Genomic DNA, 60,948 nt, shown 5'->3' with positions numbered 1-60,948 from the left:
GGCGTTGCACCATTAGTTAGTTACCAGCGTTAAGTTTACGATATTCGGAGAGTATATTGTACGATAGAACATTGTTTTTTCTTTTTTGGTACTAGATTCGTACCGTTTGGAAACCAAAAGACGAGCCTCGCCACCCAGTCGACGGCCTTCCGGAGACGGAAAATCCCTGACTCGCGAAAATGGAGCTCGTCTTTTGGTTTGCGAAGAATACGCGTCGACCCGGTTACATATTTAGTTTCGTTTCGTTTCGTTTCGTTTCGCTAGAAGCATTTGTCGTTGGACGTTGAGCAACAAATGTACGATACGATAACGAAACGCTCCATTGTTCGCCAATAATGGTTTTAGAAATTAAAGACGAATGTATTTCGAAAAAGAAACGCGATACCGATTCGAATCGGTGATTTGAAGCAATTTTCTAAACGCGCAGCAACGAGTGTCACCGGTGCGAATGAATTACACGGCAGCGCGGTTATAATAAACGGTTGCCGCTGTACAATTGTTCTCTATACATATAAAGAACGCATATACTGTGTACGCGTTCTACAAACATTAAAACAGTTGCGTACCTACATATGTACTGCACGATGGGGGAATTATGTATGATCTGCCTCTCATCGGAGAACAAGAATAACGTATCGGTACGAAGAACGACCAATTGTTTCAAACTTTTTCATGATTGACGGCAGCTTGCCGAAATGAGCACAGACGCGTGAATTATACTCGAACCACAGAACGCGTACAAACATTTGAATATTTTACAATTATAGGAATACAACTATTATAAATACTAAGAGAAGCGAACACGTTTCAGCGACCTTCTTATTTTTAGGTTTCGTTCGTTCGCCGAGGTTTTACGGGGGGTCTCCCGTTGCTCGCGTTTAGAATCGATAGCGTCCACGATCTCTGAAAAGCCATAAACGAAGACACCGGGTCTGGAACCCGTGACATTTGTTCTTCCTTGTTTCAACGCGTTGGCAGCTTCGTCGGAGCTTCCGAGCGACGGGGCGCCTCTTTCTTTGCAAGAAATTTACGCGTGCCGCGCGTACCGGCGAATGGTCGTTTTTTGTACAGGTTTCTTTTTAGGCGCGTAATCGAGACATCGACGAGTTACGTCGGTTTAGCAAGCATTGCCGTGCAAGACGACATCAATTATTAGAATAGACGATAAAAACGGTAGGGCAATTTAGCATCGTTAAAAAAATATACGCGCGCATTGTACGAAACCTGTTTCCGTAGCGGTACTCTCGAGCTTTCGCTTTTTCGCTTTTCCGCTTTTTCCAGACGACGTTGTCGTCGCGCCATCGACAACGATCTTGACAATATTCTAAATTCGAGTTCCGAAACACCGTTTCTTTTCCCCGATTCCATACTCTCATTTCCATCGAAGCTATAATATTTCCCCTCCTACTAACATGCATTCGAATTGAGAAACGGCGAAACGAGCGCTTATCGGCGACGAGAGTATCGCGACGCGTTACTTACCGATCGGAGCACCGCGATCTTCTCGCGGGGACATTCCTCGCGCAGAAACTGCGCGCGATCGTTTTCCAGGGAACGCGAGCGTTTTCTGGAGAAACATCTAAACACATCGCAGTCAAGTTTTCAATGCGACGCAGAGACAGTTATCATTGGAGGAAAACTCTGCGCGTTCTCTGTTTACAACGTGGCAGCGGACCCGTATATTGCGATCGATCGCTTCGACATCATTTTTTATCGATCTCCCGCGCATCCGGTAGTCGTCGCGGAGAAAGAAAAAGTTTAAATTTAGCGGAAAAATCCACGATCTAGTCGTTGACAAGATTATTACCATGTATTCGATCGATGCAGCTGTTATCGTTTTATATTACTAAATAAAGTATATGTTCGTGTTATCGCCGAGTCAGAAGTCGGGGTGTTTATTCGAAGTCGATCGCGATCGATGCCAGTGATCTCGAAGCGTGGTTGCTCGAAAGATTCGATCGCACAGATCTTTTCGGCTTACGCGACGGTTAAGTTTTCGCGCGAATCGTTTAAGTTTCTTCGCGATTCTTGCGGCCGCGTGTCTCAGCGGCTGTGAATACGCGCGCGGCTGTACGCGCGTGTATATGCATACATATATACATATACATAAATATATGCGTATAGAAATTTGATCTATCCTAGCGTATCTTCTGACAATATTAACGTTGATCGGATTCACCGTTCAACAGACAATAAGGTATTCGTTAAGGATATTCGATACCTAGAATTACGCGTCGGTCAAAAAAGAATCTGCTCTTCCGTGCTGTGCATCAAAGTACGCGATCTTCCCCCCGCCCCGGTTACCGTTCAAAGATCCGTTCGGGACCGATCGATCGTAGACGACTCTCGCGTGTCCGCGCGCGCCGGGTGCGTTCGCTCCAGCTGGCAAGAGCGGGGACATTCCACGCAGCCGTCGCGGAAAAAACGTGTATCGACGATACGCGCGAGATTGCGACGACGACGTTTGCGCCTCCGAAGGATCTCGACGTTGATCGTTGTACGAGATTATACACGTTCGGTTTCTATTTTTCCAATCGATCCGACGAATTGCCATTTTGCCGAGAGATCTATTTAGCAGCACGAAAATGAAACCTGCCCGACCGAGGCTGATCGGTCGCAGGCGATCGCGAGAGAATATTCCATTCGCGATCGGAGCGACGCGTCGTCGATAACCGATACCCGATACCCGATACCCGATACCCGATACCCGATGTCTGTTCGATGCGAACTTTTTCTTTCGACGAGAACCGTAGAATTCGATCGTTGCGCGCATCATTTTCAGCAAAAAAGAAATCACCGAAGGAAACGGAAGAAAGAGAAGATTGTATCGAGCATCGAAAGATTGGCGCACGTGGTCGAACGAAAAGAAATTTCAGTAGCTGCGCGATGCATCATCCTCCTCGTCCGTTGTCCGTTTAATTTGTCGCTTTCGACTCATGATTCTCCGAGTGTATTTTCGTAACGATCTCCGTGCTGAGTCTACCAGATATATTAATGTATTCCCGAGGTGGGCATTTCAAAGAATCTATTTTGACTGTTTAACGATAGCAGGCCTGCTCTATATACATTAAATATGTAGCCGCAACTTAGCTAGAGTGGCAAGAAATCATTGTTACACGCCGGTAAAAGGTCTGGTTTGTTAATAATTATTATAAAAATAATTATGTAAAATATGTATGTATATTGTAATTTTGAGTGTATTATGTAATTAAAAATGAACAAATACCGATTATTGACAATAAATTGTAAGCCGATCTTTTCAAGAACTCACATGTTCCTTTCAGGGGGTCGAGGTAGTAGTCGCTCCGGTTATCGTGAGATTGAGCCGCGAGGCTCGCGCGTTCCTGCCAGGCGAAAGAAACGCGCCGCCGCCGCCGCCGCCGCCGGCGACCGAGCTGCTCCGTTACGGATTTCACCCGTCCCATTCGCGCTTTTTATCCCGCTCACGACCAGCCCCGCAAATGTTATTCGGAAACGTTCGGCCCTTCGTCTTCGCCCTGTCGCGCATTTTTAATGAAACGCGCGCGATCGCGCGAAGACGCTCGTGGAATTGGAACAGAGATTTTTCGGTAGAACGATAATGACACGACGCGTCTCGTTTCGTCACCGTTTTCCCATCGACAGGCTGCGATTAAACTCTCGAACGGTGTTCCTCCACCCGACATTACCGAGCCGGGACTTTCTCGTTCGCGTTTCATTCGACCCGCGGCCCGTCCCCGTCGTGCCTCCGCAGCCAACGCGGAGACAATTGAGCGCCGAAGCAACGCAATCGCGCACGCGACACTTTCCCGGAAACGCCGAGCTAGCCGCGCCGCGGCACACGGACGGGGATGCGGCCCGCTGCCGCATCGCTAATTCCAGCTATTCGGCGATGCGATTCCGCGACGCCTAATCGTCGCGTCGCGTCGCGTCGCGTCGCGCGGACGTACGCACGCAATCTGTAAAACCAGAGGAATCTCGGGCCGGCCAGGTTATATGCCCGTTTGCCGTTTACGTTTACTTTCTAAAAGTTCCCCCCGTCGCGGTCCGCCGTGCGTGGCTCGTCCGCATCCTCCCCGGTGACTTCGCGTTCCGCGATCGGCCGCGAGAACAGAACGGAACAGCTACCGGCCCGCCGCGCCGCGCCGGGATCCAGTCGGTTTAACCGATTTTTCACCACCGCGTGGCTGGATGTTATATCACGAATCACGGGAGTGCGGGAGATGGCGATCAGTGTCGTGAGATACCTGCTCCTGGTTCTCCTGGCTTCGCTGCAAACGCTCCAACATCGTAAGTAATCGCAAGCGGTTCGCCGGACCACCGTTTTCCGCTTCTCTCCTCCGAATTTGACCGGGCCGCGAGAACCTTGCCGAAGACGGCACACGTCGGACTCGAGCGGGACATCTGCGTTCGCGACGGCATCGAAAATTTCGGACGCGTCTCATCCATCACGCGATGCATGTTTCCGAGGAATTTTCTTTTTTCAAATAGGTGACGCAAGGTAACGCGCGCGCGGTCGAACTCTGATCCGCGAGTACCGTGCGCTCCTTCGTTGATCGTTGGAACGCGGGAGAAAAAAGATGCGCGTCGAGTCGGTATCTTAACCGGATCGCTGCGCGGTGTAACGGGAAAAAGAAAAAATCACGTTCGGAGCGATCAACGTCTACTATCCGGAGGAACGACCTTCGCCTATTTTTCTACTTTCTCGCAACTAATCGTCTCGAGAGCGCGCTCGGCTCGGATCGCGAAACGAACATTCAAGACGAAATCGAGCATCGATCGATGCTCTAACGAGTCGCGTTCCTTCGCAGACGGCGCAAACGCGGACACCAAGACGTTCAAGGACCTGTTCAACAGCACGTCCTGCGCGCAGCCGCCCTTCGAGTGTCCGCATCCTCGAATCGAATTTTATTTATACACGAGGTAAGTTTGCAACAGGCGGTTTGCCGTTCCGAGCTGCTCGAATCGCGTTAGCCGGGCGTTTGCGTTCGCGGAACGTTCTTTGCACGATCTGTCCGCGGTCAATTGAATCCGAGTAGCAGCTTCCCCGGAATAGGTACTCGTCGCGGCTTCGTTGCTCCGATGCGTCGAAAGATTTTTGCGCGGTGTCACGGAAAATAAACTTTGTGATGAGAAAAGCTGTTGAAAGACTTTATTTTTACCCTGCTCATTTGTTCCTTCGTTCCCTGCCAATTACCGTAAAAAGTCTTCGCGTTCCAACAATTGTCGTAGCAAAGACGACTCTCGTCCAAAGTCGTCGTCGTCGACCACCGTAGTATCTTTCTTTTCGAACAGCTCCGGTGATTCGTTCGTCGACGATCCGAAGAATCGACGGCGCCCGGCGCTTGTCCAGCGCTTCGACTTTCGGACAAGTTTCGAATTTCGCGCGATCCCAGATCCCAAGCTCGGTTCCAGATTTTCCTCCGGCGTTCGAGAACCGACTGGAACACGCCGGCGCCGGCGCCGAGACGACGCGACGCGACGCGACGCGACGCGACGAGGGGAACAATCTCGGGACGGGAGACTCTCGATTTCAAGATCACGATCGTTTCGCCTCGCACCGAAAGCGACCTCGTTTCAAGGTTCACCTTTCTCCTATAGTCGCAGAAGCGACGCATTCGCGTCTCTCGGATACTTTTACTCGACCGGCTCGTTTCGCGTTTCCTTTCTTCACCGGACTGTCGCTGTTCTTTTCTCTTGGAGTCGCGTTCGCGACGTTCGCGCGCTGCCCCGAGTACGCGCAACTCGGAAAGTCGACGCCTTTCGCGGTTTCCTGCAATTCCTTTATTTGCCGGATAAACAAATCGGATCGACGAACGAATTGGACGCAGAAGCCCCGGTTGTCGAGGTTTATTCCGCTTCCCTCGCGAGATCGCGAAACACCGGCAAACGCGTAACTTTCTACCATACCATGATAATGCTCGTGTTTAATCGCTTTTTTTCAGGGACACGCAAAAGAAACCGTTACGCTTAGACGTTCGAAGATTCGAATCGCTTCATTATTCCAGGTTCGACAAGTCCCATCCAACGAAAATCATAATTCATGGTTTCGGCGGTGGAAGGAACCTGATACCTAGTCCAGATCTTCGGAAAGGTAAGTTTCAACGAACAATTTCTTAGGATCAGCGGATCGCGCGAACAAATTCCTTACACCCTCTTTGGATTCTCTCCTCGAACCATCCGGAACTGTCCGATCGAATATTAGAGTATTACTAGCTACCATCGAATTAGAGTTTAGAGTTTCTCGGCAGTTGGCGAACGTTTTCGAGTCTCGCGTACTCCGTTCGGTTTTACAGCCACAGAAGAGAATCGGATTGTCGTTGATGAAAATTCTCGCTCGAAAATCGGTTCGCGAATCGGTAGAACCGACCAATAGTCGGCGAGTACCCGTGTCGTCGTTGATTCGCTTTGGATCGGCGCGATCGTGGATCTGTCCGGCGTTTCTCATCCCTCGATCTTTGAAACTTTCGATTTCAGCGTATTTCACGCGAGGCAATTACAATATTATAATCGTCGATTATGGTTCCTTGGTACGCGAGCCCTGTCTATCGCAGATACAGTGGGGTCCAGATTTTTGTGCTCGATGTATTGCTCAGTTGGTAAGGTACTTGAAGGATCATCCTCGCGGCACGAGCGTGGAGAATATACACGTGCTGGGCTACAGCGTGGGCGCGCATATAGGTGGCCTGATTGCGAATTACTTGCCCGAGGACAAGCTTGGAAGGATCACAGGTATCTAGAAATAAATTTTCTGTCTCCTCCTTCGACGATAAGTCGTTTCGGTCGAGGCACGAGTCTGCAAGACTCGTTGAGACGTCGGAAAGTGATATCGCTTCTCGAAACGCGATCGAGGGACGAGCGGTGCTCGCGGCGACCCGCCCGCTCCCCACCTTTATTTTTAACCACCTTTCTCGTCCCATCTTTCGGACAGGCTTGGATCCAACTATATTCTTTTATATGAACGGCAACCGGTCGATGGACTTGGACGAAACCGATGCATACTTTGTCGACGTGATCCACACCGGTGCTGGCATTTTGGGCCAGTGGGGGCCAACCGGACACGTGGATTTTTACGTGAACGGAGGCTCCAGTCAACCCGGATGCGCGACGACCTCTTTGCTTCGTAAGCGCTTTCTATCTTATCGCGTCCCACGTCGTTCCCAATTCGGACAATCGACCAACCGCGCGTCGTCTTCTATCTCTTTGTGTTCTTCTTCTCCGCAGAGACCTTGTCGTGCGATCACACCAAGGTAACACCTTATTACATAGAGTCGATCACGACGAAGGTAGGATTCTGGGCAGCTCCGTGCGGAAATCTTTTCTCCTACCTGATCGGGTGGTGCAAACCGCAGCTGGAGGAATATATTCTGATGGGAGAAGACGCCCCTCATACGTAAGCGTCCATTTTTATTGGAAAAATACGATCCGGTAACGAACCGCTGCTAACGCGAATCTCCTATTTGATATTTCAATTTTCTATTACAAACGCGAAACGATTTAAGAACGTTCAAATTATAGTTTTGTGAGATTTCGTTCAACTTTTCAGAGCTCGAGGCATCTACTATCTGTCAACAAACGCGCAAAAACCGTACGCCCTCGGTCTTCCCGGAAAAAGCCAGCGAACGACAAATCGGAAGCGATCGTCCTACCACCAGTATTGAGCTTGCTCAAGCAACTGATCAACATAATTATAGAGTAGCTTATCCGTAATTAGTTTTAACCATTGTACATTACGTTCGTCTCTCGTTATTGCTTTCTACAATTATTAATTAGTTCTTACGTAATAAACTATTTTTTCTACGCAACCTACCGTGCGAACCCTTGCATTTGGTCGATCGCGACGCATCGGTGACTACCGACGCGTGCCCAAACGCGCGCGCATTCGTTTCTACTCTGTACCATTGTAATCGGAGAGCTTTCACTTTTTTCTTCGATCGATTTTTGCATCGAACGATTGCTTCGCATTACGTTCCAATCACCTATTTATTATCCGCTTGTTTTCTATTCGAATTTCATAGTTGTCGGATCGATTGAAAAATACCGGCACTTACAAAATTACATATTTCTAATTCAAATAATAACATACCACAACAAGATGACTCGAACGTCGGCTGTACGATGCGGTTCTCCCAAACAGTTTTCTGCCCCCCCCCCCCCCCCCCCCGCTCCCGTTTTACTTCTTCTTCGTAACCTAATTTTACCATAATTAACGTTTCTCAGTCAAGCCTGCACCGGGCAAATACGAGCGACTGTCGCGTCTCTCGCAGCAAGAAAACAAAGCTTCTTTCAATTTCTGTCCAGCGCCAATTGGGGTGTAATGGCGAAACGCTCAAGCTGTCAACCAAATTACCGACAGTCGATTCTGACCAACGGTTTGAGCATTTCGTCGCGAAAGCTGCCACTATAGCTGATATGCGAATTTACGCGTGTAAAACATTAATTATGGCATAACTCGATCAAATCTGCTGCATCGATATCGTTTGAACGAAAAACAAATGACCACACCGAAACACGTAATTAATTAACGTAATAGTTGATCGAACGTGAAGAAGCATACAATTATATTTTACAGTCTTGTTGTTGTCGCCTCTACCATGATATCGACGCAACAGATTCTTCCGATCAATTCTGTGACATTTTTTGATAACTTTATCTTTGCTCCCTAAATTAATCGTAATTAATAATTTTCGGCGACCCTGAATCGTTCGTACCGAAGAGACTTAGTTCGGGCACGCGCCGCTACGCGATTCTACAGTGTTTCGCGTGGTTTCGTGATCCAACCGTGGTCCATAAACCACGTGTTATTTTTACAAAGTACATGCATGTCGAGTCGTAGCCCAAATGCGTACGATGTACATTGTATAGCGTTTAATTGGCAAAAACTGTGTTGGGTGTGTTTACGCGAAAAGTAACTGGGAACAAGGACTTGTCGTTACCTCCGATTAGTTTATCGATCGATTAGCTAATTTCTCTAATGGGTCACGTAACTTGACGAGAAACTCGTAACTTTGCAAAATAGCGTGTATCGAAATGATCGAGTTGTGTACAAAGAAACGGATGCTAATCGCTATCACGCTATTGGGAGGGTTAGTTTCGTAGGTTTAGCAGTTTAAGTTGATAACCTATCGCACGAAACGACGGCCTCGGAAGATTTCGTGAAATATCGATGTTATGTTTTCATTGTAGGTTAACGGTTTTAGTGCTAATCGTCGAAAGCCATTGGACAGACAATTCCAACAAGCTTTACGTAGAAAATTTCGAGAACAACACGGCATGCCTGTCCGGCGATGAATACGAAATAATCTCCGAATGTCATCCTTGTTCTGCTTTCGAATTGGCGAGCAAAAGCATCGACGTGTGCGCTCACGCAAGATACAAGGAGGTTTTAAAATGTAAAAGCGGCGAAACGGTTACCAGAAGGTGAGATAACTCTGTTTTGTCGCGAGTATCCTTACAGTACAATCCTAACTGTTGCGATTCGCAGCTGCGACAGGGTAGCTTGGTTGGAGGAGAAAGCTTTCTGGAAGTTCGAGGCACTGGTGTTCGTGCTCGCCTTCAGTTCCTGTTTGAGTATTTATTGGAGAGAAAATGTTTTGAGGCAAAGGATAATAAGAAAAGTGGCCAGGCAATTGAGAGCCAGCGTGTAGAATAACAGGGATCTAGCAGAATATCTTTCATTTTCTCATCGATATATATATATATATATATTTATGGTTTCGTAGGCAGCTGAAAATAAAATGGACGAAGTCTATTTAGAGACATATTCGATGACAGATGTCTGCGTGGCACCAATAGAAACCATAGTGACCTTGTTCACTGTAAAATACTGTGAGTCAAAGATTGGCATCAAGTTGGTTCCTAGCAAACGAAAACCTCTGGAATTAGCGTACACGACCGACGTGTCCTCTTTCGATTATACAGTCGTGGACGCCAGCAAAATTCCTAGTTACGCGAGTTCCTGCGAACTACCGATCATTGTATTGAACAAGACGAGTTGCATAGCTGGTCTCTGCGCGATTTTGCGCCAGATAGTAAAAGACGTGATCGCAACGTACCCTGAGCATCGCTGTCGACAGTTGTTGGGATTGAAGAACTCGTGTCTGACTGCCTGTTCGGAAGCCAGCATCTGGACAAAATTTTGCGAGGTGGACCTGATACGGACCTTAAAATTTCTGCAGGCCGACGACGAGATACGCGACGAACTGCCCTCCAGCATGGCACGCTTCGAATGTCATATGCTGCAGCCGGTCAGACTGCACAACTTGTACAAGTACATCATGTCGAAGAAGTTTGCTGGCGACGGTCGACTGCCCGAGCACACGTACGCCGAAGGTTCTTACATCACCTTGGCCGATATCATCATATTCGTTTGCATGCACATCCTATTCACTATATTTTCTGGCGACTCGACGCTGAAGTTGCTTCCGCTGACTGCTAGATGGTACCAAAAGATGATAGAGGACCAGGCCATCGTCGATTGTATGGAACGTTTGCTGGTAACGAGAAACCAAACTCCGAACGAGATCAATTATACTCTTCCTCAAGTAGCGAACCAAAGTTTGTACAAGAGCGATCCGAAAAGGTACAAACCGAAAAGCCGGATCTACACCAGGCAAGACGACGTGGAGCAATCGTTGGAGGTGTTCAGAAGCTTGAACATAGAGACTAGGCTGGACTCGGAGCCATTCGCCGCGGAATTGAACCTAGATTGGTCCTTGGTACCTTTCGACGCCACACCGGAAGGTGGCTCCTTACCTCCCGCTAGGCTCAAGAGGAAACAGCAACAATTGGAGAATATGTGCAAGCCTGTGATCAAACTTGCAAAGCGGGGAGACACGATCGTGGACTTTTGTTCTGGTAGCGGTCATCTGGGCATCCTCTTGGCGTATCTGCTGCCTCGTTGCACCGTTATACTGCTTGAGAATAAAGAGGAGTCGTTGAACAGAGCCAAGGAGAGAGTCAGGAAACTGAACCTGGCCAACGTCCGGTTTTATCAATGCAATTTGGACTATTTCACGGGGGAATTCGATATAGGTCTGTCGCTGCATGCTTGCGGCGTTGCAACTGATCTGGTTATACAAAAGTGCATCAAGAGGAGAGCGAGCTTCGTCTGCTGCCCTTGCTGTTACGGCTCCCTGCACGACTGTCATCACCTGACCTACCCGAGGAGCAACGTTTTCAAGAAGGGCATGCATCGAGACAACTACATGGTCCTTAGTCATGCCGCGGACCAAACGCACGACGAAAAGAACGCAAAGACCAAGCAAGGTTACGAGTGTATGACAATCGTTGATACCGACAGGAAGATCGGAGCGGAACAGTCCGGATACAAAGTGTACTTTTCGAAATTCATACCGGAGACCTGCACGCCCAAGAATCACATACTCGTGGGGATCCCCAGGAAAGAAACGCTGGAGACGGAACGTGCGAATTGAGTACGCGACGTCCGACGAATTTAAACTGTTTCCTTTTTGTTCTTTCCGATTTCTGTATCGAAGCAGGTACGATCTCGCTTGTATCGGTAACGATGAGAGCAGCGTCGGAGAAGAAACACGCGCACGCGTTTACTTCTTCCAATCCTACAACGTTTTCCTCCGACATATTTTTCTATTGTCAATAATAAGCGAGATAGTTAAAAGTTGGAAGGCGCGCGTATTGTACAATTTCCCACGATGGTGTACGGTAGTTTGAATAGGCATTATTATCGATGTTCGTACCCGAGATTCGCACGTTTTCGCATTCTCACGATCAGTAAAACAGACTTGTAGTAGGATAGCAATGGTACACCTGATGTGTACACATAACTCGATTTTATTAAACTCTCACGATTTTTAATGTTTTTGTTCATTTTTGATAACTCATTATTGTTTTGTACTCGACGGAAATTGCATACTATTCTTGTTACCGAACGAATAAAAAGGTGAACTTTACTTACCTGACCAACAGCGGAGGTGTGCTCCTTTTTATTCGATTTCATTCCGATCGTTCCACGGCAACCAGATTCCTTTAGGATCCAGTGAGAAGAGAGCATGTCACATTACAGCGCCAGTTTTCTTAATAATTGTACCAAGAGACTTTTGTTTTTATTGGTATGTACAAAAAAAGGGAAAAAAGAATGACGAAGTATACAAATTATTAGCGTTTACGTCGGTGTCTTACACAGTTTTTTTTCCGTCTATTATTAAGTAGCTAACAATAAGAGGGAGAGGATCAAACACGAAACGTAAAAAGGTTTCTCGGCGATAAACGTCAAGGAACTAGAGGGATATTTACTTCGTTTACGCTATTAACCACTACAAAGCGCTGAGTATATACTTCCCTCAGACGATATACCGAAATTTAAATATCCTTCTGCTTTTTTATTTCGTATCTTCTTTTTTTTTCATTTTCATATCTTTGTTCTGTTTTATTCTACCTTTTCTGATATATTTTTTTTTTCATCGTTTCTCGTTTCGTTTAACACTTTCAACGCGTAATTTTGGTCTTTCGAATGAAACGGGCTAAAACGAAGAACGAAGACAAGACCGCTTACGTACCATTTACACACATTTTTTCACGTCTTTCGAAGATTCTCGGGTCTCGTTTACTATTTACAATTTTTTTTCAGTCGTACGAGCACGGGTGTGGATACACCGGCCACCGAAGGCGATACATCCTGGTATTGTATTTTATTCCCTTTTCGCTTAAGTGATAGAGCTTACGTTTAGGTTTAAATTCAAATTTCACCTACAAAGCTTTTTCTGTCCCCGTGTGAAAGATAATACTTAAAACATCGAGAGATCGGAATATAATGTCGTTTAAGCTGAACTAACTTCGTGGACGCGACGCAACGCACCGCACGCCGACGGGAAACAATATTTCTCGCCGTTGAGATATTTAGAGCGATATCAATGACAAATCAATGTTGAGAAACTTAAGCTAAATATCGGTCATAGTAAAAATTATCGTCTACGTCTAGAAATCGTGGGCGAACGACCCGTCGCACGTGCCTCGAGCAAACGAAAAATCACGATCAACCAATATCGAAATGGCTCTCGCACATTTGTTCGCACACTTTCCGCCCCAACGAGCGTGTACAACAAATTACGACACGCTCGACCTTTGTGCCGATATTCTCGACGCATCGACCATCGGGATCGCTCCTTAAAAATGCCTGGCTCGAACATTGACTAAAAAACCACTCCCGATGCGGACCAATTAGATACACGCGATCAAACGCGCGAAACACCGTCTAAGGAAAATTGGCATCGAGCGGTACGCCGAGCGCTCAAAATGGTCGCCAACAGATCGTTCCTCCGTTTCATTATTCTCGCTCGCGCATCGAATTTCCATCCCAGCTTTTGGTTTCGTAGCATAAATAATAATTCACACGAAACGGGGCGTTGTCAATTTATATTCGAATGCAAATCCCACATCGGAGTCTCGAGAAACGTAGGATCGATTGATGCAACCTCGCCGGTTGCTCGGAGCCGGACCGATCTATAGTTTCAAATTTGTTTTACACCTTCGTTTACGTTTCTCTTCTCGTTGGAAGAGAGAGAGAGAGAGCGGCGCGCGACGACGTCAGCGAGGCAAATCAATCGGTCCTCTCCTGCCGTATTCCTTTCGCATAGTTAAAAAGACGGACGTGCCAACCACAACGGAACAAGCACGGTGCTCCTCTAACCGAGTATACTATCAATCAAAGATTTTTTAAACATGACGTTCCCGAGGATCAGTTTCTAGATTTTCGAGGATCTCCGCGAAAGGGGACTTTGGCTCCGATAACGAAACAACGAGTCCCCATTCGGCTGCGTAGAATCGACCTTAGCGGAAAAGAAGAAAGTTGACGGGACGAGAACAACGAGGACGAGGAAAATCGACGAATTCGCAGTTCGTTTCGCTCAAGCATCGTTGGGACGAGGAAATGGCGCGATAATTGACGACATTCTGAAATCTATGTATGCGGTCTCGCAATAATCCGCTACACGGATCGCTCAACGAGGAAACAAAGTGGTTCGATTACGCGTACTTGAATTTATAGGTGGCACGTCTTCCATAGAGATACAGAGATAGAGAAAAAGAGAGAGAGAGAGAGCGTCCGGTTTAGAAGCCCGTTAATTTATTAATCTATACAGAACTGATAATAATTAGCGACTTATGTTTGTTTTGTTTTCTTTGTTTTTTTGCTTTTTTTGTCTTTCTTTCGTTAATATTCGAGTGCTCTCGTCGATTGCTTTTTTTTTCGTCGTCCTCTTTTTAGGAAATGGATCACGATTCTCCGTTGCCGCTGTCGTCTCCGTCCTCGTACTCGCTGGCGCTCAATTGATCGTCCTCGTCGTCGTCCAGCTCGTACTCGTCGTCGTAGAAGTCCGTCATGTCCAGCTGCTGCTCGGCTGGCCTCGCGTTCGTCTTTATGCAATAGTCCTCGAGTGTCACAGGGACCACGATGCCCTCCTTTTCCGCCTCCATCTTGGCAGCCTGTGCTTGTTTCCTGCGAACCGTCAGAACAATGCTCGCTAAACACCGTCGCTTTACGCTCGCCTGCGACAAGCAGTCGACTTTCCTGTCGAGCAAAGGCACTTTGCTTCAAAGGCTTGCACACACCGGGGGCATGGGCATATCGCGTCGTTTTACGAATACGTCGTTCCGATCCGGGCTAAAGCATACGCGTATGCCGATCAAAATTACCGGCGTGGGCGAGAAACGTTTCTTCCTCTATAGTATCGACAATTGTAAAATGAATTTGGGTCCATACGGAGCCGGTATAATATACCGCAGAGCAGTCGATATTGCAAGGGCTCGTTGCTACGCTGCGGATCTTTATGCAAAATATGTAAACTGAATCAATTCCGAGAAACAAGTTGAAAAAGTATTTCTTCTTTCGATGAGAAGCATAATTATTCCAACGTTTTCAAATGCTTCACATTTCGTCCGGTGATCCACACGGTTTGATCCTTGCATAGGAATACAATTTCTTTTCTATAGCGACATGGAATGGAGGGGGGGGATCGTGCCAGGTGCGAGTGAAGAATAGGGAAGAGAGGAGACGAACGACGAGCGAGGAACGGAGAGTAGGAAATGTTGGAATCGAAAGCGAACGGACGATAAGCGGGCGGACGCGGACGATCGAGGAAAAGGCATGAAACAAAAGAGGAAAGGACTGTCGCAATCGCGTACGCGCGAACGTTGCGTTTCCTAGAGCATGGAAGAATTGCAAATCGATTCTCAGCTTGCATCGGGAGATTGATATTTGCAAACAATTGGGTCGCGGTGGGAACGATAGCGAAATATCGAGGGCGAAGACGGCGGATCGACGTCGGAAATATTTTCGCCGTTAAATATTTTCGATATTAGACGATACCGTACCTTATGATATTTTCGTACTCTTTGTCCCGACCCTTGGAGTCGCGCCAACGCCTATACATCACCGAGGCATCCACGTTGGCGGGACTGAACGTATTCGGCTCGTTCAGGAGCGAGATCACCGACAGCAGGATCGTCCTATGCGAAAACCAGAACTCGTTTAGCGTTTTTGTCCGGCGCTACTTCTGCCTCCTTGATATCTGATAAGACGCTGCGACGGACCCCGTCCCGTTTTACCCCAAGACGAGTCTACATTTTGCACGCGCCGCGCGTGTCCCCCGTGTCTCTGTTTGCTTCTTGCACGGTCGACACTCGGGACACTCACCTGACGTTCTGTGTAGGATTCCACCTCTCGCACGGCAGCTCGCCGCTTTGTGGATCGTCTACGGGCGGATGCAGGATCGATATGCACAAATCTCCGTTCTGAAAATATCAAACAAAGTGCACACGGATCAGAGATCGCTTTTGTGGTTAGCAGATAAAATAACTCGCTCTCAAAGGTTTAGGTGTAACGGGTGACGGAATTATTTGTCCGGATTCGAAGATCACTCGCACGTTAGTCATCCCCTTTGAAATATTTTTCGAGATTGTTAGTTTCTGCTTGCCATTAGACGATAAAACCGCCTTTGGAACGGATCGCGCGACACGCTCGTGCTCTCATCAGCCTTACGCGTTTCCCTCTCGTCGCCAGTTTCTATCTCGCGAATGACGTATTCTGTCCGTGGTAAGAAAGATACGCAACGGCAAATTAATTGTCCCGGAAAACGTCGAAGGAAGAAGAACAACTCGGCGGACAATGTCGGTGACCGAAGAGCGGTGTCGCCTTTGCCAAGGCGACGAGCACGCGGACTCGCGCAGTATCTTTGGCAATGCGACGAAAGCGGCCACGAGGAACGACATGGGCAAATGTTTAGACGCGAGACGCGAGACAGGAAACGCGGCGACAGGACAGCGCGTATTTCAAGGGCAACGTTCAACTTGGTAGCGGAGGGAAGGAGAGGAAAACTGCGATCAACTGGGACTATTCGTAATAAAGAATTCCGAAATCAGAGTTCGGATTCGTTCGGTTTGGCGTTGATCGTCCCTGAGCCGAGACTGGCCAAAGCGTCCACGTTCACGATCTCGATAACGATCACGATCGCGTCCGCGGAGGACGAAACCTCGCGCGGCCCATGTCTCTCGATTCTCGGCTCGCCATATTCGGTGCTCTCCTCGCGGAGACCTTCCTTCAGAAAAGCATCTTCGTTGTCTTCGACGCCCGTGGAACAAGGCTGCGCGAGTTGCAGCGAGTCGACTCGCGTTCGTAAGCGACCAGATCCGTTCGTGTACTCGCACATCGATTTTCGAGTCGCATCATTTCGAATCAGCTTCGCTCGGATCAGCGTTCATTCTCTCGATCGGATTTATAAAAATAGCTAAAAGTAGTCGTCCGCTAGGATTTTTAAACATTGGCAAGAAAGTGTTTCTCGATGGTCTTTCTCCTCGATTCCGACCTAGCTTCCGCGTCGGATTTTTAAGCGGCGCCTCTCTTGGCTACGCTATGGAATACCGTATAAGGTTTATGCTTATAATCGTGGCGTTCCGATATTGATTCTAGATCGTTCCGAGAAAATCATTGCTAGGCCGTTCGTTAGGCCTCGGGGATTTCCAAGATCGTCGCAGATCGATCGCAGCTGGTGATCCATATCGAGTCCCGGTGTCCTCCGCTCGACCGAGCACAGCCTGTTCGGTTTCCGAGAAACGATTCGAGGGCGCCGCGTGCGCCGGAACGATTTCTTTCCGCAAAGAGTCGCGCGATTTTACGATCGTTCGAATCTCTTTGCAGCTTCGAACATCGATCTCGAGACAATTATCTCCCGATTGTTTCCCGTCGCTGCTGAGTCGGATACGAAAAACAAAGAGACGCATCATCGCTGGTATTAATTTCTGCGCAAGTTTCCGTACACGTTTTATCTTGGCTGACAGTCGAGAGCTCGTAGAGCTCGCGGGAAGCAGACACTTAACTTTCCGAGGAGTCGCGAGGCAACCGAATGCCGCTGCTATCGTTTCTCGGTGGAAATACGAACGAACGAACGAACGAAGCCGAGCCGAGCCGAGCCGAGCCGAGACTCGAGCGGTGACCATCGAAAGGAAGTCGTACAGTTTCTCGTCCGGCGACCGTTATCGGCGACCACTTCCGCGGCCGTCCAGTCGGTCGAAACGTTCCCTAATCTGACCAGTAATCTCGATTAGCATTTACAGGGTGACTTCCAACGCCGTACGTCTTCGTGGAACGTTCGGCCCGGTTCGCCGAAGCGTTTAAACTTGGTTCGATCGATCGATCGCCGCGCCGCGTCCTCTCGTGTCGCATCGCATCGGATCGGATCGGATCGAATCGAATCGCGGGAAACGAGCGCGTAAAAACCGACGCGACTCGCGGCTCGCGACCATCCTTTTATCGACGGTTTCTCGCTATCGGTTGCCGTCGATAACAACAAGTTTCTTGCGCACTTTCCGTCCCAGAATTCAATTTGACCAGGGGGATCGACGCTTCACCGTGCTCTAAACTCTAAATGTGAATTTCGTGCCGCAACGAGATAACCATTATCTCGATGTTTCTTAAGAACCGTCGCCGAATTCTCTGAAACCTGACCTACATCGTCGCTGCTTTTCTCTTCGAATTTTTCATTCGATGCTTGCGGATACCACATTATTTTAATTCGAAGACTCTGCGAAATAACGGAATCCTTGCGACCCTATCTCAGGATTACGAAAGGTTACGGCTACGAGGAAATATTAATCCAAGACCAATGGATTAAATGCAACCCAAGATCGCTCGTCCGATCGAGAAAACTTTTCTTATCCGAAGCGATGGATCGTCTGGGTCTGGGAGGAAAAGTATTCGCCGTACTTTCACCGTTCTCCCGGATTTCCGGAACGCATCGGCAACGCTTCCTGCGACAAAGCGCTGTCCGGAGAGAACGGTGTTGACGCGTTTTAAGCGGAAGCGATATTAATATCTGTTCGCGCAAGCAGTCGACGTCGCTAGGCGATAGGCGATAGGCGATAGGCGGTTGGCGATAGGCGGTTGGCACGGCTGGAGGCAGCAAGCGTCAGCGTTTTTCTTTTTTCAGTGGAATCATCGTTATTCGCAGGAAACGTACTAGAAACCGATAATTTGCCCCGTCACGATCCTCTCTTAATCGTCGATCTGAATTACGATCGCCGGTTAGATTTGTCTAGAAACGTTAGGATCGAACGTCGTTGTATGCTATAGGAAGAAGCGAGCTTTGGTTTTGGAAAAAAAGAAAGGGGGAAATCCCGCGTCGGTGTGGGTCAACGCTGACCCGAGAGTTGGTCGGCAATCGGGAGGGGTTCACGGAAGGAAAATCCGCGTTCGGTGCAAAGCCCTGGAGCCTAGAATTTAGAGTCCATATTCTAGAGTCTGGAGAATCGAACAAGACGAAACTGGGTCGTTCGATTTTTTTCCCCGATGTTGCAACACAACGGCCTCCAACTGTTCCTCCGAATGCCTCAACCCCTCGGCCTGGTTGACCCATTTCTTATCGAGACACGGTTCTATGCAACCGGAGCCTCTGGGGGGCTCGGTGGAGCGAGGGAACGCGCGAGAGCAATCGTGTCGAGTTTCTGAGGATCGCGCAGCCCTTGAAATCGGTCGGATCGCTAAGGATATTAGAGGAATGCGATTCCGGTCGGAATCTCGTTTCCGCCCGAATCGGCTCGGCTCGGTCCGTTCCGGTCCGGTCCGGTCCGGTCCGTCCTTGGCTCGCAACGAGGAAAGCAAAGTTTGCTACCTTTGCACGCGGAACCTGGCATACATGGTTCCAGTTTGATCCTTTGAGAGCGAACGTCGATCAAGAGATTGGAGAAACACGTCGTTCGTTTCTTACATTATTCGAGCGTTTTCAAGTTGGTCATGGTCGAATTTCCCGGTATTCGGCTGCTCTTAAATGGGATAAAACGCGAGACCTCGAGTATCCGTTAGGAAGAAAAAGTGGCTTGGCACCGGGATGAAAAGGAAAGCCGCCTCCTACACGGCTCGACGCCGTCGTCGTCGTCGTCGTCGTCGTCGTCGTCGTCGCAATCGCAAGCCTCGCGTGGACGAAAGCGCGACCGCGCGGCATACCGCAGTGCCGTTGGCGAGTAGCCAGCGCGAACGGTCGAACGGACGGACGCGTTCCTCTCCGAGGCGCGCGGGGTCCGACGACGAACACCCGATGTCCGCGATGCGGTGCGCCACGCGGCTGCTGCGATTTCGGATGTTTCGGGGCCAAGAAATTCGCGACGTCCGCGTATCGGTACTCGTCGCCGAGCAAATCTTAAACGCTCCGATCTATAACGCCCGCTGAAAGAACCGCTTCCGTTTCGGTCGTCGGGAACGAGCAACCGAGTAGCGCCACGAAAGTTAGACGGAGAAAAATCGGGGTCGAGCAGCAGCGACCTAATTTTTCTCGCAAAACCGAATGTTTTCCGCGACGGAGGAAACTCGACCGCGTTTCCGCCTTTGACTTCGAAGACCCATCGGCGCGAAACGCGATTCGATGGCGAGCGTGCAACAGGTCGCGCTATTTCTTGCCGGATTGCGGACTTCGACGACGTGGTCCGACTGCGATGATCGCGCATTTTGTCTACTTAACCCGGCGCAGTATGCGCAACGGCGGTCGCGGTCGCGGTCGCGCGCGCACCCGACCTTGGATTTTTATTTAGCAGAAATATTGCAATTTCAAATGTTTGGCAACGGAGAACAGTAGTCGAATGCTTGACGGCTTCCATAATTTCATCGATATCTCTCCTTCGCAAAATGTATTATCGAGTCCCAGATGAAGTTTAAAATCACAATTTCTATCGATTCGGGAATTCTATTAATATGCGAGTGAAAGTGCTATACACGAATCCGCGTAGATGCTTCGTACACGGAAACCTTCCACGCATCGGCGTTTAGTTCTTTTGCTCATTATTTCGCTCCATTAAACAGAACTCGCGCTTCGCCCGTAGCCTATCGTAATCTATGTCTATGCGATACAAGAATGGTCTCTTTGCAGCGTCTACATTTAGTCCTGTAAATACTATCATCGCCTCGGATCATGAATGAGGAGTCTTCGTTGTTATCGAAAATGGTGGGAACGGCAACTATCTTCGACAACGATATTCTCGATTTCAGTGGTAGACGATAAAATAGCGTCAACCTTTCGACCTTTCGATCGGTGTTGAAGCGTGCAGTAGTTCTATTTCGAGACCACGATTACGAGTATCCGTGGTATTTTTACCAACAATAAGTTGGTTAACGAGAAGAAATCTCCTTTGCACACGAGCAACGCGTGTGTGGCGTTTTCACTCTGGAAACTCTAAACCAAAAACGTCGGTAGAAAGCGACAAAGCGTAGAGCGAGAAAGCGAGAAGCCGAGAAGGCGAGAAGGCGAGAAGGCGAGAAAACGAGAAACGGAAAAAGAGAGCAATGCTCGTGCTCGAACGAGGTGTGTACGCGTTGCCGAGAGAGGCGGTCAGCCTCGAAAATAGACCGACTCGTGATCAAAACAATGCCGAGAACTATTCTATAAACTAAAACTAGATCGTGGCTCCACGAGATCTCTCTCTCTCTCTCTCGAACTCGCGCGGAACGAGAGCAACGCGCTTTAATTCGCCTAAAAGCCGTTCGAAAACTGCTTCGAAACGTCGCCGACTCGACGACAAAGAAAATTATCCAAATTTCGCGTGGAATATTTAATCGTAATTTTCGTTACGAATACCACGGATTTAATACCGAAGCAACCGGGATCTATTTTACAATTGAATCATGAGCGTTGCATTTTCTGAAACTTTGGCATACCTTGGTATTTGTAGAGGAAAGAATTTGCTAAGCTGTGTAAACGTAGGATCGAGTAATTGGGAGCACCCCCGCAGCAGCAGTCATTGAAAGAATGAAAGTTTTCCGATCGAGGACCGATCGACCCGATTTGAGTTCGTCCAGAGTCGCGCGTCGATCGCGAGCGAATCGTTGAACGAGCGTGCGATCACCTCGGAGGTTCGGAGAGTTCTCTCCTCTCTACTGTATGGATCGAAACAGGAAGCGCTGCAGACGATCGACGCTTCTAAATATCTTCGCAAAGGGTGCGTGGGCGTTGCGTGCCAGTTTTTCGCAGTTGCAGAGATATTCCCGGTAGTCGTTGGTCGCGCTATCGCGAGGGCAACCGTCCAACATTCCCTCGGCCGTGAAAACTTATTAAACTCTATTGCCCTCTTGGCCCTTGCTCGGGTAAAAAACGTGCGGCGACGCGGCGTTCGATTCGGTTCGCCGTTTTCTCGCGAAAACGCGGCCAAGAAACGATTCCTCTCAACTTTTACAAAATTCCAAGTTCGACTTTTTTCGATGAAATTGTTAGCCTCGTTCCACAATTTTCTATAGCATCGAACGATCTTTCGAGTAGTTTGCTCTCCATCTGGCCACAGGAATCGTAGTTTCGATTTCGACGATCTCCTCGCACAAAACATTTTGCCGACAATTATTTATCAGAATTTTTCTTGGACGGTAACGCGACCGAAAGTGCTTTCCACGATGATTTTCGTCGCTCGTGCGTCATTCGTTTAATCGAGACTCCTTTTGATTCGTAAATAGCATCATCCGGCTTTAGTTTTAAAGAAGCTTTGTCTCGGCAAAGGTTAATCGCGCTGTCGTGAATCGGATCTGCTTCGAGGTCCGAGAAATAACCAGAGAAACAACGGATCGAGAAGCTCCGAGAGAGTTCGTTCCAGCAATATTTAATGGAGCGGAGAAACGTCTCCGAGGATATCGACCATCGTGGGACCTATCGATCATGCGTCGCCTCGCCCTCTGGAAATCTCGCGACATTATGGCTGGGAAATGCAAAGATTCTGCGGGATGCGGGTCCAAAAGATTTCTCATTCGTCTCTTTTCTAACCTGACGGCACGGTAAAGAAGTTTAGCGAGCGTTCACGTGACCACGTGGCGGTGCCGCTTGTATTCTAATTCATTTGTCGAAAGATCGAACGAGTCGAGTCGGTCGTTGGTGTCCGGTGGGACAACTTCTACGAAACCGTCGAGCGACGTGACTATTTTTCGAATGGTGGAAGAAGCCGCACCGCCGTCGAGAACACTGTCTCTCTTTCGATTCTCGTGCCGCGACGTTGCCTATGGACCCGAGCCTGAGCCCGAGCCGAGTCCGGGCCCCGGCCCCGGCCCGGTCCCGTTAACGGAGGTCCCGACCGCGACCTTATCACCGAGCGAGACCGTTTCCACCTACAGGCTGTTTCAGCGAGCGCGACGCGATTCCTCGCAAAATGTTACCGTTCCTCGGACTATCTTTTCTATACTACTCCATTGTATTCCAATTAATCTATCGCACTCCGAAACATTTGCTTTGTGGCAGCGGGGAGGTGGTATGGAGCTTCGACGAAGTTGGTCGACTACGATGCGCTTATGCTTACGGTGAAACAGCCTGTATGCACACCCGTAACTTCTGTCACAGACACACCGACGCACCGATGCGCCGACACGCCGACACGCCGACACGCCGACACGCCGAGGCCGCGGAGAGAACAGAGCACGTAGAACGTGGAACAGAGACGGAACCAAGAAATACGGACCCGGTACGCGGACTCTGTTGCACACACGTACAGGATTGATCTGGCCCCGCGTATACGTGCACGTGCTGGTCACAAACGTTTCACGGTTCGTCGAATCTTGAGGTGTCGACCTCTCCTCCTTGCGATGGCGACGGCGACGGCGATGGCGATGGCGATGGCGAGGGCGAGGGCGATGACGAGGGCGATGGCGATGGCGGGCGAGTGCCAGAGCGGAGCCTATGATTTCGCAACGATTCTGCGAGTAGCACGGCTCCAGCCTGCTCCATCGAACAGTTTCTTCTCCTCTTCTGTGCAATTAACGGACTCGTTTTCCACAAACGGAGTTAGACGAAAGTAATCAACCGACATTCGTCGACGATTCCCAGAAACAGGAAAACGAAACAGTTTTGGTTGCCGTCGTTCGGGAGGAGACAATTTGCCGGCGCGCGAAAACATCGAAACGTCCAGGAGCCCGTATCATCGTCCTCCTGGGTTTTCCATTGTGTTCGCGATGCGTTGCGTTGCGGAGCGGACCGGAGCGGACCGGAGCGGACCGGACCGGAGCAGACCGACGTCCAGTCCATCCAGATCCCCCGCGGAGCAAGAAGTCTGACGCGCGCGTGACCCGCGTGGCGAGACGATCGCGGACAAAGAAACCTCGTTGGAAAGTCGTTCGGCCGTCATCGAACGTGTCCGCGTCACCGAAATTCCGTCGGCTTCCGCACAAATCGCGCGACACGTTCGGCAATACGTTTGGTTGCATTGCGAACGCCTATGCGCAATATCGCGCACCCTATGCCCCGGATCCCGAATCATCCTCAACCCTTTTGCGTCTCGCATTAGCACCGCTCGTTCCCTCGCTTCTTTTCCTTGTTACGTCCTCGGAGAATCGTTGCTCCGGATTTCATAGACGATTTAAACTTTGAACAGGTGTTTCAAACCGAAACAGACCTACGTGGAGTTTTCGAGTCGCTTGATTTTAATGTGAAATTAGCTCCGGGAGCGAAACGTTTGTTCGAGACCGTTCACTGACTTCACAAATTAACGTGTACGGCTGTATAATTTGCGGATACGATTTCGTTACGGAGTAATCGACGCTGAAAGGTTTTGGTGTATTTTTCGACGTGAATTTTTGCAGAGCAGAGGCGGGCCTGACCGGGTGCGGAATCGTCGGATCCGCTCGGCGATGCGTACGCTCGTGCCTGAACGAACTTGTATCGAGGCGACGCGCGACGAGCAGCGAGCGACAACTGACGCGCTCGACTGAGCCCCGATCGAGCCCCGACCACCCGACACGGTTCAAACGTATCGTCGAGAAGACGCTTCGATTGACCGATAATCGCTAGGCTGCGGGGTTTGTCGAGGTGACGGAACGCCGGAGGGTTTCTCCGGAGCCGTGCCGCGCCGCGCCACGCCGCGCCGGTTGCGTACTCATCGAATCAATTACTCGCATTCTTATTTAACTTTATGCTCTCGCGGTAAATCGATTTTCGCCAAGAAAAAGATGAAACGAAAGAAAAAGACTCGAAACGAAACGAGATGGTACGTTGCTCTCGGAGAGAGGTCCAAAAGACGCGACGTATGAAAAGTATTCGTTGCTCGGAAAATAGCATAGGCGCGTCTACACACAATAGCCTAGCGTGTTCGCGAGATACATATAACGGAACGAGGCGGAGCGTTTATCGGGGAAAAGTTAGGTGAACTCGCAACCTTCGGGGACCTGCCGTACGGTACGCGGCTCAACAACGGTAACCCCGCGTTTCTTTTCCACGGGCGTTGCAATTATCGAAGACAACGGGCCTCACCGATCGCTATTCTCGTTATCATACACGATGCGCTAACAGTTCCAATATTCTTGCGTAACACAAAGAAAATCGCCGAATTACGCTTCCATCAAAACGGTACGCTGATGGTACGCGAATATTTCACAGAGGAGATGGGCTGCATTCGATGGAACGTTTTAACAAGGAAAATGAGTTTCGAGTATACGATGGTAGGCAACGAGCGTGACGCAACATATGAGCGAAAAGAAAAGGGTCCGTCGTTGAAATAATAGTCCCGGTTGACAACGTTGAAATCGATTGCCTTTTCGGCGCGTTCCCAGCAAGGAGATGACGGCGAAGAAGAGCCGAGTCGTCATCAACGAGGTCGGCTTAGTGCGGCTCTGCTCCGCTCCGCTTCGCTTCGCGGTTTCAGATGCCCGATAAACCGCGAGTCTTTGTAATAATCGTGTTGGTTCGGCGCGGCTCGGCGCGTAATTAATGCGGCGTTGCTCGACGCATGAAATTTACGCGCGTTATTCCCGTTAACCGTAGCGTGTTAGTCTAGTCTCATCCCTCCCAACAACGAGCGACTGGACATGGATGTCCAACAAGCTTTGGACGGTCGTTGACTCTTTCGTACCCGCGCCAAAGGGTCACATGGAGAGCTCTCTTGCTCGAGAGAGGTCGATACGCTTCGAAAACGAGATACTTTCCATGAAAATAATTTCCGGAGAACCCTCGATCCATCCGTTTCGCATCTTTCTCTTTCTCTCTTTCCTTCCCATTAGGATATTTGTGTTCGTCGAGTGACTATATTTACAAGGAAAAGCAAATTTCAGCTCGACTTCGACCAGAAGAATAACTTTCGTAAATAAGAGATTACACCGGAAATCTCTGTCGTACTTCAGTGGGTTAACTGCGTATAAATGAAATCCGATCGAATAAAACAGGGACACGTGTTTTGCGAGCAGCGAAATGGATTTCTCATTTCTCTGGATGAAGCATTTTAAACGAGGATGCCAAGCGCGAGACGAAGGATAATTAGGGCGCAGTGGTCCGAACCAGTCCCGTTATCCATAATACAGGGGGTTGTGAAATGAGAAATGATTTAATAAGGGAGTAGTTTCGGGGTATTTAAATCCATCGGCCCCTGGCGTCGTTCGGTAAAAATTTCAGCGTGCTCCCCCAACGGCCGAAGTCGTATTTGCAAACACCGTCGCGGCGCCGCGACGGTAGCAACAAATAACGAGATTCTCGATGCGGGACTCGCCTCTCCTCCATCTTTCTCTCGATTCGAATTTCACTGGATGAAATCGGGAGATGATAAGTGCTCACCGGAGAACCGTTGTTGGTGATATCACCGTGACGGAGACTGGCGGAAAACCAAGCGAAACCGCTCGCTCGTTCCCGTACTCGTTCTCACGTATCGCGAGTGTCCCGATGATCCGAGAAACCACGTGAATTAAAAAGTCCTCGAAAACGAGCGTTGATTTCGCGGCTCGCACAGATTTCACCGCCGCATCGGTAAAGCCGTCAATTATCAAAATTACGGTCGCTTAATATCCCTCGAGACACGTGTATTCAAACGCGCGATTTCATAGCGATACAAGGAGAAACGAGGAAAAACCGATTGCAGATATCAGACAGACAGACAGACAGCACAGAGACAGAGACAGAGACAGAGACAGAGACAGAGAGAGAGAGAGAGAGAGAGAGAGAGAGAGAGAGAGAGAGCGAGAGAGAAAGAAAAGCTGGCGGCTGCAGGTTTCGCGAGTCTCGCTACAACTACAAAACGGAGGGCGAGCGACGAAGAGAGCCTCGGAGAAAGCGAAAGGGTGCCCCGGAGGAAAGAGAGAGAAAGAGTCGGTGAAAGATGCGAGGAGCGAGAGAGGGTTGGAGGACGAGATGGACGAGGGCGAACGATGCGGAGGGTGAAAAGCAAAAAGGGGATGAAGGGAGGATCGATAATTCCCGTATTTACTCACCTCGTACACGTTCGGGTGCCAAACTTTCGTCATAAACCGAATGCTCGGTGGACTGTACGGATAATCCGGTGGGAACTTCATGTGTGCCTGGAAAAAAGAAACAAGTTGATAATCGTGTTGTCGGTGATTATCGAGGTCGGCGGATTTAGCTGGAACAAATAAGAAACAAGTTTCTATGATACTCATTTTGGTTCGCGTGCCGAGGCGATCGGCCCGTCGCATCTCGTCGCGTCCCGTCGCGTCCCGTCGCGCCGCGTCGCGTGATGCAAAAAACGACCGTCAAACGAAATGTAGTTTGATCGTGAAATTCGATCTACCGCTATCAGCCGATGGACCATCGAAAACGTTCAACGATCGTCCGGTGATTTCCAAGATCTCTGGCGACCCAAGAAACGTCCAACTCCTTTGGCGACACGTTCCCTTTAAAATGAAACCGAGGCTGACAATTGCCTAGGGTTTCGCTTCGCGGCATCAATCCGTTTCGCGAGGTGTACGCGAGACTCGTTCAGACTCCCCACTCGGTACGTTACTACCAACTACCGACAACCGACAACCGGCTACCGACGCTAGCTAGCTGCCAGACTTTCGTCGATGGTTCGCCGACGGGACGCGCTATATTGATCGCGACCTGGTCATGGCCCAAATATCTACCTCGTCATCCGGGATAGCGCGTCCCAGTATCAACTTACTTTCCATCGAGACCGGTGTTTACGTTCGCTGTCCGAGAATTATTGCCGCCAGCGCGCCGCGCCCAACTCGTTCTCTGGACCGAATTAATTAGAGGGACACCGCGAACTTCGCGATGCGGCCGACGCGACGCGACGCGACGCGACGCGACGCAACGCGTCGACGCTCCCTCGATCTCCACCTCCGCGTTGCCAGGACAAGCACGTGTTTAGATTTAATTGGTAGCTCTCAGAGAACTCGGCTGGCCCTCGGGAACTCGACAACTCGGCGACTCCCGTTTCCAGCCTCGTCCAGGAGAACTTCCCGACCAAACTACCCAAGAAAATGGAGCGGTCTCTGGTCGATGGCCATGGAAGATCCCCGCGCCAATAGACGAGCCTGACGGAACTGTCCTAGGTCGCCAGCTATCTGCCAGAAGACAGCGATGAACAGCCGGCTACGGCAGAGACGTAAAAACTGGTTTCGATGAATTCGTACCGGTCTTTCCGCTGTCCGAAAAAATTGCTCGATCGGTTGACCGCGTATTGAATTGGTAGACGTTTACGCGAGCAAAACGTTGGCTTATGCTATTGCCGATCCATCGAAAGGCAAATCGAAAAATGTGCAGGACGATGTTCTTGCGACGTCGTTCAACTCGAATTCGATCCTTTTCCGTACAAACTTCCGAACAAAGAATCGCGTTTATCGGATGAAAAATCGATCCGCGAATTATCGGACCTCCGAAACGAAAGTTGGACACGGCATTTCCCGCGTACGTACCGCGTCCATCGTTCTGCGCCGAGTCCCCGCATACGAGATCGCCGTTCGTTTCCACTCCGTCCAGGAGAACCCGGATAACGCGGGGCATCGTGTTCCGATTCGCGATGCGACGCGGCGGAATCGATCACGCTTATCGGCCGATCGGTTGATCCGTAATCTTGCGCAACATCGGCGACGGGCATTCGCGGAACCGCAACTAACATCGATTATTCCTTCCAATTACGTCGCGTTTTCAGCGTTTCGCGTATCATGGCGGACGAATCCGCACGATTCCGTGTCGCGTTTTCTGGAGAAATCGATCTTCGTCGACTATTGAGCACCAAGATACGCCGCTGCTCGATGTCCAAAAGACGAGCATCGACATAGCATCGCTACGCGCCATAGCATTATTCGCATCGAGCTGTCGAGCGAAAGAAAGGTTTGGCTATTTCATAGATTTTGGAAAGGTGGATGTCGCGGCCGGCGCAAAGACGCTCGCGAGCGGAGCGTTGCACGCTGGCTGTCGTCGTCTCGCGGCCGCGTGCATTCGATTCCGTTCAATAATGCAACGGTCTCGGCGCGTACGATCCGACGACTGTTACCTTGACCATAGCGTAACGGCCGTTAAAAATACGGTGGTATGACTTGGTTTCGTCCGTTTGAAACGAGCAAAGATCCATCCTCCCGTCGACGTCGGGCCAATTTCGCTCTTACCAAGATACATATTGGCTGCGGACGATAAGCGGACGAAGCGATACCTTGCACGGTCTCTCGTTGCCGAGATATTCGAAACACAGAACCGTCGACTCTACGATTTCGCGCCGCGGGGCAGCCGCACGGGATGACCCACAAATTTTCGCGACCTATTTCCGCGGGCCGTGGTGGGCCGTGGCGGGCCGTGGCGGGTCGAGTCGAGATGCGGCGCGTCCCTGAGAATGCCGCGATGCCGTGCCGGGATTCGGGATCTAGGTAACGTCGCGACCCGCCGGTGACCGTGCCTGATTCGCAAGGATCACCCGGTGACCTAAATCGGGATGAAGATGGGCTAGAACGTTGTTTGCTGCCGAACCCGTTTATCTGGATTCCAGCGGGTCTCCGTGGCTACGGCTTCGGCTGCTGCTTCTATATCGACAGAATTCGGCTGGCCGAACGACTCTGCGAATTCTGGGCCAATGCTCTTTCCTATTAACGATTCCGACTATCGATCAATTAGCTAGAATTGTCGCCCGTGCCCTAGAATCTTGTTCGCAGTTAGCGAGCATCGTTCTCGACTTCTTTTTTTCTGTTCGCCAATTAGCCTATGGATATTTATGCCAAGTATGTAAAAATTGCCTGGATCGATCACAAGATAGTATAGCGGACTGAAAATATTCAAAGTCGGTAGAAACGTAGGCTAAACAGCTCCCAGTGGAAAAGCATCGCGTGCAACTATCCGTTCTATCATCACCCGGGCGAACCTTCCCGTTCTACCGACTAGTTTGGATAACCAAGAGACACTGCTTTCACTTGACAAACGGTTTGGCTCTTCGGGCCAAAATGAAAGAGAGTTTAGGTTTAAGTAGAACTAGTTTGATTTTTCGGCCGTCTCCGCGTTAAAGATCGCACGAGCGAGACGACGGTTTGTCCGTGCAGGAGACGGGAAGCGCGCGCGAGCCATGTCCGTGTCCGTGCCTGCGTCCGTGTCCCTTGCATGCGTCTGCGTCGCTGAAAATAACTCGATTCTTTTTCGCGAGAGGCACGCGTTCAGCGGCACTAAAGTCCGTCCTCTCTAGCCAGCCAACCAGCTACAGCGAAACTTTCGTCTCACGGTTTTCTTCGTCAGGCGAGCTTACTCGATGAGATTAATTTCTGCTCGGAACACTCCGGATAGCCCCGTTACCGGCTGTTATCGCGATCGAACGCTATTCGCGATACAGTTCCGTTAATAATAGCTCCGTCTGCGAGACGAACGCCGCAACGGTCACCGCTGCACCTGGAAATGCTGGGATCTAGGATCGAGTTGACCGTTGCGCGGCTCCGATGTCGATCAATTTATTGCCGAGCTTTCGTTTCAGTCGGGTCGAGCAACCATCGGGAAACAAATAGCGCGTTTCCTTTTCCCGGTCGAGTTCCGAGCCCGACTAGATCGACGACGAGTACGAGAACGAGCACTCGGATGGTGTCGTTTAACGCTTCGATCATATGAGACACGAGGTCCATCGATTCAATTTCAGTAATTGGAGAGTCCCGAGATTACGGTCTTGCCGTTTCGGATAGCCTCGGAGGAAAATTCATCAAATTTGGAAAATGTATTAATCCCCGGTATCGAGAAAACTTCTCTCGATCCAAAGGTGAACAAACACGATTGACCGAAATTTCAATTTAGCTATCTCGATGGTTCTACAAGTATAAATAGCGAGTCTTCGAGCAACCTAAAATCGGTCTCCTATAATCTTCCAACCCGTGTATATTGATCAGGGAACTTTGTAAATTCTAAACAGAAAAATCGTTTCGAATTAGAGCTACGCCTATAGTCGAATCGGGAGGTTTACAACTTGATTCGATGCGTTTCGAGTTGCGTAGATCAACGAGTATCGCTAAAACAAACGAAACATCCAGAAAGTTCCATCTTCGTCGATGCTGAAATATTCTTATCGAGAGAAACAATTGTTGTTCGCCGTGTTCGATCTTGTCTCTGGGATTCGAGTGTCACGAGAGGACATATTTATCCGCAGTCTAACAATTAGCAACGCGACCGAGCGCGTTTCACGCATGTTACCTGCAGGTAGTACACCATCCGCGAACATTTCAACGTTTAAGTCTTCGTCAGATTTGGAATCGGATCGATGTTGTTCACCGACGCTGATCGCGTTTACACGCCGGCTCTTTAGAGTCCACGAATCGATCGGTTAACACTGGCACGCGTTCGCACTTTCGCCGCTAATTCACCCGGATATGATTTTTCGAAGATCCGAAACGGAACAGGGAAAGTCGTCACACTGTCAAAAGCTACTCGGTTTCACCGGGTTTCGCTTTTAAACGGTGGGATCTACAATAAACCTGTCGAGTCCGCGGTCGAGTTATCGCCATTGTACATACGAGAACGAACGAAATAAGTATGCCGTCGCGATAAAATATATGTATATAGTGGTGCGGACATCGATCGATAACACGCGAGATCTAGATCTTTTCGTTTCTTATCTTTATGCCGTTTGCGTTCGGCCCGCGACAGTAAAATTCATACTTTTTCCAGGAAATTGCAATCGACCGTTGGAATCGATTACGATCATTTTGTTTCTAAACGAGGAAGCGAATGCGATACTATTTACCGTATTTATCAAACGATCGCAATCCCTGGCTTACATTATGGCTAACGTAATTCGAATTTTGCTCCGTCATTTATTAAAAGGAATTCGTGGAATAGGTATTTGATCGGTGACGGCGTTGTCGCGCATAGCGACGTCTGCGATCTTATAGCTCGTACAAAGACAGTTGAATGAAATTGATTCAGAGTCATAGCGCACGCGACGTAACGTCTAACAAGTGTAAAAGTTTGCTAAATCGTTTCAAGGATTCCTAAATAAGATACCTCGCGTCCGATGAAACGTTTCAACAATGACAACGAGCAGCGAGAAGGGAAAAACAACGCCGCAATCGAAAGCGTTCGCGTCGACGAAAAGAGAAAACTTAAAATAGAAGCATGCAATTTTGATAGATTACACACACAATAGTTTGCGTTCGCCGGCTAAGAGGACGTCTCCCATTTCCTAGCTATAGCTTCAACCCCGTATTTTTTTTTATGAAAAAAAATGCTCGAAGTTAGTGTCTCTCTCGGGCGGAATGAGATTGGGTGAAAGTTGTCCAGGTGATTCGGAGGGACACCGAACCATGCCGCGACGCGACGCGCCACGGCCAAGATTGAGACGGCCAAAGATAGAATCGAGACAATGCTCGATGGCATTTTATGTAACACTACGAACATATTACGAACCCGCCTCTCGGTCGGATCGATCGTAAATCCTGGGAAAGTAGCGGTGTTTTAATGATAAGTCGCGTATGGAACACGAGCAACGAGACCACGATAAACTTCCCCGCTTTTCTTGGCCATCGAGTGAATTATAGTTTCCGTTACACATGCAGCTTCGCTGATCCTTCGCGACGCGCGACGTTGACAAGAAATCATCGATCACTGGCCAGCTCGTACGATTACCGCGGTTGCGATTAGAAGCCGTCGCGGCCCGCCGGGGAGTGTTGGTTGCCGGGATGGACGGATGTTTGCGCGAATCGCATTCGGCGATGCAAAGCTTGCTACCCCGTGTCCGCTCTCCGAAATCCACGTCAACAACGATCTCCTCGAATCTTTGCGTGTACGCGAGGTCGAGGAAACGAAGATCACGTGCCGAAACCATAGCGCGACTCCGTACAAAGAGGCCAGTAGAATTTCCAATAATCCAAATGTTTCGCGTAAACGCCATACGTCTTCGTAACAATGTGTCTCGCGACGTACACGCAACGACGTTTACAATTTATTCGCAGTCGCGAGCGGAGGGGCAGCAGATAGCTGTTGAACGTGATTCGCGGACCAAGTTGCAACGCTCTGCAACGAATGATTAATTTGCGTTTGCGCGCATATTACGATCGAGAAATTGTCAATTATCGTTGCTCTTTTAAGTCCGTACGATGCTCTTTTACCTCGACTGTCCCCTGCCCCTCCCTGGTTCCCTCGATATCAAGTTGAAGAAAGTTTCGTTGGCTGTTTTGGACAAGATCGACGTTGTTGCCTTTCCACGTCGAGTCCATTTGAACTCAAGGACCTGGCGTGTAATAGCTTCTAGTCGCGCGACGATGGTTGCTAATTCGCGTGCACCGCGCGTAATAGCGACGAGTACTCGAACGGCTCGATGATACGCGCAACGATATTGTTTACGATTTACTCGAGATCTAGCCACTGAGTTGGCCGGTTGGGCGCGGCACGGCGGCAGACAAACCATGCAAGATTTTACATTCGCGCAAGGTTTCGTCACTTTCTCGACAAAGAATCTACGATTAACCGCGCCAGCATTCTTTCAATGACCGTAGAACGTGGAACGAGAAATCTGTAACTCGTCGCGGTCGTGAGAAATTGAACGAATTCGCTGGTAATGATAACTGGATAGGTAAACAATGGTCCGCGGATACGCGTGCGCGTTCTCGTAATCGCGACGAGTCCTTGTAAGAGTCGCGGCGATACGTGCAACGACACTGTTTACGATTTATTTGCAGCCAGAAGGGTCGCGAGGGTTACGGAGAACCCGGTCGGACAGGATTCGAAACACCCACGTAGACGCCGGGTCACGTGCACCGAAAGACATGGGACGATACGATGGGATACTATGCGATACGACTCGCAAATAACGGTATTACCCGGAGCTCTTTCGCGGGTAACATGTGCTTGGCGCTCGGCGTTCGACGCTCGACGCTCCGCGCACTGCACCGCGTTGCACTGTGGGAAGACGGGGTGCACACAGCGCGTCGCGTTACGTGAATAACCGTTCGTAAATTCATAACGAAGCGGAGAGTGAGTGGTTTAGAAAGCGGACCCTGTGCGTCTTACAAAAACCCTGTAATCATGCTATGCCACGACTCATTTTCCGCGAGCGAACCAGACGAACGCGTAATGCCAACGCCACGATCGTTCTAACAAGGCCAACCGATACGCTCGCGTTTGCGTATTTCATATTAATCCTCTTTTCTTTTTTCATCGAACACTACCATTTCATTATCGTCGTCGCAGTCCAATCGATTCGATTCCTCTCTCGATACTTTCAAGTATCTTATTTGGTGAGATTTTTTTGCGGAGGCACGTGTCGGAATATTTCATGGACAGAGCTATTCGAAAACAGCTTCGAGCGTTGACACGCGGACGATGCACTACTGTAGCGCGAGTCAATTCTTTGAATGTGCCGATAACATTTAGCGTGTATATATTTTAATTACAAATTCAAACTCTGATGTAACAGACCGATGATATTTACGAAAATAGAAAAACATTTGTTAACCTTGAACGTGGGGGTTATCGGTGCAAACAAATTGCTCGACACTTCCAATGAGTTTCTCCGCACTTGTGCAAAGTTCGAAATGTATCGGTTTTTTTCGGGTCACTGAAATTTCCTAGTCGGTTGCGTTCGTCGTCGATTGTAATGTAGTTGGAGCAAAAGAGAAACTCGATCGGCAAATTAAAAAACATGTGGGTAAACGGTGAAACTAACAAATTTCATTCCGACGAATATTATCGTCGTACAGAGATGCATCGATTGCCTAGAAAATCAATGACATTCAAATTTCAACCACTTCTGAACCAATCGAATGCAATGTTTATGTATCAAGGCATGCCACTGAAAATAAATCTTCGGACGAGGCGCGATGGCGTTTGGTTCACGCTGGCAGTCGAAGCGACGACGAGAACGATTTGCTGCGATATGCAGAATTCTCCGCCGATCCGAACCGAACAGTTCACGTGACAATTCTACTTCTGAAACCTAACCTAAAAGTTTTAAAAGTCCGCGTTGCGATTGAAAATTCTGTCGATCGACGGGTGAAACGATTCCCGCGAAACTATTCCAGGCGACATTCGAAACCACATCGAGAATTTCAAATTACCGTAGAATGCAGGTCAACCGATCCGTCTGCATTGGGTAATCCTACGTTGCCCAGTATTGCTCAATGCTACTTCGAAGAGCAGCTTGATTGAGAACGGATGTCGAACTCGCGCAAAAGTTTGTAAAAATTTGAAACAAGTCATGGGATTCGTGGGACAAACAACGCGCGAACATGTCTCGATGGCACCCGGGATTTCTAAGATCAAATAAACCAACTTTTATCTTTTGGCCAAGATGACAGGATTGGCCATGATCGTTCAAGTTTTGCGAAACGTTTGTACGGTTTTTAAACACAGTTCCTTGCCCTCGCACAGACAGCAAATCAAATGTCTGATTTTCATCGTAAGGTGTCGCAATAATTCCTTCGCTTTGTCGCGACACGTCACGGTATCCACATTGACGCGAACTTTGACGTGTTATGTAGATCGCAGCTACAGACAAAAACATTTGATACGTCCAGTCATTTTCTTTGTCGAAAGGCCAGACCTTGCTAATATCAGAAATTGAAGAATCGCTCGGTTAACAGGTTGATAAGATAATAAAAACCAAGTGAAACGAAATTGTTCGTCCAAGAGTATTCGGTCGTAACGAAGCCGAACGACTTTCGTGCTTATACAACAAATAAACGCGTCACGGTTAAACGTTCGTGTCGCCAAAAGAGAAATCGAAAACCACGAAGACATAACCAACAAAATGGAAAGCGTTGTGCTCGCGTACGAGGAACGAAATACATGGAGCGGGAAGGGAGGCGAATGGGGGGGAAATAGATTGGTGTGGAGTAGAGTGTGGAGCGTAGAGCATAGAGAAAGAAGCATCTGTTCCTGAACGAGGTTCCCGGAACGAGCGAAATCTAAGAATAATTATGATAACTTACCTTGAAGTATCCACCTTGGTAGAGCGTGTCCGGGGGGCCGAAGATAGCTACTTCCCACTCAAACATGTTGTCCTCGTTAACGAGTTTCACACGGAAACCCTCGACGGGTTCCTCTTGGAGACTTTTGTACTCGAGGGCGAGCGCCCTGAGCGCCGAGCTGGTCGGTTGTGCCATATTAGCCTGTCCTTCCTGTCCGTTTGCTGGAATTACTACGGTATCGCGCGACTTGCCTCCAGAAACAGGAACGCGTTGGCGTCCAAAGCCTTCGGAAGTGGTAGCACGGGACACGGGAGACACAGGACACGGGACACCACAGTCGGACGGACGCCTTTGCGAACACTGCTCCTCTCCACTCCTCTCCGCGAGACTCGGAACTCGGAACTTGAGAGTCGGGAGTCGGGAGTCGGGAGAGAATATCACTTTCCAACGGTTTTCTCCACCAGGTAATTCGAGGCCTCCACCGCGATTCCCCTTGGTCCTGCCTCGTCGCGTCCTAATCCTTCCGCACGGCGCTCGACCTCCTCTACGATGAATACAGTATACGGTTCTGCACACCAAACAAACAAAGAAATACGGTCGGAGCTACGAACTGCGAAGTATATCCCCTGCAGTCAACAATACACCATTCCCGATGCACGCAACTCTAACAAAACAGCTGACGTACCTTCTGCGTCAGCGTTGCTACCGGCGCATGCGCTATACCATGCTCCCCCATTTTCCCTTTAACTCGGGCGATTTTTACAGTGAGAACTAGCCAGGAACTGTCCAATCGTTGCGTTCGATCCGCAACGCCGCTACTGGATCAGACTAGACTCGTCTCTACGCAACATAACCCATTCGGATCCGTTGCCCCCCTTGCGATCCGTCGTCGAGTCGAACGATCGAACGCGTTCAACAAATTTCTTTGATATCGATTTACGGTTACATTTTCGGTTTCGGAAATTCCTATACTTCCTGTTTCTTCATTGGAAAACAAGCAACCAATCGCGCAACGAGATTAAAGAATTTTGTTCGGTTCGCGCAATCGACACTGACCAATCTACGACGAGCACGGTCTCGCGCGTTTCTATTTGCTCAAAATGAATAAAACAGAAGATAGTATCAAGGACGTCAGCAGTTGTACGGATACGCCAACTACGTACAGTAATCTCTCGATTTAAAAACCATGTTCGGAAACACCGAAGCTCTTAAATCGAGAGAATGCTGCGAATTACTGTGCTCCGATTGGTTGACGATTCACAGCTGTATAGTGCTGCCCCCCTAGCCAATGACAAAGGCAGGGAATAACTAGTGAACAAGACAGCAGGACACGACGCGTGGCATCGTCTAGGCACTAACCAATCGAAATCGCAATCTTCTACTCGATGACAATTTACTACAGCCAGTCATCTAAATTACAAATAGTAATTGTAATTGAATTATTTTTTTATTCGGTAGTCCGATAGCAATACACATGTATCGCGTAAACGTGTACAAGCTTCAGCATAGTCTATATATATATGTACATGTGCACATGTATCTGCATACGTTTTTATAATTTTTGGAGTGGGGTTAACATTCGGGTAGAGTTAGGATGACATTACACTTTTCCTGCAAACGATGATACCATCTCCACTTTATCATTTTTTATATCATCGTTTCTCTCGACGTATATATAGAGAGAGAAGACACGCCACCATCGCACTACGAACATTATTTCGTTGAACGTTTCAGTGGAAAGATGGCTGTAAACATGTTTGGGATTGAGCCGGAACTTTTTCGAACTTTCGGCTTTTGGACCTCTGCAGTTTGTTTGAAAATGGTAGCGGTGGTGCTGATGACCATCCGTTACAGATTCCAAAAGAAGGTAATTTTTTTTATATCGAGAGATATACTTTAACCAAACGTACGAATAATTAAAGCGTGCATTCCTTTTTGTAGATATTTATCAATTCCGACGATGCCGCTGGCATGAAAGGAGCAAAAGTGCTTCATAACGATCCAGATATCGAACGGGTGCGCAGATGTCACTTGAATGATATGGAAAACATTCCGCTTTGGTTCATAGTAACCTCTCTGTGGTTAACTACAGGTCCTCCCACATGGTTGGCTACAATTTTAATTCGGACTTTCGTTATTTCGAGAATAGTGCATACGTTGTCATACGCTGTTTGGCAAAAGCAACCGTATCGTGCAATCTCTTTCCTAACCGGCTTAGCTATCACGATATTCCAAGCAATTAGTACGTTAATCTATTATTGTTAATAACTTATACCGCACGGTTTTCATTATATATAATTTGTTATTCGTCGAATCGTTGAGATATCATTGGTAGCGCCAAGTTTTCTTACTAAATGCGATAACTTTCTATTTTGTCACCGCATTTAACAATTTCCATTCTTACGAAAGGTGGTAATCTTGTAGGCCTCGTTATTACTGAATTTTTAATAAATATATTTTCACAGTACTTTGTACTTTGCGTGTATGTTTATAAAATTGATTTCGATTATACCCAATTATCAGCGGCACTTGGCAATAGCTATCGCAAAAGTTGTTAACAACTTTGGTAACCTTGTCACAGCTGTCGCGAGGAAAATTATGCGTGCCTGGAACAGCGTTAAGTTGCATGCTCTCTGCCGAGGAAATTGTATTATACCCTCGATAAGATAACAAACGTTTTCATACGATAACATTGAAATTTGGTTCGTGATATCTTTTATTTCAAAGTACGAACATGTATCGACCAATTATCGGACACGCCTCACAGGCTCGTTAAGAAAGATTTTCCAGATTCGAATTATGCATCGTATGTATATTATGTATTAACGTCATTTAATGTATACGGCATCTAAAAGTGTAATTATAGCAGAAATACCTTCGAGTCATCGAGATTCACACGTAATTAACGATTCGAAAGAAAACAAGCAAATTGTAATGAGACGAAAAGTCGAGTCACTGGCGGCAATAAAATTTGTTCGTAAAATATTCTGTATTCGAATACGGAATTTATGTGATATTAAGAAGACTCGTTGCATATTCTACGGAAGAAATATCACGTCGATCCGTGCGCTCCAGCCTACTTCGAGGTTATGACAAATTTCGGACATTAAAAATTCTCTTTGGTTAAAGCTGTAAATTTCGGATTTGGAGTCGTGCAACCGTGATATCATTTATATCGCTATTTGAATAATAATGCAAAACGGGAGACGAGGAAATGACATTGCATAACGAACTATTATAGAGAAAGAAGAGAGACCGGTAGCTCGTACTAATTGCGTACGACGATACAGGTAAAGTATGTAAATCACTCCCGTATTGGCGCGTAAAAGGACGAACGGAGCACGCGTGCGCACAGGTGGTGTTATGGCAGGTCGCCATGGTGACGACATCTCGACGCCATTGGGCTGAACGCGCGCGGGAACCTAGAACCGGGAACTGGGAACTGGGAATGTCAGACGCGGCCAGACGTCGCGATGTATCTGTGAGGTGCGAATCGCCGTCGGTGCAACGGCTGACGGCTGACGGCTGACGGCTGACGGCGCGACGTCTCGCTGTAACCGAATATGCACCAAACATGCAAAGAAATTTCTCGGCTTTTAACGTGTCGTTACGATCCTGATCGCGGCCGCGATCGCGATCTCGACCCTCGCCTTACCGATGATCGAAGAATCACTGTCAGTTTCCGCCGCAGGATGTGGTGTTTCGTCCCCGTGAGTCATGCGGAAATGTCGCGACGGTAGGAGTACGAGCGCATAGATAGCGGTGAGTATACTTTTCAAACCCCATTCTTTTATTCAAAGTATGTTATAAATGTAAACACGGGGTAAGATTTCAAAAGAATCTACAGTGGCTTTATCTCGAGGTTACGAAATATAGGTAACGGATGTAGATTACGAACAAACGGGTTGTTTGTTAACGAGTTAACCGGCGGCCGCTGTTACGTACGCGATTGTTTTCGGTCGGGGTTATCGGCCGGTGTGACGTAAACACTATTAAAACACGTATTTTTAACATTCTATCTTTGTTCTTTTCTTCTATATTATATTTTCAGTCGACCATCATCGGTTTATCGTCGAAATCGATTTCGAAATTAATTTCTAGTATCGGTGAAGAGATCGTAGAAGCAGAGAGGGTCCAGCAAGTAGGTGGCACAATGGAAACCTCCTTAGCCAACATTTTGGAGAAACAGTTCTCTTTGGTTCGTTGATTTTCTGTGTTGAAATTATTATCGTTCGAAACGAAAACGTGCGAAAACTATTTTAGCATTTTTGACTTTTTTTTTAGCGAACGGTTAATCAAACAGCTTATTGCTCGAGCGTCGCTAAACTACCGAACGATTCATAGCACAATGTTCGTAGCGGTGGGATGGACAATTTGATCAGGGTTCGAAGAGCGTAGCAAGGTAAAAGAAGCAATCGATAGCCTAAATTACCTCGAGTTTGCACAAGTTTTCGAGGGACTACGTTACGATTATGAACGCGTCTGTAATCACGGTTGTCAAAGTAGAGCATGGACGTTCCGGCAAAACGCCCGTCGCGTCGCGTCGCGGCATCGTCAATGCCGTCCGCATGGCAGCGATGCAATAACGGTTGCCACCTCTCAGGGGTTTTACATGTTGCTATTTACCGTATCGCAACAGTCTCGTCTGTGAAGGCCCCGTTTAATTCTTTCCATTACAAGAAACGTCGCAATTGCAATCGTTGTATAACGATGCCACGAAAAAAGAGGTACAGGTATGTATAAAACTCATCTTACGTTGCCACGTAACTCGCATAATAAATATTGTTGGTATGTTTGCAAACGAAACAGAGACAATGTTTAAAACTGTGGTGGCAATGTTTGAGTGGACCTGTACACACGGTACGCTACGATATACTTTGGTTAAGTCGTTGTTGCATCGTTGACCATAGTTATTCGACGTAACGATATTTCGTTAGAAATCGGTCATTGGTTTTCCTCGAACCAGATTACGCGGTACCTTGAAAACAGGGACTTTACACTCACGCCATCGCCCTTGATCGATATCTACCGACCGTGCCGAGTCTTGCCATTCGTCGTCGCATTCCTGTCGCGAGCGCTACACCGGCGCAACACCGCGGGGTCTCCTTTGAAAAAATTTTCCAATTTTTCCTCTCAATTCAAGAGGAAAACTACCGTTTTATAATACCATCGACCGTTGCAAAAGTTTTGCGTTCGGACGCACTTTCGTTACGTCTTGATTCGCGCTTGAAAAGTTAGCCTGTGCGTTTGAAAAGTCGCGGTTGAACGATTAGAGCTCTATAATTAGATGGGCGCCCCTTATCGTGCAGGTCGATCGCGAAACCAGCGCGTTCGATATATTCGATCGACCGCATCTTTATACGAAACAACTGGCTCGTTCCCCTGTGCGCAACTGGCACGCAAACATAGAAATCGAACGAAAACTCGATCGCACGTTATGCGCGACGTCATCGAAGTTTGCAAAAGCGATCGGTATCGACGGATCGGTTGTCGTCCGATGTACACGGAAACTCGTTTCGCCTATAGCCAAAAGAGGAACGATCGTTCAAATTCCATCGCACCGGATTGCAAGCGGTTCCGTAACCCCATCCTCGAAAGCTAGCCTTTATACGCTTTCGTACGGAGGATCGTGGATTTGCTCGACGGTGAGCCGGCTCGATGGTACCTAGCGAGCGACGCGTACGTAAGTTCGGTCAACGATTAAGAAATGAAATTATCGGTAATCGGCCGGTCGGCGGTCACTCGCGAGCAAACGCAGCCCTGCGTAATTGACAAAGTTCGCCGGTAAAACGAGGTTGATCCGTATGCGCTATCCCAAGTCCTAAATAGATAGCGGCGCGGTTCAGTTCGGTTCGTTCTTTCAGGAGCACGTGCCAGCACCTTCCGCTGTTTCATCAATACTCCCTCTGGTTACCGCATCCGCAATGGCACAGGCAGAGTGCCGCGTGCTATATTTCCGTAGCCGCACAGGCGCGAACTTGTTTGCGCGATTGTTTGCCAATGCTTGCCGACTGCTCGATGAAAACTCGCCGTAGACGCGGCGCGGCGCGGCGCGTCGTAGATGCGGCTCGCGTGACGTTTATGTAGGCCAGCAGGCCGACGCGACGGTGTAACGTTTTTCCGAAAAATGCCAATATTAGCGAGCAGTCAATATGATTACCCATCAGTCGAGCGCGCGCGCTACGTATTCGAGATAGTTTACGTGGCGCGCGTAGTATACGGAGCCGATTACACGGTGTACCAGAAACGTGTATGTATGTATAAACCTCGTATCACGCGGCACGGTTCTTTCCCGCGTGCCGCAAACTTATCATCGACCGCGCGTCTATCGGCGACATAAACGAGACGAATACGAGCGAGAATCCTGCGAGATGCTCGCCGGATACCTGGCAAGCGAAAATTACTTTACAAGAGATGCAACCGCGAAATTCGCAAGGTTTGATTCGGTCTCCCGTCAGTTTCGAATTATTGCGTGTCACGGAATTTCGATAATCCGGTATCTGAAACTCTGAGGCTCGCCGTTGATCGAAGAGACGGAATTGCTCGTTCGGATTCGAATTTTGTGGCCGACGACGCTCTACGATCGTCCAGTTCGGTTGCAGCGCTTCAGCGGATTTTCGTATTTAAGTGATAATTGGCAAATATAATCGATAATTCCGGAGGTATCGCAAACGAGAACCGCTTAATTTTCCGGGCCAACTGCGAAGAGCAGCAAATTGAGAAAGGAGTTGCCCCTGCGCGCGGCAACCGGTGTCGCCGTTCCTATTATACGGCAACGCGTCGGACAATTTTCCCTGTCGAGCCGCATTCCGCCTTACGCGCGTGCACAGACCAAAATTGCATTTCTGTTTATCGGCTGTCACCGGGGCCGGGTTTGGGGCCGGGTTCGGGGCCGATTCGGCAACCGGCAGCCGCGATTCAATTCGCGCTGTAATTAATATCAAGATCGTAATTACATTTCTGTCGACATCGCGGCGTCGCAGGTGGCTGCCACCTTCCGTCACGGGGAAATCGGCTGCCGTGTTAGACCGTCGCCTCGCCCGAGGTGCGAGTAATCGTTGGCTGCGATTACCTCTGTTTTTCGCCGATACGAGTCGATGAAATCATATCAGACAGGGTATTTATATTGCCACCTAATTATTTAATGTTTGCTAATTTCCGGTTAATTGTTTGTCAATGCTTTAAAAAATCTTGGCAAATAAGACGTTGGAGAAGATTTCGCCGGTAAAGCTTCACGCGAATTTGCAGCCAAGAAAATTCAGTCGACTTTCTTTTCGCTAAGGCCACCGTCTTCCTTGCGGGGGTTAACGACAATTGTCGCGCGGATGTCACGCGCCAATTACCAGCCCACCAACCCTTTGTCTCGCTGACATTATGTATTTAACACAAGGTCCCCTTGTTCACGGTTGAAATTGGGTCTGGCCATACCGGCTCGGCAAGCCCACGAAAAAGATGATTAATCTCTCTGCAGAGCGACGCCGCCGCCGGTCGAATATGGCTCGATGGTCGTGTCGCGACATCGACCGATTGACAACCACTGTACAAACTCGGTAATTTAGTGTCACGGCCGTGTACGGCGAAATACGATCCGATCTCTCTCCCGTCTACTCGGAGATCTTGCATCTTTCGCGCTGTACGCAGCGCCGCGCGCGTATCTCGATGGGCTCCGCGAACGCTCTCGCATATTTATCACGGCATTACGAATTACATCCCGGCTGTAGTCCGAGCGCCGAGGCGCAGAGTGAGACGGCCGACCGAAACGATCCGTGACATCACGGACTGCAAATGCACTCGCGTTCATCCCCTTCCAGAGGCCGGCTTTCGATTCGCATGTCCGCTTACGGAACTTTTGCCTCGCAAAAGCGACCACGCGCGGTCCTTCTGCTTTTTCCTCCTCCGGCGACCTCCAAGGTCCAGCTTCCTTGTAACGTAAATCGATGCGACGCAGGGACGTCCTCGTTTATGCTCGCCAATCCGGGATTAACCCTCCTTGGCCCACTCTGCGGCGGTTTCTGTGCTCGCGCTTTCTTTCGACTCGTTGGTAAAACGCGTTTCTTATGAATTACTTCCGAAAGCGATCGCAAGGCTCGTCCGGATCCATCGAGCAACGCCGAGCAAGAGTTTTCCCGCGATGTACGGCATTACGTATTTTCAAAACTCAACGGCTCTTGAAGGAACACGGAACAGCAGAAATTTATTTGGCACCGTTTATTAAAACGTTCGAGTCGCGTAACCATCTCCACGGCCGAGGTCGGCTCGACGAGATTTTGTTCCACCTCGTCTACCACATTTTCGCGCAATTTCCGCGGTCTGTGCCGCAACGACATCGGTATCGGTATCGGTATCGGTATCGTTGTCGTTGGGCGATTATATCCGTTATTATCGGGAATCAGTGCAGCGCGCGCGCGCGACGTCTCGGCTGCGAATAAAATAGAGCCTGATCCGAGTTACGCGGGTATCGCTGTTCCGGTAAACTGTAAACTATTTGGAAAATTAAATCGGTTTTCGCGGGCGTGTCCTCGATCGTGGAACTGCCTAGCGGAGCTTGATAATGGGTTCGCTTCGCTTCGCGACCAGGGTGTATCGGTCCCCGTGTTACAAGGGCCGCGTTTCGCCGTTGGGCCGAGAAACGCCAACCAAAAACGATTTCTTCGAAAGCGGCGGCCCGCGACCCAGAAAGGCAAATACGTCGGCCTAGCAATGAATCAGTCTCTAAAACTAGAGTCGTGTCATACTCGCGAACAGATTCGACCGTAACGATTCGTGTAGTTTGCGCGACTAATCCATAAAACAGGAAGTCATTGGTTTCGTCTCCGAGTCGGGTATTCCGTGATTTCGAAAACATCTCGCGTACCATATAATCGAGGAACGCGTTGCGTTGCGCAATTCGCGGAACGAGCTACCTGCACAACGGGAAGTTTCAATTATCCGCGAACGCGTCATTTCAGGAGGATCCAGGTGCCGATCTCCGATTGCCGGGTCGCGAGTTTTCGAAATCATGGAGCGGAGAGAGCGGAGAGGGGAGCGGGGAGCGGGGAGCGCGGTAGCAGCTCAGAGTACGTCGCCATCGTCTTAAAAGCGAAATTACAAAAGTTTCCCTTTTAACGTTAATTAATAAGAGAACGCGCCGTACCGTGCTTCATTATGGCGCGATCCATTATGAAGCAGGGATGCGGTACGGTGCAGCGGAGAGTGGCTGGCAGAAGGCAAGGGAGAGGCAAAGGGAAGGAGGTGTCTTTCAAGTTGGCCAAGCTTTCAATTCCCTCGGGAGATGAGGAGAGAGAGAGAGAGAGAGTCTCGGGGCTCTCGGAAAAGGGTAGCCTGATTCGCGCGAGGCGATTGACTTTTTCTTCAAATATACTTAACCCTGTTAACCATAAAAATCGACGGCCACCCGTGAGAATCGATCGATTTCGATACCGCGCACGTAACGTTGCGACAGATGGGCGTCACGAGAGCTAGCCCGATTAAGGCGTCGTCTCGCCTCGCCTCGCCTCAATTCGCCTCAATTCGCCTCAACTCGCTTCGTGGCTGCATCCGCGGCGCCCTGGAATTCGATCACGGCCTTCCTCCCAGCTCATTGGGGAACAAGGAATCTTTTCTTCTTACGGGACGCGATCGTTTTCACCGCGGATCCATACACGGCACCTGTTCACGCAAACTAGTCAAATCGAGCGCTGAATATTTAAACGCCGCGCCGCGCCGCGCCGCGCCGGTTGCGATTTGCTCCTTCGGTTACGCTGCTGCGATGCAAGCCATGTCATGGATCGAGCTACAAACGAGCTTACCATCTACCTTACCATCATCGGGTGAAAAGACGCGACGAGGCATGGATTCGATGCTCCCTTTGCAAAAAGTGCCTTCCTGGTGATGGCGCGGCTTCCTAGTTTTCTTTCCATAAAATGTTTTAAAAGGACGTGTTATGCGCAAGGTATCCCGCGTTATATATATATATCTCTCTCTCTCTCTCTCACTCACTCTGCGAAGGAAGTCGTTTTTCGAAGCTACTTTTCGTAGAGTGCCTCAACGAACAACGTTCCCTTTCTCGTATACAAGGTGCTGAATCCAGAATAATCTGGATCGCGACAATGGCCGTCGTTTTCGCATGCACGCCGACGGCCATTATTTTGTCGGGCACTATATCGCGGCTGATTGCGCCGTTAACGAGCCAGAAGACACGAAGGAATTAACGTTGAATCGCCCGATGCCTGTGCTCGAAAAGACTTATTGCTAGTGTCATGGCCGCGTTTCCGGAAATCCCGAAACCGTGGCCCCTGCAACTTCCATCGACGTTCACGGACAAGCATCTCGGTTGCCGTTACATAACGTCGTTGCGCAACCACGACGATTTTGGTCGGTTCGTCGATGGCATCGCCCGGTGTCGTCGGGCCGTCGTTTCGACCGCGTCATGGCCCGTTTCGTTAGGACTCGTTGCTTTGCGCGAGAATCCGAGAAAAAGGTGGAAGATTCGTCAGTCGCTGCCGCGGAAAAATCTGTCGGTGACGTAACAGGAAATGCGTTTTACGCTCAAACAACCGGCAGAACCGTGCAACTCGGATCGTGATCGTCGCGTTGATTCAGCCACGGTTACGCGATCATCTGTGCGTGGGCTGCCGCACGATCGCGACCGTCGTTCGCTCTTTGGCTCTTTCGCACCTTCGATCGTCGATTTCTCATATTTCGACGCACACATCTTGAACGTTCTTGTTTCATCTTCTCCCAAAGGAATTTTCTCCGAGATGCACGCTCGGCGGTCGTTGTCAAACCTTCGTCTCTCGTATATCTAACAGGTTCGAACGTTCATCGATTCTGAAATCAACGAGCACGCGTGTAAACGGGAAAGAATATTTCCCAAACGAGTACTCTCTCTCTCTCTCTCTCTCTTAACCCTGTCGAGTCAGGGCGCAGCAGCAGTAAGGAAATGATTAAGCAAATGGCAACTAAACGATTCGATCAGCTGCGAGAACATGTACTACGATTTCTCGTCGCGATTCACGATGAGACGGCATCGTCTCGTCGCTTCGTCCGCGCTTCGAAGCACAAAAAGTCGGGATCGTCGAGCGCATACGATCGATCTCGATATCTCGTCGATCGAATTCGGTTAAGGAGCGAAAGTACCACGCCCGTCCACGCTCGTTTCCCGTAAAAAGTGTCGTCGGGTCACGGCGTGGGCAGGAAGCCTGCGTGCCGCCATGTGCGATCGAGCAACTTTGGTGCTCCGTATTTGGCGAATGCGTCGAGGACCGTGGGCGAACCGGTAACCGGTAACCGGTAACCGGTAACCGACAACCGGCAACCAGCAACCAGCAACCGCTTGGCCGCGTCATCCCAAGGAATCACACCGTATAAACCTATCCGTTCTGCGATTGTTGTCATCCAAAGCAAACGCGGACTAAATAAACCGCGACCCACTCGCGTCTTTCTCCTTCGTCTTCTTCTTCTTCTTCTTCTGTTTTTACGTGGTTAGGCAAACGCGTCAATTTTCTTCGAATTCGCGAGCCCCCGCCAAAAATGGTCAACCCTCGAAGCAACAACGTTTTCAATGTTATTTCCGATGTGTGTTTAGTGGACGATGCAAGGGTATATGTACATCGCTTGGAAAACAAGCCATTTATTAGCTGATTTCTCTTTAGGATCGCGTACGGAATTTAGTTTCTCGAAAACATATTGCTTGCTCGCAGAAATTCATTCTTCAGCTGGAAATGGCATAATTGGGACAGATTGTCGTGTAACCGATGCTACTAGATGGAGCAAGGTGATTTAACGTAAAAAAGATATGGCGAATTGGAAAGCAACATGTGTTCGATCGAGACTCGGCTTTCGAGAAATACGAGTTTGGTAGCATCGATTTGGTCACGATCGCTCAATTTGCCAATCGATTCTCCTCGAGACCGGTACCTGAAATGGCAAGATCGATCTCCGTTCTAGCACCAGTTACACGATACGCTGCATACGATTTTTGATAAATGGATAGACACGCGTCGATACGTAATCAATTATTAATACGAAATCAACTAAGAAATTCTCGTTTTTAAAGATCGGTTATAGAAAATCTAGAAAAATATGGAGACTCTTAGAGGCGTTGGAGAGATTTAGAAGCTGCTCGAGGAAGATTTCAACGAAGTCCAAAGATTAGCAGTTTGCGCGAAAATCGGTAACAATCGTTTCTCTTGAATTCGTTCGCGGCTGGGACACGGACACCTTCGAAGCTCGAGGAAACAACGCAGCTGGTCGCAGTCTGTAAACTAAACTGTAAGGCAACGAGTACGTCATCGCTCGGTTTACAACGCCGCGACATCACCAAGAGCAAGACCGACGCGACACCGAGACCGGTTCCCTGAAGGCTCGAAGGTGTATCGCCTGCCTCGCCTCGCCTCGCCTCGCCTCGCCTTCATCGAAGAAAATCCGAGCTCGTTCATTTCGTATTCGAGCTTTACCGCGAGCCGCGATTCGCGGGATCTACATTTCCAAAGGCTCGCGGAGGACATCTTGTTGGAACTCGCACATTTTATCATACGATAGTTGAGATTACTCAACGTCCTCTAACTAAAGAATCCTCGGATTAATTCACGAACAACTCCTTTAACCTTTTGCTTGCTTCCGTTGCAGTTCCGTAGTCGGCTATCATAATTTACGATCAAACTTGGCGTTCTTTAGACGAGATTCATACTTTTCGTTCGGTCGTGTGAAAACAGGTGCGAGGAATGTTTAAATCGACAGCGACTAGATGTCCGCTCTCTTTCGTTCGATGAAACATGAGGGAGAGAGAGAGAGAGAGAGAGAGAGAGAGAGAGAGAGAGAGAGAGAGAAAGTGTCTCGTTCTCGACATCGAGTCACTAAAATCTCGTGCGAGGGCGAAAATTGCATTGGACTTAAGTAACGCGTGGTACGTGGGCTCGAGTCTGAGGGAGACGAGTCTGGAACCACGGCTAAGAGTCTCTCGAGCCTGAAAGAGAAACCCGGAGTGTTGCGTACGAGTCTTTACGGGCGGGACAAGCAGCGTAAAAATAGAGAGCCGCGTGTTTACGAGCCGCGTTCACCGCGGAAGAGACACGGCGCGGCGCCGCTTCGGCGTCGTTTCGGCGTCTGTCACGTGTCGCGCGTCGCGCGTCGCATGACACGGAACCTGAGTCGAGCAGGAGAAAATGTGTCGGCGAACGAAGGGCATCCGCGCGCGATAGGGGTAGCTCGTAACGAGACCTAACGCCGAATGAAGCGTCTTTTTTCACTCGTTAACGACTGCTCCGAAGTCTCCAATCGTCGATCTTCGAACCATTGCCATTTGGCGAGGTCGAACGATAGGAAAGTTTTCTAGAGCGAGATTCTAGGTGCGATGCTTTTGCTCTTATATTTTCGAAAACAATCGATTACAGAAATTTTTTACGTTGGACAATACAGTAGACAATTGGAGTGGCTTTTTATAACAGATAAGAAACTCTTTCCTGTTTTGTCGCACTTCGTACGCGTCCTCCTATTTGTTGTACAGTCAAAGAAAGATCGCACGTCGAGCTACGAGGTTTCCATCTCCAAATTGTAATCACCGAGACGACGTTCCAGTCATTCATGCTACTTGAAAAGCTTCGCGTATCGACGGAGAAGTTAACCGAGCGGGACTGTTATAAATTGGGATTGCTACAGGTGTAGTGGCGCGTTGCACGGTTGAGCACGGCAGAAGGAGGTAACGGGTGTCTGGCAGCGTTACGCAACGCATCTTGAATGAATCGTCTCCGGCGCTCGACTCTGGTCTCGGATCTCGTATCGTCCCGTGTCCCGGTCCAGAGCGAGTAGCGCGGACGGAGCGGCTGCAGTTGCCGCGCGGAAAGAAAAACAGATTAGCCTAGCTGCGGCTCGGCGCTGTCCTGTTGCGAATGGGACGGATGATGGTCCGACCGCGAAAACGAAAACGAAAACGAAAACGAAAACGAAAACGAAAATGAAAATGAAAATGAAAATGAAAAGAAAAAGTAAGAGAAAGAGGAAAAGGAAAGAGAAGAGTCGGGAGGGCCAGTTATACAAGACCGTTGACGCGGTGTTTGCGTTGCGTACTCTGCCGACGCGCGACGGTGTGAAGGGAATTGCAAATTGCGACATGCGCGCTGCGTGTTGCCCTTCGCTTGACACGTGTCGCGTGCACCAGCCGACTGTGTTCGTTCGATCGACGGATCGACGGATCGACGGATCGATGGATCGACGGATCGACGAATCGACGAGTCGACGAATCGAGGTCGCCGAATGGATGAACGCCTCTGAAACACCGACGTATTCGATGAATACTCGATGGTACGGTCAGGTCAGAGTTTCGAAGATGACGCGGCGAGGCAACAGTTGCTTGCATACGATGCGACAAGGACACATTGAAAACGAGGCAGAGTTCGAGGATGAGTCAAGGGTGAAATCATGGCTCGCAAAAGATTTTGAGCTGTTCCGTGAGAAGATAATGGAGTAACGTTGGTGTTCGATGATAAGCGACGGCCGTGAAACGACGTTTTTATACGATAGAACGTTAACGACGACGAAAATAAATCAAATTTGAAGCGAAGCAACGAGGCAGGATGTAACGATCGATCGACGCGTTTCGATCTTCGTCTCGTAGAGTCACCTTCGGTTGTTGTTGTTACGTAGTCGATACGCATCTCCCTCAGAGAAAGTCGCCTTAATTCGATGCGCATCGTTAGTCGTACGAAGTCGGTGCACAGCTCGGAAAACGCACGAGTTCTCGTTGTTAATTAGCTCGCTCCTCTTGCCGTTCGAGTCAATTTAACGCGAGAATAAAACCTAGTTTCTCGCTACATCCTTTCTTGCGAGAACGCGCCAATTCGGCGAAGACTTTTCGTCGGCGAGAAGCGCGAGAGAACGACTCGGAGCAAGATTCGGACTTGGGCCGCCGAAGTCGATCGCGATTCTCCGTGGAATAGCTTCGTTTACAAACAATGCGATGACATTGGCCATCGGCGATGAAACAGTTTCGAGACGGATAGCGAACGGGTACCGTCGTTCCAAAAAGTATTCGAGCGCATGGGCGCGTTTCAATGACATACGAGACACGCCGACATCGCGATCGAACCTTATAGACGCGATATTGGAGCAAGTGTAACGCGCCTACAGTCTCGAACGAATTCAACAACGACAATGGACCCTGTCCGACATTCCACGTACGACAACGATTTTCGTTGACATCGATCGACGTCTGCTTCGGTCGCTACCGAAGTACCATCGAAACGAATGCGGTACGCGATACTACCTACCGCAAATCATGAATTCGCGGACGGCGTACGCGATGCGGTCTGTTTAGTTTTGTTCGCGATTTCGAGAAATTTGGGGGATCCTCTTTGGCGAATCAGCCCGTAGAAAGACTCGAGCTTCTACCCACGCGCGCGGACCACGATAAGACTGTAAGACCCGGGGGATCGTGTGCGCGTTCTAAGGAGGGTGGGGAGCGGTGTAACATGGTATGGTAACATGCCGCGTCCCGCGTCGCGCCGAGCCGAACCGAGCCGACTCGACCGAGCCGCGCGACACGTGAGAGAGAAAACAGAGAAAACAGAGAAGAGAGGAGGGAAAGAGAGAGAGAGAGAGAGAAAGAGATGGCGATGGTGGCGGGAGAGAACGCGGTATCGAGATAGAGAGAGAGAGAGAGAGAGAGAGAGAGAAGCAGAGCGCGAAGGAGGGAGAGGCCGGTAGGATCGGCGTTCTCCAGGCAAAAGAAGCGTGTGCGGTTCGCGTACAGGCGTGCAGCATACTTTGTTGGCGTTGGCAATGGTAGCGACAGAGAAGAACGTAGCACGGTGGTGTGGTCACTAGGGCCAGCGAGCGATCGCCGATGCCACATCGACCCGCGGTACCGGACCGAGAGGATCGGTTCAACGGTAACACTTTTGCTATTGGCAACGCTTCGTCATCGCGATCGCTTTCCGCGACACCGCCGCACGAGCCTCGATCTCTGACAGACTGAGAAACACTGCAAAGCAATAGAGACAGGGAGAGAGAGAGAGAGAGAGAGAGAGAGAGCGAGAGAAAGAGAGAGGGAGCGAAAGAGAGAGACGGCGTGACAAGAAACGAATCACAGGTACGCACGGCGTGCTCGGCTCTCTTCAGGGGCGCCAGGGGAACGAGTTTGCAAACGGGGCCGGTCACGGTGTAGCCTCAGTCTGGGCCGAGAGATCACCGTGGTTCAAGAGACTAGCATCGCGCCGCGCGCGACCAGTAACCGTTCCATCGAGTTTTCGTTCATCGTTGCACGCGCGTTTCGTTGCGACTGCCGTTTCAGTTTTCGTTTCGTTTTCCGCTTCGGTCGCGTTTCGTTTTCGCGAGGTGTTTATTTCGCATGAGAGCTCGCGACGAGTCTGTGATCGCGTCGCAAACACGGCCAGCATGACCGTACACGACAAGACCGGCTCGAAGAAGAGGAGCAGCAGAGGCAGGGAGACGGCCACCGTGTCCGGCTCGACGAACGCGACCACGATGGAGACCGTCGAGGTGGTGTCGTCGTCGACGAGCGTCGTCGAAGAGGCGACGCGGATCGTCGAAAGCGAGTCGAGGAGCAGCATGACCGAGGTGACCAGCGCCTGCAGAGAGGTGATCCTGGACTCGAAGGGCGATGCGATCGAGGTGATCGAGAGCGCGCCGCAGCGGAGCATCGACCAGAGCAAAACCACCCGCAGGACCACCGGAAAGAGCTCGCAGGACTTGATCGCCGCGGAGCAGACCCAGGCGCGAACGCGGACAACGAGACAGGGGAAAAAGGTCGACGGCCCGAGAACCACCGGGCAGATAGCGATCCGTTCGGACCTCGTTTCCGGACAGGTCGGCGGAACGTCGGAGAGCCGTACCGAGTCCCGAGCGGAAACCGTGCAGAAGTCGACGTCCTCGGCCACCGTCGTCGTCGAGACGTCGTCCGTGGAGGATTATCGCTCGCATCTTTCAAAGACGACGACCGGCATCGGAAACGGCAACGGCACCGACGGAGCGGATCACGAGCCTCGGCCGCGCGCCTCCGTCAAATCTTACGAGAGCAGGTCGGCCAGCGAGGAAGTTCGCCAGGAGACCACCAAGGATGGCCAAACCGTTTCCAGCACGACGAGGATCCGGGAATCGGACGAACGATTCGACGACAACGGAACGACCACCGGCTCCCGGAGCCGCTGCGTCGACAGAGAGTCCACTGGAGTTGGCGACAAGGTCGAGTCGTCCTCGGTCGGTGAAAGCCCGACGAAGAGCGCCGTCAGGGAAATTGTCAACCGTTGCAACAAACCGGGCCAGTCGACGTGGGACGGCACGTTCGTCGGCGAAAGTCCGTCGCCGACCAGAGACCGCGGCGACGATAGAAACGTCGCGAGAGGCAGCCGCGACGACGAGACCAAGGCGGATCGGCTACTCTCGAAAGCCGAAGCGCGGTCCGCCACGCGAACCACCGAGTCCAGCGTCGAAGTCTCTTCCGTCTCCGTCTCGGTCTCCGAGCAAGCGGTGCACGACGAACGCGTCTCCTCGGCGTCGCTCCGAGACTCGAAGATTCTCGTCCCGGAGGAGACCCGGAAGCTTGGGACCACCAGGGCCTCCAGACCCGGCGAGTCCTCCTGGGATGGCACCTTTGTCACGGAGAAGCCTCCGGAGCCCAAAAACAGGAACGTCTCCGACGACACCGCCTACCATCGGCTCGGAGGAGACAACGTGGTCCAGACCACGCAGAGATCGGATTTTCGAGAGAAGAGCGCCGATGGATCCTACGAGATCGAGTCTTCCAACGTCGTCCACGTGGTCCAGGGGGCCACCGACTCTTCCAGATTCATCTCCGAGGAACGCCGAGACGTAACGGAGGAGTTTCGCGTCGACGGAAAATCGATCGGCAAGGAGGATGGTACGAGCCAGAGACTCGCCAGACCGGGGGACTCGTCGTGGAACGGTCGGTTCGTTCGGGAGCAACCTCGCGACAGCCTCAAAAGATCCGGCAAGACGGTCGTCCGGAAGAGCGACGAGAGATCGGACACTGTGGACGTGCGGGAACTCTCCGAGGAGCACGTGTCCAGCACGTCGGAGTCGATCTCGACCTCCTACGTGGTCGAATACGCCGGCACCGGTGACGACAGGGCGAACAAGGTCGTCTCCGTGGCGGAGACCATCGTCGAGGAGGACTCCGGGGACGCGAGCTCCCCTCGGAGCCCGGCGCGGCCGGACTCTACAACCAGAACTTACAGACCCGGCCAATCAACCTGGGACGGCAGCTTTGTCCGCGAGACGCCTCGCCCGGCCGGACGTCGCGGTAACGTCGACGGTCGTCGGGCTACCGCCGACTCCGTCCTGATCAAGGACGTAACAGAGGATCGCACGATCGACGAGACCGAGATCTCCACGGCTTCTTACGTGGTCGAGCACTCGTCCAGCCAGCAAAGCTTCTCGGATATCAGGGACTCGAGTCTGTCCTCCGTGGAAGTAGTCTACGAGGCGCAACCTTTGCGGCCGGATGGGCACGGCAGACCCGGAAGCCCCGAGAAGGGAAAGACCAGAGACGGCGGACAGACAGCAAAGTCTGGGTTCTCGTCTTGGGATGGCACATTCGTCTCGGAGAAGCCTGCGGAGCCGAAGAGACCTTCGAGTCGGGAGTCTGCGGTCGAGACCGAAGCTCGCGGAAAGCACTTCGCCGACTCCACCTCGGTGCTCGTCGACACCTCGTTTCTGACGGAGCAGTCGACGACCGTTCGAGAGAGCTACTCGGACTCTAGTAATTTAGACTTTTCTGCCAGCTCCGCGGAGACTGTCGTCGTTCGGAACGGCGTCCCCGTGACCCCGAGGAAAACCATCACCATAAAGGAGAGCCCAAAGAGTATCGAAGGAACCGAGAAAACCGAGAAGACCGCAAAAACCGACAAGTCGGCGCGACCTCCGAAACCAGGGGACTCGAGCTGGGACGGGTCATTCGTTCGCGAGAAGCCAGCAAAACCCGAAGAGAGCTCGCCTACGGACGTTTCTAGCCTTCGTCCGGATAAACCGAGAACCGACGGAACTCTGCCGCTCGACGCTCGAAAGAGCCCAGCCGATAGGCCGGCCACTTATCTCACCGAGAAATCGATCGTTTTGTCGGACAGCTCGAAGGAAGTCCAAACCTCCGAGTTTCTCGCTTCTACCAGCCTCGAGAGATCTCTGGTGTCCAACTTGGAGGTTTCGGACACGAGAGCGGTGTCCTCTACGATCGCGTTCAACGCGGAAGACGCGAGACGTTCCAGAGAGGAACCCGAGAGGTCTCCTCGGAAAGGTATCCCGGTAACGTCGATTGAAAAACAGCTCGAAGATGGGAAAATGTCCCCCGAAGGGCGTCCCAAGAGTCCGGAGAAAGCCGACAGGTCGAGCAGGCCGGCGAAACCGGGCGCCTCCACCTGGGATGGCTCGTTCGTCTACGAGAAGCCGCAGGAACGAACGAAGCAGCCGACCGATCGGGACGGGAGACCCGTCGACCTACCAACTCCTCCGAACGATTCGGTGAAGAACGAACCGAAGGATCGACCAAAGGATAAACCGGAGGATACTTCGAAGGGTAAACCGAAGGAAGAACCGGCGAAGGACGATCGAAGAAGCATCGCGCGGCACGACGAGAACAGCTACGCGATCGACCTCGAAGCGACCCAGCAATCTTCCTACGCGATCGATCTATCGTCCAGCAGCTTCACCTCGGTGCAAGACGGCGGCGTGCTCGTGGAACGCGTTGTCGTCAGCGTATTCACGACGGACATCCGTAAAGAGGCGGTGAGTAACCACCACCACCACTACTGGTCCCGATCGAGACCACTTGCCGGCGGACGAAGGAAGTACAGCGAGTCGCGTTGTTCCTCGGAAGAGCCTCTCGTTCGTTCGACGCTCCTCTGTTCTTTCATCGAAACAACGATGGCGCTTGGAATTTCCTCCTCGATGCACGCGGTCGCGCGAACGAGTCTTCTAATTTATAAAATAATTTGAATTCCGAGCGACGCTGTTTAGTCTTGAAAATAGAGAACGTGGAGGTAAAACGGCAGGTGGAATCGTTTAAATTTCGAGTCGCTTCTTTCGGAGAAGAGGTCACAGCGCTCGAAGCGTTCGTATCGGCATCTCTCGCTGATTTCGCGATAATCGGTCCGACGATTGTTGTCAGCCACCGTGCTCGGTGTCGTCGTTCCAGGGGAATCGCCAGAATAGAAACGAGAGGGCCGCACACGTCTCGCGGAAGAGGCTCGATCGGTGCGCGGGTATTCGGTACTCGGTACTCCCTGTACTTTCACTCGGAAACCAGGCGAAGGTCGTAGATTCTTGCGCGTTATCCGCGTTAAATATAACGCTGACGTAACCGACTCTGCTTGGAACCGGGGAGAGATGCGGAGAACGCCCAGGGTTCCGGTTCCGGTTCCGGTTCCGGACCGATTCGTGATCGATTCTGTATCCGTTCCCACAGGTGCTGACACAGGCGGTCCTCGGACGTTCGATCGGTCGGCGCGCGAATCGCGATTCGAATTACTTCAAGCGTTCGATAGTCGCGAGCAAAAGATTAAATAAGCCAGTCGCATCTTAGAGAACGAGCCGAGCCCTCGGAAAACGTATCGGACTCTTCGCAACCCAATATTCGCAGGTTCCCCTCGACTATGGAGTTGCATATCGACCTTTGTTTTCAATACGCGTCGCGTCGCGTCGCGCGATCCAAGTTTCTCTCGGACACGACCTACTCTGGTGTAAGACGGTCCCCGACGCGTTACAAAACGGAAAAAACTGTCGAGTCGGTGCTTCGTATTCGACTAATTATAACTTGGCGTCACCGGCCGAGTTTGCGATTGCGAAACACGTTCCGAACGCCGATAAATCCCGTCCGCGATCCAATTACATATCTCGGTCGACAAAATTGAACAACTTCTTTCGAATCTCGGCGCAATCCTGATTCTCTTCGGGCAGATTATTTCGGTTTCGCTTCGATCGAAACGTTGTGGACCCGGGGATGGTCCTTAATTTCTTTAGATTTCACGGTTACCATCGTCCTCGTTCGCATTGGACCGGGCGCAGCGTTCGCGCGAAACCACGATCTCGCAGACTCGGTTATGCGAATGGGAACAAAGCGATTCCCGTTCCCGTGGCACGGTAAGCATCTCTGTTTACAACGCTAATTAGATCGTCTTCAATGATTTTCCTGCTCGAACCGTACACACAACACGTTTCCCGAGGCAATAATTTCGAATCGGAGCAAACAGACGGACAGTTGCCGACTCGCTCCTATGGGAACGGGTCGCGGCGAACAGTTGTCTGGATATAAAGGGTGTCCGCGTACCGACGAAATGGGCTCGACTATTTCTCTGCTGTGGCGATTCGCGCGAATCGACGAGCTCATCCTCGACGTCCTGCGCCGCGTGGAGGCAGCGGCAATCACCTGCAATCGACTTCGATCCAGAGTACGTAGCGCTTGACGATAATTGAGCGCTGACTGCCATGTTCGGTAGTGATCTCATCGGGTTACTCGCGGCACTATTTGCTCTTGGTCCCTCGCACGAATCGAAACGTAACCACTAAGTAACGGGCTAATTTTCGAGCGTTTGCGCGAGCTTTTTTAACAACCGAGCGGTGGAGTCATTTCGCTAAAGGTACGCAGCATGTTCGAGAAGGAATTTGAACGTGCGTCATCTTGCAACAGACGTACAGTCCTCTTAAGAAAGAAGCTCGAGTATGCGATAGGATAATCTTGCGAAAGATACGCGGTGTCTCGAAACGTTTCCGTCGTAAGAATATTTTAAAAGATATACGAATCTTTCGAACGAAGACGAATCAGAGAAGTGGCTTACGATTAAGCCACTTTGCAAAAAAAAAAACGTATGATTCTGCTCGGAAAGGCCCTATCGAATCGTCGCATGCAGGACGCGTTTTCGAATGCGAGATACACGGTAGATCGTGCGTGCAGTCTCGAGCGCGCGCGCGCGCACCGTCTTCGATCTCGCGATCGACCTGCATCTGTATCTATATCTAGTACGCGAAGCAACCTTTGACCCGATCCGATCGCAACGCGACGTTCCACGCTTGGAACGGTCGTTGATCAACGTTCGAAGAATCCACAGAAATTTATGATTTCGTCAGAAATGTTTCGCGACAGATTGAACGGTATTTATCGATACGCGAAAACATCGATATACGGCAGGGACCAAGTTTGGAAGTGATGTCATCGGTCGCTGGTATTTGTTCGATGCTCGACCAATTGGATTTCTCGGCACGATCTGCGATTGGCTTTACTTAACCCATTATATCGTCGCGAACCACGGTGACGCGCTCGAATCTTTCCCTCGTCGCCGCGACCCGTTCGTTCTTCCACGCGTTCGTACCTACTTTGTCGACAAAAGGTGAGCATCGCGGTTTCCAAAAATATCGTTGTCTCCGATTTCAATTGGAATATTACTCATATTATTGTTGCTCGTAACCTTGCTCGCGTCGATAATTCCGATCGTTCGGCGATCGTTGACGCCGAAAAATCCGATTGTAGAATTCGCGAGAACCGAAACGGTCGCGACGTAAACGACAAATCGCGTACCTTCGACCTCTCGCGATCGCTTCCTTCTTCGCTGGAAACTCTGCTCGCCGCGCGCGACAACATTATCAAAGCAGGCCATAGTGCGTCGCAATCGCGTAACACGCTCTAATCGCTCCGATGTTACCTCATACCTAAAACTCGAAACATTTCGCGCATACTTGGAACGTAAACTTATTCGGCGCCTACGCTGCTCAATTTGCTCGGTTCTCTTCGCACGGAGGAATCGAAGGAACGCCGTTGTGTCGGTGTACTCGATAATTCGAAAAATTTCAACTATCGCGAACGCAACCGTGAATCCGAATGGTTTATCGAAATAGCCCTGCAGGCGTCGCAAATATCCGACCGTTAAAGGGCCTCGATTCTTATTGCGGATCGTCGGGTGGGTCTCGGTAGTTCAAAGTTATCGCAATATTCTCGGGCAGCTGCGTCCAATTTCAGAGGCGAGGCGTTGGTTGTCTCCGCGAATTCGTATACGAAGCGTCGCGTCGATTTTCGCGCGACGCACGGCGTCCTTGTTCAAAAGTCGACAAGAAAGAACCGCCGGAGCGCGTTCTCGGCGCATCTCGTATTCGAGGCACGCGATTCTGCTCCGGTTCCCCCGAAATAGACGAAATTCTCGCAGCACTCGAGTGACGAAAACGCACCTCAACCGCGCGGCCCGTTCGCGTACGCCTCGCTCGAGAAGCCGACCGCCGTGTTCGTTTCCTCCAACGACGCTGGCAAATGCTACCTTCGGTCTCTTTGTCGTATCGGAGCGCCAAGCCGAGTGTAACGATCGACGTTTAACCAACTAAAAACGCGTCCAACCGTTTGAAAGCGTCGCGTAGCGGCCAGCGAGGAGGCGCGGCCGCATAATTAACCTTTTCGCTAGAGGCGAGCGCGTTTGTTACGTACCGGTAACAATGTCCGCGGCCCTAGCATTTCCATTTCCACCTCCACCTCCACCTGCACTTCCACTTCCACTTCCACTTCCACTTTCATTTCCAGTCTTCCGGGCTTTTCCGAACAGCAACTATCGCGAGCGGCAACTTTCGCGAGAGGTGTCGCTTGCGAACCACGATTTGTCCAGCAAATTCACAGGAAACATTTCGTCGTCGAGTTTGCTTTCTTCCCTAGCCTCTTGAACTCTGCTCAAAGTTTCGCCATCTTGTAGCGCGTATTGCCGCGCAAACAAGTAATATTTTAAAATACGCTGGGGTTCCTCGCCTCTCTTCCGGTCCTCCAGCGTGCCGAACCCTGTGCTCCAGTTCGAATTCGAATTGACGACGCGAAGCAGTTTTCTACGGGGTTTCGCGGTTTCCGTTTGCTTATAGGGAACTCTGTAGACCGTTTCTATGAATTTCGTTCCCGCCGAGCGACCGATGCGCGGCGCTTAAATAATTCAACGAGCAATTTCGGCGAGCGTATCCCAGTATGATCGATACGGGGCGTAACCTTCCCATCTCCGAATAGCGATAGAACACCTGCGAAGGCGACCCGACATCGCCAACTTATTCTAGAACCGATTACAAACGTTTACCAGCCGCCCGCGTCTGCTCGCCTGCAAGCGCTTGCCCGAGTACATATATCCCGGTGTAGGGAATACATATTTCGATCTCTGTCGGTTGTTTCAAGGTTTCGTCGAGCCCCTTGCACGCGTTCCCAATTGTTGTTTTAACGGGTCGTCGAAACGTTCGAATTTATGGTTCGAACTCCGGAAGCGAAGGGATCCGATTCCGAGATTCGTAGAAATAACCGCGCGTTGGCCCGAGACGCGATGCTGGAAGGAACGCGAAGGAGAAGCGTTCTTCTGTTTCGCGATCGTTTCTCCAAAGTCGAACCTACGTTGAACAACGTCGAAATGAAATTCGTCCGAAAGTAGCGCGGATCAATTTTCAATGCGGATCGAAAGGTCGGGAGCCAATTTTGATTTTTCACAGATTTGTAAAAAATGTAGGACTCTACGCCATAAAATGCGGAAGCGTTGCTCGAAAAACCGTATAATGAACGGTGAATAGATCGCGATCTCAGGGATCCCGTAGTTAACAAAACCTGGCTCGTTCACGCGAGGATGCATGCAGCAGCAGCTTTCGACGGCTTTCGTCGGCTCTCGACGACGAAACAGAATCCTCGGGGAGAAGTTGCTCCAGGTTATGCGATACCGTATGCAGTGTCCCATCTCGAGTCTCCCGTTTCCCGTCTCCCGTCTCCCGTCTCCCGTCTCCCGTCTCCCGTCTCCCGAGCGCGAAGCGTGTGTGCAGTGTGCATAGTCGCCACCTGCGCCGATCTCGCGTTACCCCGCGTTCCGTTTAGCTAAGCACCGACGTCGGTTTTTCAATCTAGGATAGACGACGCGCTCGTTGCTCGCCGCCACCCGATAATTAACAAGGCAGGAACCGAACCAGCCAATTACCGCTCTCGACGCTACAAAACCCAAAGTAGCCTATTAGACTTCGATTAGCGCGCGGTTCCCTATCCCGTTTTTCGCCCTTTCCACCGATGAAAATTAATTTCCTCGTTGATACACGAACGCGTTAACCAGCCTCGCGAATCGACTCGACTCGACTCGACTGCGATAACGAGGTTGCTCGCGTTGAGCGTTGCACGCGTTCGACGCCGAAACGCGTACACCGCGTTTCTTTCTTTAATTCTTTATTCGTTCGCTGGTCTCGTTCGTTCAGCATTAAATTCGGGCCATCCGATTCTTTCGTTTCCATATCACTTTCGATCGTCGAAAGACTGCTCTCCGGGAACACGATTTTTCATCGTTTCCAAGACGTTGCTAATTTTCAGTTCACGATTCGCGAGGGGCTGCGTTTCGTCCTCGATTCAAAGTTCCTACTCGTACGACGATGGGTAGCAGCAGGCCAAGTGTGCGCGATAGTTTCAACGAGAGATTCTA

The 60,948-nt window shown here is 50.1% G+C and overlaps 6 protein-coding genes across 7 annotated transcripts in view; 5 read left to right on the top strand and 1 right to left on the bottom strand.

Annotated features, from left to right (window-relative positions):
- Positions 1–4,192: 4,192 nt before the first annotated feature.
- Positions 4,193–7,698, top strand: LOC144476027 (phospholipase A1 member A). Its single transcript, XM_078192548.1, has 7 exons — positions 4,193–4,269; positions 4,791–4,902; positions 5,925–6,073; positions 6,457–6,711; positions 6,911–7,102; positions 7,204–7,372; positions 7,526–7,698. The coding sequence occupies exons 1-7, from the start codon at positions 4,203–4,205 to the stop codon at positions 7,638–7,640; spliced, it is 1,059 nt and encodes a 352-aa protein (XP_078048674.1). The 5' UTR covers positions 4,193–4,202; the 3' UTR covers positions 7,641–7,698.
- A 1,043-nt stretch (positions 7,699–8,741) lies between these two features.
- Jtbr (jumping translocation breakpoint protein JTBR) lies at positions 8,742–9,626 on the top strand. 2 transcript variants are annotated; one of them, XM_078193542.1, is made up of 3 exons: positions 8,742–9,074; positions 9,166–9,399; positions 9,464–9,626. In XM_078193542.1, exons 1-3 carry the CDS (start codon positions 9,010–9,012, stop codon positions 9,624–9,626), a joined length of 462 nt encoding a protein of 153 aa, XP_078049668.1. In that variant the 5' UTR covers positions 8,742–9,009. The 2 variants fall into 2 exon arrangements, with proteins under 2 accessions (XP_078049668.1, XP_078049669.1); XM_078193543.1 differs by having other exon boundaries at positions 8,743–9,065.
- Positions 9,627–9,716: 90 nt separating this feature from the next.
- Gstcd (glutathione S-transferase, C-terminal domain containing) lies at positions 9,717–13,113 on the top strand. The gene has a single exon (XM_078193540.1). It carries the CDS (start codon positions 9,717–9,719, stop codon positions 11,412–11,414), a length of 1,698 nt encoding a protein of 565 aa, XP_078049666.1. The 3' UTR covers positions 11,415–13,113.
- Positions 13,114–14,058: 945 nt separating this feature from the next.
- Positions 14,059–36,230, bottom strand: LOC144476500 (ubiquitin-conjugating enzyme E2 R2). Its single transcript, XM_078193541.1, has 5 exons — positions 35,570–36,230; positions 26,654–26,740; positions 15,650–15,747; positions 15,328–15,462; positions 14,059–14,452 (listed from the first exon to the last, which is right to left on the bottom strand). Exons 1-5 carry the CDS (start codon positions 35,741–35,743, stop codon positions 14,230–14,232), a joined length of 717 nt encoding a protein of 238 aa, XP_078049667.1. The 5' UTR covers positions 35,744–36,230; the 3' UTR covers positions 14,059–14,229.
- A 934-nt stretch (positions 36,231–37,164) lies between these two features.
- Positions 37,165–38,015, top strand: LOC144476209 (microsomal glutathione S-transferase 1). Its single transcript, XM_078192884.1, has 2 exons — positions 37,165–37,415; positions 37,490–38,015. The coding sequence occupies exons 1-2, from the start codon at positions 37,290–37,292 to the stop codon at positions 37,811–37,813; spliced, it is 450 nt and encodes a 149-aa protein (XP_078049010.1). The 5' UTR covers positions 37,165–37,289; the 3' UTR covers positions 37,814–38,015.
- Positions 38,016–51,246: 13,231 nt separating this feature from the next.
- Positions 51,247–60,948, top strand: part of Sdb (SAXO downstream of blistered) — a 25,725-nt gene continuing 16,023 nt past the window's right edge. The window contains exon 1 of the mRNA XM_078193342.1: positions 51,247–55,282. Coding sequence (XP_078049468.1) covers positions 51,920–55,282 — 3,363 coding nt within the window. The 5' untranslated portion in view covers positions 51,247–51,919. The remainder of the gene's footprint in view (positions 55,283–60,948) is intronic.

This window comes from Augochlora pura, chromosome 10 (assembly GCF_028453695.1).
Source record: "Augochlora pura isolate Apur16 chromosome 10, APUR_v2.2.1, whole genome shotgun sequence".
NCBI lineage: Eukaryota > Metazoa > Arthropoda > Insecta > Hymenoptera > Halictidae > Augochlora > Augochlora pura.
The sequence above is the reverse complement of the archived record's forward strand: the minus strand, read 5'-3'. Positions and strand labels throughout refer to the sequence as shown.

Bases quoted from the DNA above. Each gene is read 5' to 3' on its own strand.
- LOC144476027 (XM_078192548.1), top strand. From the start codon at position 4,203: ATGGCGATCAGTGTCGTGAGATACCTGCTCCTGGTTCTCCTGGCTTCG. The intron at 4,270-4,790 runs GTAAGTAATCGC...GTTCCTTCGCAG, and splicing joins GCTGCAAACGCTCCAACATC to ACGGCGCAAACGCGGACACC. The intron at 7,103-7,203 runs GTAAGCGCTTTC...TCTTCTCCGCAG, and splicing joins CGCGACGACCTCTTTGCTTC to AGACCTTGTCGTGCGATCAC.
- Jtbr (XM_078193542.1), top strand. From the start codon at position 9,010: ATGATCGAGTTGTGTACAAAGAAACGGATGCTAATCGCTATCACGCTA. The intron at 9,075-9,165 runs GTAGGTTTAGCA...TTTTCATTGTAG, and splicing joins CTATTGGGAGGGTTAGTTTC to GTTAACGGTTTTAGTGCTAA. The intron at 9,400-9,463 runs GTGAGATAACTC...TGCGATTCGCAG, and splicing joins GGCGAAACGGTTACCAGAAG to CTGCGACAGGGTAGCTTGGT.
- Gstcd (XM_078193540.1), top strand. From the start codon at position 9,717: ATGGACGAAGTCTATTTAGAGACATATTCGATGACAGATGTCTGCGTG.
- LOC144476500 (XM_078193541.1), bottom strand. From the start codon at position 35,743: ATGGCACAACCGACCAGCTCGGCGCTCAGGGCGCTCGCCCTCGAGTAC. The intron at 26,741-35,569 runs GTAAGTTATCAT...TCTTTTTTCCAG, and splicing joins ACCAAGGTGGATACTTCAAG to GCACACATGAAGTTCCCACC. The intron at 15,748-26,653 runs GTGAGTAAATAC...TGATATTTTCAG, and splicing joins GGCACCCGAACGTGTACGAG to AACGGAGATTTGTGCATATC.
- LOC144476209 (XM_078192884.1), top strand. From the start codon at position 37,290: ATGGCTGTAAACATGTTTGGGATTGAGCCGGAACTTTTTCGAACTTTC. The intron at 37,416-37,489 runs GTAATTTTTTTT...TCCTTTTTGTAG, and splicing joins GTTACAGATTCCAAAAGAAG to ATATTTATCAATTCCGACGA.